General features: G+C 44.8%; 1 protein-coding gene across 2 annotated transcripts; it reads left to right on the top strand.

Moving 5' to 3' along the window:
• The first annotated feature begins 22,243 nt into the window (after positions 1-22,243).
• Positions 22,244-25,173, top strand: LOC123064923 (uncharacterized). Of its 2 annotated transcripts, XM_044488314.1 has the most exons (7): positions 22,244-22,655; positions 22,878-23,207; positions 23,805-23,985; positions 24,087-24,307; positions 24,640-24,797; positions 24,871-24,909; positions 25,011-25,173. In XM_044488314.1, the coding sequence occupies exons 1-4, from the start codon at positions 22,267-22,269 to the stop codon at positions 24,180-24,182; spliced, it is 996 nt and encodes a 331-aa protein (XP_044344249.1). In that variant the 5' UTR covers positions 22,244-22,266; the 3' UTR covers positions 24,183-24,307; positions 24,640-24,797; positions 24,871-24,909; positions 25,011-25,173. The 2 variants fall into 2 exon arrangements, with proteins under 2 accessions (XP_044344249.1, XP_044344250.1); XM_044488315.1 differs by lacking the exon at positions 22,244-22,655 and having other exon boundaries at positions 23,058-23,207.
• The last annotated feature ends 46,916 nt before the right edge of the window (positions 25,174-72,089 follow it).

Below are 72,089 nucleotides of genomic sequence, written 5' to 3'. Positions count from 1 at the left end.
CGAACGACTCCTCCTACGAGGTGCCCACAAGGCAAGGGGCACACCCTATTGCCTTGTAGAGCCCTCGGGCACCATTTTGTGTTGATTCTTTTTCTTAAAAATTACATATATTCTAAAAAATCCTCATATATTACTATAGTGTTTAGACTTTGTTTGATATGGTTTTTCTGCGAAACAAAAAATATGCAAAAACCAGAATTAGCACTAGGCACTAAATTAATATGTTAGTCCATAAAATAATATAAAGTGCACCAAAACCATATAAAATTATTGTAAACATGGCATGAATACTTCATAAATTATAGATACATTGCAGATGTATCACCAGTGCTTCTCCGTCCGGAGAATCTACGATCTTGTGTTTTACGAACAAAAATCTCATCCAAAATTGTCTGATTGTTTCTTTTGGTTTTTGCACGACGACAACTAAGTCCCAGATGTCGGTTGGTCCTGAATTGTCAGGACACTACGTGGCATGGGCAGTGGATGGGGGACAAAATTTGATTCTGAACCGATCTAACTTCAGCCTCCCCGGGGAATTTTCTCGAAGCTAGTACTCAGCCTTCAAGATCGCATGTATGGCCTGGAGAGCATGGCCGTTGAGGTAGGTGCTCGGGTCCAAACTCAAGGTTCGGTCCCGTGGAGCATCGGTTCCACCCTATGGCTGGCGTAAAGCCAATGTCTAGGTGGTAATTACTAACGGGTCCTCGGTCCAATCTAAATTCATGGTCGAGGGATTGTTCGTGCATTGTGATTTATCGAGATTGATGTCTCGACAGGGTTTTGGAGCTTCAAGGTTCTCTAGTGTTTTTGTTGAACCGAGATCCAAGCACTCTAACGTAGCTTCACAATCGATGCGGTTTCGATCATCGAGCGATGACACTATCAAGCTACCCTAACCACATAACGGGACCTATATGGCCCATCATATCAGGAATAATAATCCAGCAGATCTCAGGTAGGGGGTCCCGAGCTGGTGATCTTAGATAGCTGGTAACGGGAAGAACAAGACAATGTTTGCCTAGGTTTGGGCCCTCCAAAGAGGTAAAACCCTTCGTCCTGCTTTTGCTGCATTGATTGTGTTAGAGTACAAGGTACCGGATGGTCTACCTTGAGATAACATGTGAATACCTAAAAACTCTACACTATGCTCTAATCCCCTCGACTTATATATGGATTCTTGGTACTAAGGTTTATATGAGGTCGATTACATCTAGGGATAAAAATGTCGAAGATTCAAACAAGTCTTGAAGTATGTGCCAAGTCTTTGAAGGATTTCATCTTAAGTATGCTTTGGGGCATGGCAGCCTTGGCCCATTTGTTGATGACCCAGGGTCCCTTGGCCCGACCCATTGTCATGAAACCGATTTGGTTAGCACCCCCTAGTTTAGGACATCGTCACCGTCCATTCGAGCAGCCGCCTCAATTGTCATGTCGCCTTCATCAATTTTCTCTCCATTACCCTGCTTTCTTCTCTTCACAATTGATGTCTTTTCGGGCGTATCCGTCGCAAAAATTCTTTCACCCACACTTCCACCTCCCATAGACTCCAGTAGCTGAACAGTGGATTGTAACTTTCGTGATAGATTTGGCACCGTTTGGCCATTCACATTTACTGGTCCATCTTCACTGCACTTTTTAGAGCGTTTTTTTTTACTTGGTTTATAGTTTATTAACACTGCGCCCATGAGTATAATCCATATCCTCAGGCAAGTTTTTTGTTTCGGCACCAGGACAACCTCCTCCTCCCATTCCATATATTTCTACTTCTCCCCCTTTCACCCCCTTTCCTCCTTTATCTCTACTGGCCGGCAGAGCGAGTGAACAGAGCGACAAAGCTAGCGAGCGAGTGTATTGTGCCGCAACCCAAACATCATTTATAGCGGTCAATTAAACGCACCGAGGACTACAAAATGGGAGGGCGTGGCTAGCGGGTTCCTATACGCCACATAGGGCACCCCCGAGCGACCAAACGCGCACCTCCCTAGCGCGCTGAGCGCTCATATGGGCCAACCCATATAGGGGATTCCTCCCCACCGTTTTTGGGAAGGTTCTAGAAACTTCCCAAAACCAGTTTTTTCTTGTTTATTTTTACCGGTTTTTTTCTTTTTACCTTTTCTGATTAATTTTCTTCTTTTTCCCTTTTTTTTAATGTTCTGTCTCTCTTTTTCTGAAATTGTGAACATTTTTTTTGAAATCGTGAACATTATTTTCTCTCTTCTTTAATATTCTGTTTCTCTTTTTTTGAAATGCTGATCATTTTTTTGAAATCGTGAACATTTTTTTGAAACCGTGAACATTTTTCCTTTTCTCTTTTCTTTAATGTTGAGTTTCTCTTTTTTTTGAAATCGTGAACATTTTCTAAAATCATGAACATTTTTTTAGAGAATTTGTGAACATTCTCTTAAGTCATGAACATGTTTTTAAATCATGAACATTTGTTTTGAAATAATGAAATTTTTTTTCAAATTCGTGAACATTTTTTTGAATCGTGGACATTTTTTCAAAATCATGAACATTGTTTTCAAATTTGTGAACATAATTGGAATCAGCGAACATTTTTTTGAACCATGAACATTTTTTTCCAAATTTGTGAACATTTTTTTAATCGTGAACATTTTTTCCAAATTCGTGAATATTTTTCAAATTAGCGAATATTTGTTTGATATTTTTTTAAATTATGAGCAATTTTGAAGTTTGTGAACATTTTTTTACAAGTTTGTGAACAGTTTTTGAATTCCAGAGCATTTTTCTGTAATCATGATTTATTTATTTTGAAATCATGATGGGTTTTATTAAAATTAGCAACTTTTTTGATATCCCGAATTATTGAAAAAAAGGAAAAACAAAAGCAGAAGAAGAAAGGAAAGAGGCAGCGTCCCGGCCCGCACATGGGCCAGGTGCGCGCTTGCTGCTTTCCCGGCGCCTTATGCGCCCAATAGGAGCTCCCGGGTGGCTATACCTCGCTTGTAGCGAGAGCGACTGCTCCCTCGCCTTAGGGAGAGCGCGAATCGGTCCGGTCCAGTAGTAGTAGTTCGTGACCTTGTGTTCTTTCGTTCAGTTTTTACCTTTTTTATTTTAAAATATTCTAAATACATATATTTCAAAAATTAATTTAGTTAAATTACAAAAAACATCATGCAATTAAAAGAAATGTTCGTGCAGTATATACAAATATGTTCGCACAATCTTCAAAAATGTTGGTAGCATTCAGAAAAATGTTCTTGTGTTTCGAAAATATACCTTCATGATATTTTTAACAAATGTTCATATATTGTAAAAAATGTTCACTTAATTTTAGAAAATGTGTGTGATATTTGAAATTGTTCATGTGCTTTGAAAAAATGTTCTTGACATTTATAAAAGTGTTTACTCAATGTAAAACATATCCATGTAATTATTTAAGTAATATTTTGTACAATGAAAATGTCCAATCTGTATTTGAAAAATGTTTAACATGTTGTTTTTCAAAACATGTATTTATAAAATTCATCATTTATTTAAATATATATTTAAAATGTATAAAAAAATCTGGAAAAATGTATAACATGTATCTATAATCTATAATACTTAAATAGTCCATCCCCACTAGCCTATTTCTCTTGACATGCAGCATATCCACATCATCATCCCATTACCACCAATTATCTTGACATGTAGGCGTCCACGTCACTACACCATGTGATTATTTTTTCTATTTTTTTTCTTTTATACATATAATCATCCTTTTTCTCCCGGCCGCACCGCTTCAGGTGTCGTTTTCGTTCCTGCAAATTCTGAACGCGCTGCTCCCCCAATCCTTCCTTCTTCAACTGCAGCCAGGCCCACCCCGCCGCACTGCTCCCTTTCTTCCCCATCGCGGCTCCTCCCCTGCTCCCTATCACAGTCTCTCCCTTTCCTCCCCATCGCGGCGACTCCTCTGCTCCCCACCACAGCCACCTGTGTTATCCACGACCCTCCTCTCCCTCTACACCTTCTCCACTGAATCAATTGATGCCACTATAATCTTTGTGCAGTAGAAACGGATGGATTCATGTCAAGAACAGAAACGTCTGGCTTTACTACTACCTTCTCATTTGCGGGTAATTGACGCAGTTGATCTCCGCTTAAAGCAGTGGACCGACTCTGTTCCTGTCATCTCCTGCCCACGTCTCTGCTCCGAAGTTCGTCAGGTTACGCCCTCCGACAATCATCGCCATTTATGCGACGAATTTGAGTTCTCGGAATGTCATCGCTGCATCCCTAGCCATCGTCTCCCTTCTCCCTACAGGTTCAGTTCTTAATCCTGAGAAATAAAATTTTCTGTCTGTACAACGTCGTAAGTTACCTTTGTTTGAAAGTTCATGTTAGTTGATGCAAACCTCACAATATATAATAGTTTATGAGATGTTCAAACTTGATACGAGTACCACACTGTAAATAGTAGTACTCCCCACGCTTCTACTACTGATCCTTCTACCTTCAGATTTTCCATTTTTGCTTAACCAACCAGCTAATTTGGTTTGAGTCATATTCGTGTAGTTCGATTTAATAGTTGTCAAGGTAGTATGATTTGATTTGGTTAGGTTAGCAGGGAGCCATGGCCCATGGGTGGGATTGGTTAGATTTTGCTGATTCACGGTCAACGGAGATCAATTAGTCAGCGATGGATTTGACAGTTGTAGCACCTCCATGGTACCGAGCAACAGCGAGCTCCAGTGCAGATCGATATCTGAATTCCCATCGTAGGCAGCCAGAAGTGCCCATTTTTCCTATGCCGATCTGCCCCCTTTTTCCTATGTCGATCTGCTTCCCTCAGTTATTTGTTACACCCCCTCTGCACCCAATTATCCCTACTACATTGATGTGATTTACTTTCAAATTTTGGTACCTATTATTACGTAAATTTTTGGGAGGAGAGTTGATTTCAGTTTCAGATGTTGCCGAGTACTATTATTGGTAGCTCTATTTTTGTCCTTTAATATTTTTGTTGGAGTATTTTTTGGATCAGGTTCTGGTCATTCATGCCGTTCTGTTGCACTTCAAATGTTTTGTTTGCTATTTTCGAACCAGGCTCTGTTAGTTCATGCTATTTATTTTTATTTTCTTTGCGGGTTCTGATGCCTTTTGGTACTACCTGCTACACAATCCCTCAAACGCTTTTTCATGGAGCAAGTGGGGCAAGAAGCGGAGGAAGGCGAACATTAGTGAGCCACAGTTCTTATTCTCTCCCGCATCTTTTTCTAGGGTCTGTAAGATGGATTGTCACTGTTTTTGCTCCAGCAACGGTTGACATTAATTAGTTGAGAGATTAGAAATGCTAAATTGTTTTATTACCATGTTCATCAAGGCACTTAGATGTATCTTGATTTGGCCTCAAAAGTCATGCCTCTGTGTTGTGTTACTGACCGAGCACGTGTGTCGAGCTTTCCTCTGTTTCAATCTGTTGCCATCAAATTCACAGGCAATTATCAATTGATTGCCCCTACTGTTGTTTGCTAATGTGATCCACAGTGTTGCTATTTTTTCTCAGTACATAATATATATTGGCTCCTTTTCCCTGCCACACTATGTTTGCATGTACAGTTTTGTTACATCTTCCGTTTAGTTTTCATGCTATTACAAGTATATGATATATATTCTTACGTCCTGTGTGCTTCTATGTAGATTCCCTTTTGTTTGGTAGAACCTGAATTCACGATTCTGGTAAGAATTCTACACAAAGGATCAAGAAACATCGATTCGTCATTCCTTTGGTATGTTTGCATTTACTACTGTCAAATGTATTTATGTAGGATCACCAAAGTATTTATCTTTACTACATATTTGTTCTTCCCTTTTGCCTGAAAATGTAGGGGAAAATAGGAATCAAGAATAAAATGTTGTTCTGCTAAGACGATCCTTAGTGGCAGTTTGAGAAAGAGCCACACTTCTTGCTGACGTTTGTTTGCATTTAAGAAAGGTGCTAGATGTGCTTCAGGTTTTAGTGTGTGTGTTTCTATATCTAAGTGATACCAGTGTTTTACTACTAACCATGATTTTAAGGCATATCAATGTGCTTCAGGTTTTCCCCAAACATAAGTTTCCTCAAAAATGTTTTGTTATTCGAACAAATATTTGAAGAAATGTTCAGTTATGCTATTGCTACTTTTATTTTTAGCTCATATTCCCGCAGCAACGCGCGGGGGGTCATCTAGTTTTAGAAAATATACATGTACTGAAAAAGGATAAAAACTCCACAAAGAACAACTTAAACTCACAGGAAAAACGTATAAAAAGTTTTAAAACTGACCATACCAGTCTACAAAACCTTTTCAAAACCAGTTTAATGGGCCAACCTACTAAGGCGAGGCGAGGCTACCTCTCCGCCGCAATAAGCGAGATACAGGCCTGATGAAAAATGTGAGCGAGACAACGGTGGAGGGCCGAACAGGCCATAAAACATAGTAGAGTCGAGGGCCTAGAAAGGGGGAACCTTCTCGACATTCCCTTAGAAAAAGCAAGGGTTTTCGTTACCTCCACAGGCGATCTCGGCGCCGGCGGGAGGTTTTGCCATTAAGCTGGTCTCCGACCAAGCTGTTTCCCTAGGGTTTGGAGAGAGAGGTCCGGCTATCCAATACCAGATCCTGATGGCGGCGGACATGGGATCATCGTCGCGATTGGGACTAGGGGAGGAAGCGGAACTTGAGGAGATGCTCAAGAACATGGAACTCCTAGATGAGGAACTTGAAGACGTGGTCATCGGGAAGGATCAAGCAAAGTGATTCAAGGAAGATGCCCAGTGGTTGGCGATCGCAAGGGTCAATACGGACATGTCCTTTAGCTCGTCTTCCCTGTTCGATACTATGAAGTTCGTCTGGGGTCTTGCACAAACGCCGAAGTTTAGAGAGGCAGTATTGAACAGATTTATCTTCCAGATGTTCTGTCTAGGAGATTGGAAGAAAGTAGTCCATGAAGGCCCTAGGCTCTTTCGTAACTATGCAGTGGTGATTGAGGATTACGATGGGAAATCTGATCCCGAAGAATACGCCCTAGATGGTGTGTTCCTATGGGCGCAGATCCACAAAGTTTCGGAACTTTATCGTCATCCAGAGGTGGTGGACGAGTTAGCGCGCAAAATCGGGAAGATTAGGGAGGTTCAGCTTTGGCCTACCCTAGACTATGAAGGGGACTATGTGAGAGCTAGGGTCCGGGTTCTGATGGCAAAACCATTGACAAGATTTACTCCTCTTAATGTTGAGGGAGAGGGGAGGAAGATGCTGGTAGTAAAATATGAGAATGTCCCGTTCTTCTGCAAAATTTGCGGAATCATGGGACATGGCTTTGAGGAATGCGGTAATGGCATATGAAAGGAAAATGACAAGAAGTGGGGCAGTTGGATGCTAGCAAAACGTAGGATAGTATCATACACCCGGCCCGCCGATGGGAAATCCTTTTTTCGGGGAGGTCGGGGCAGAGGAGGGGCAAGAGGTAGAGGCCGTGAGATGAACCATGGCAGGGGAGGAGCAGCTAGCAACAAAGTGAAGGAAATATGCCCCAGGGGCAATAATAAAGTTGTTATTTATATTTCTCATATCATGATAAATGTTTATTATTCGTGCTAGAATTGTATTAACCAGAATCTTAGTACATGTGTGAATACATAGACAAAACATATGGTCCCTAGTGTGCCTCTACTAGAGTAGCTCGTTAATCAAAGATGGTTATGTTTCCTAACCATAAACATGTGTTGTCATTTGATGAACGGGATCACATCATTAGAGAATGATGTGATGGACAAGACCCATCCGTTAGCTTAGCATAATGATCGTTAAGTTTATTGCTATTTCTTTCTTCATGACTTATACATGTTCCTCTGACTATGAGATTATGCAACTCCCGAATACCGGAGGAACACCTTGTGTGCTATCAAACGTCGCAATATAACTGGGTGATTATAAAGATTCTCTATAGGTGTCTCCGAAGGTGTTTGTTGGGTTGGCATAGATCGAGATTATGATTTGTCACTTCGTGTATCAGAGAGGTATCTCTGGGCCCTCTCGGTAATGCTCATCACTATAAGCCTTGCAAGCAATGTGACTAATGAGTTAGTTGTGGGACGAAGCATTATGCAACGAGTAAAGAGACTTATCGGTAACGAGATTGAACTAGGTATGATGATACCTATGATCGAATCTCGGGCAAGTAACATACCGCATACAAAGGGAACAACATATTTTGTTATGCGGTTTGACCAATAAAGATCTTCGTAGAATATGTAGGAGCCAATATGAGCATCCAGGTTCCGCTATTTGTTATTGATCGGACATGTGTCTCGATCATGTCTATATAGTTCTCGAACCCGTAGGGTCTGCACGCTTAAAGTTTGATGACGATTTGTATTAAGAGTTATGTGTTTTGATGATCAAAGTTTGTTCGGGGTCCCGGATGAGATCATGGACGTGACGAGGAGTCTCGAAATGGTCAAGAAATAAAGATTGATATATTGGAAGGCTATATTCGGAAATCAGAATGGTTTCAGGGAAGTTTTGGTATTTTCCAGAGTACCGGGAGGTTACCGGAACCCCCCGGGGAGTTGATGGGCCTTAGTAGTCCTTAGTGGGGAAGAGGAGGCAGCGGCCAGGAGGTGGCGCGCGCCCCCCAAGCCCAGTCCGAATTGGACAAGGGGTTGGGGGCGCGGCCCCTCTCCCTTCCTTCCCCCTTCTCCTTTTCCTTGTTCATGATAATCGTTTATTATCCATGCTATAATTGTATTGATAGGAAACTCAGATACATGTGTGGGTACATAGACAACACCATGTCCCTAGTAAGCCTCTAATTGACTAGCTCATTGATCAATAGATGGTTACAGTTTCCTGACCATGGAATTGGATGTCATTGATAACGGGATCACATCATTAGCAGAATGATGTGATGGACAAGACCCAATCCTAAGCCTAGCACAAAGATTGTAGTTCGTATGCTAAAGCTTTTCTAATGTCAAGTATCATTTCCTTAGACCATGAGATTGTGCAACTCTCGGATAGCGTAGGAATGCTTTGGGTGTACCAAACATCACAACGTAACTGGGTGGCTATAAAGGTGCACTACAGGTATCTCCGAAAGTGTCTGTTGGGTTGGCACGAATCGAGACTGGGATTTGTCACTCCGGTTAACGGAGAGGTATCTCTGGGCCCACTCGGTAGGACATCATCATAATGTGCACAATGTGATCAAGGGGTTGATCACGGGATGATGTGTTACGGAACGAGTAAAGAGACTTGCCGGTAACGAGATTGAACAAGGTATTGGTATACCGACGATCGAATCTTGGGCAAGTACAATACCGCTAGACAAAGGGAATTGTATACGGGATCGATTGAGTCCTTGACATCGTGGTTCATCCGATGAGATCATCGTGGAACATGTGGGAGCCGACATGGGTATCCAGATCCCGTTGTTGGTTATTGACCGGAGAACGTCTCGGTCATGTCTGCATGGTTCCCGAACCCGTAGGGTCTACACACTTAAGGTTCGATGACGCTAGGGTTATAAAGGAAGTTTGTATGTGGTTACCGAATGTTGTTCGGAGTCCCGGATGAGATCCCGGATGTCACGAGGAGTTCCGGAATGGTCCGGAGGTAAAGATTTATGTATGGGAAGTCCTGTTTTGGTCACCGGAAAAGTTTTGGGTTTTATCGGTAACGTATCGGGACCACCGGGAGGGTCCCGGGGGTCCACCAAGTGGGGCCACCGGCCCCGGAGGGCTGCATGGGCCAAGTGTGGGAGGGGACCAGCCCCAGGTGGGCTGGTGCGCCCCCCACAAGGGCCCAAGGCGCCTAGGGTTGGGGGAGGGGGCGCACCCACCTAACTTGGGGGGCAAGTTTCCCCTCTCCCCCCCTTGGCCGCCCCCTGAGATGGAATCTGGGCTGGCCGCCGCCCCTAGGGTGGAACCCTAGGTGGAGGCGCAGCCCCCCCCTCTCCCCCTATATATACTTGAGGGGTTTGGGGGCTGCTAATACACGAGTTTCACCTCTCCCAGGCGCAGCCCTACCTCTCTTACTCCTCTCCCGTGGTGCTTGGCGAAGCCCTGTTGGATTGCCACGCTCCTCCACCACCACCACGCCGTTGTGCTGCTGCTGGACAGAGTCTTCCTCAACCTATCCCTCTCTCCTTGCTGGATCAAGGCGTGGGAGACGTCACCGAGCTGTACGTGTGTTGAACGCGGAGGTGCCGTCCGTTCGGCACTAGGATCTCCGGTGATTTGGATCACGACGAGTACGACTCCTTCAACCCCGTTCTCTTGAACGCTTCCGCTTAGCGATCTACAAGGGTATGTAGATGCACTCTCCTTCCCCTCGTTGCTGGTTTCTCCATAGATAGATCTTGGTGACACGTAGGAAAATTTTGAATTTCTGCTACGTTCCCCAACAGTGGCATCATGAGCTAGGTCTATGCGTAGTTTCTATGCACGAGTAGAACGCAAGTTGTTGTGGGCGTTGATTTTGTTCAATATGCTTGCCGTTACTAGTCCAATCTTGTTTCGATGGTATTGTGGGATGAAGCGGCCCGGACCGACCTTACACGTACACTTACGTGAGACAGGTTCCACCGACTGACATGCACTTGGTGCATAAGGTGGCTAGCGGGTGCCAGTCTCTCCCACTTTAGTCGGAACGGATTCGATGAAAAGGGTCCTTATGAAGGGTAAATAGCAATTGGCATATCACGTTGTGGTTTTGCGTAGGTAAGAAACGTTCTTGCTAGAAACCCATAGCAGCCACGTAAAACATGCAAACAACAATTAGAGGACGTCTAACTTGTTTTTGCAGGGTATGCTATGTGATGTGATATGGCCATGAAGAATGTGATGAATGATATGTGATGTATGAGATTGATCATGTTCTTGTAATAGGAATCACGACTTGCATGTCGATGAGTATGACAACCGGCAGGAGCCATAGGAGTTGTCTTTATTTATTGTATGACCTGCGTGTCATTGAACAACGCCATGTAATTACTTTACTTTATTGCTAACCGGTAGCCATAGTAGTAGAAGTAATAAGTTGGCAAGACAACTTCATGGAGACACGATGATGGAGATCATGATGATGGAGATCATGGTGTCATGCCGGTGACGACGATGATCATGGAGCCCCGAAGATGGAGATCAAAAGGAGCAAAATGATATTGGCCATATCATGTCACTATTTGATTGCATGTGATGTTTATCATGTTTATGCATCTTATTTGCTTAGGACGACGGTAGTAAATAAGATGATCCCTCATTAAAATTGCAAGAAAGTGTTCCCCCTAACTGTGCACCATTGCGAAAGTTCGTCGTTTCGAAGCACCACGTGATGATTGGGTGTGATAGATTCTTACGTTCACATACAACGGGTGTAAGCCAGATTTACACACGCGAAACACTTAGGTTAACTTGACGAGCCTAGCATGTACATGCATGGCCTCGGAACACAAGAGACCGAAAGGTCGAGCATGGGTCGTATAGTAGATACGATCAACATGAAGATGTTCACCGATGATGGCTAGTCCGTCTCACGTGATGATCGGACCGGCCTAGTTGACTCGGATCATGTAATCACTTAGATGACTAGAGGGATGTCTATCTGAGTGGGAGTTCATAAGATGAACTTAATTATCCTGAACATAGTCAAAAGATCTTTGCAAATTATATCGTAAGCTCGCGCTTTACTTCCACTGTTTAGATATGTTCCTAGAGAAAATATAGTTGAAAGTTGATAGTAGCGATTATGCGATCAGTAGAAAGCTTATGTCCTTAATGCACCGCTCAGTGTGCAGAACCCCAAACATCGTCTGTGGATGTTGCGAACATCGGACATACACGTTTTGATAACTACATGATAGTTCAGTTAAATGGTTTAGAGTAGAGGCACCAAAGACGTTTTCGAAACGTCGCGGAACATATGAGATGTTTCGAGGGATGAAATTGGGATTTCAGGCTCGTGCCCATGTCAAGAGGTATGAGACCTCCGACGATTTTCTTAGCCTGCAAACTAAGGGAGAAAGCTCAATCGATGAGCTTGTGCTCAGATTGTCTGAGTGCAACAATCACTTGAATCGAGTGGGAGTTGATCTTCCAGATGAGATAGTGATGTTTCTCCAAAGTCATTGCCACCAAGCTGCTAGAGCTTCGTGATGAACTATAACATATCAGGGATACAATGATGATCCTTGAGGTATTCACGATGTTTGACACCGCGAAAGTAGAAATCAAGAAGGAGCATCAATTGTTGATGGTTGGTGAAACCACTAGTTTCAAGAAGGGAAGGGCAAGAAGGGATACTTCATGAAACGGCAAATCAGCTGCTTCTCTAGTGAAGAAACCCAAGGTTGAACCCAAACCCGAGACTAAGTGCTTCTGTAATAAGGGGAACAACCACTGGAGCAGCATTACCCTAGATACTTGGTAGATGAGAAGGCTGGCAAGGTCGATAGAAGTATATTGGATATACATTATGTTAAGGTGTACTTTATTAGTACTCCTAGTAGCACCAGGGTATTAAGATAGCGGTTCGGTTGCTAAGTATTAGTAACTCGAAATAAAAGAGCTACGGAATAAACGGAGACTAGCTAAAGGAGAGCTGACGATATGTGTTGGAAGTGTTTCCAATTTTGATGTGATTAAACATCGCACGCTCCCTCTACCATCAAGATTAGTATTAAACCTGAATAATTGTCATTTAGTGTTTGCGTTGAGCATATACATGATTGGATTATGTCTATCGTAATACGGTTATTCATTTAAGGAGAATAATGGTTACTCTGTTTATTTGAATAATACCTTCAATGGTATTGCACCTAATAGGAATGGTTTATTGAATCTCGACCGTAGTGATACACATTTTTATGCCAAAAAGGATATAAGATAGTAATGATAGTACCACTTACTTGTGGCACTGCCATGTAAGTCATATTGGTATAAAACACATGATGAAGCTCCATGTTAATGGATCTTTGGACTCACTCGTTTTTGAAAAGTTTGAGACATGCAAACCATGTCTATTGGTGTATACGCATGAAGAAACTCCATGCAGATGGATCATTTGGACTCACTTGATTTTGAATCACTTGAGATATGCAAATCATACCACATAGGCAAGATGACTGAAAAGCCTCGTTTTCAGTAAGATGGAACAAGATAGCAACTTGTTGGAAGTAACACACTTTGATGTGTGCAGTCCAATGAGTGCTGAGGCATGCAGTGAATATCGTTATGTTTTACTTCACAGATGATTTAAGTAGATACTGTATATTTACTTGATGAAACACAAGTCTGAATTATTGAATGGTTCAAGTAATTTCAGAGTGAAGTTGAAGGTCATTGTGACAAGAGGATAAAATGTCTATGATATGATCATAGAGATGAGTATCTGAGTTACGAGCTTTGGCACATAATTAAGACATTGTGGAAATTGTTTCACAATTAATACCGCCTGGAACACCATAGTGTGATGGTGTGTCCGAACATCATAGTTGCACCCTATTGGATATGGTGCGTACCATGATGTCTCTTATCGAATTACCACTATCGTTCATGGGTTAGGCATTAGAGACAACCACACTCACTTTAAAAGGGCACCACGTGATTCCGTTGAGACGACGCCGTTTGAACTGTGGTTTGGAGAAACCTAAGTTGTCGTTTCTTAAAAGTTTGGGGCTGCGACGCTTATGTGAAAACTTTCATCATGATAAGCTCAAACTCAAAATGGATAAATACATCTTCATAGGATACCCAAAATGGTTGGGTATACCTCCTATCTCAGATCCAGAAGCAAAAGTAATTGTTTCTAGAAACAGGTCCTTTCTCGAGGAAAAGTTTCTCTCGAAAGAATTGAGTGGGAGGATGGTGGAGACTTGATGAGGTTATTGAACCGTCACTTCAACTAGTGTGAAGCAGGGCATAGGAAGTTGTTCCCATGGCGCCTACACCAATTGAAGTAGAAGCTTATGATAGTGATCATGAAGTTTCGGATCAAGTCACTACCGTACCTCGTAGGGTGACAAGGATGCGTACTACTTCAGAGTGGTACGCAATCCTGTCTTAGAGGTCATGTTGCTAGACAACAATGAACCTACGAGCTATGGAGAAGCGATGATGGGCCTAGATTCCGACGAATGGCTTGAGGCCATAAAATCCGAGAAAGGATCCATGACTTTGGAAGAACTACTTGATGGTCGTAAGGCTATTGGGTACAGATGGATTTTAGAAGAAGATAGACAATGATGGTAAGTATCACCATTAAGAAAGCTCGACTTGTCGTTAAGATGTTTTCCAACAAGTTCAAGGAGTTGACTACGATGAGACTTTCTCACTCGTAGCGATGCTAAGAATCTGTTGGGATTATATTAGCAATTACTGCATGATTTATGAAATCTTGCAGATAGGGTGTCAAAACATTGTTTCCTCGATGTTATACTTGAGGAAAGGTTGTATGTGATACAACCAGAAGGTTTTGTCAATCCTGAAAGACGCTAATAAGTATGCAAAGCTCCAGCAATCCTTCTTAGGACTGGAGTAAGCATCTCGGAGTTGGAATGTACGCTTTGATGAGATGATCAAAGATTTTGGGTTTATACAAAGTTTGTGAGAAACTTGTATTTCCAAAGAAGTGAGTGGGAGCACTATAGAATTTCTGATGAGTATATGTTGTTGACATATTGTTGATCAGAAATGATGTAGAATTTCTAGAAAGCATATAGGGTTATTTGAAAGGTGTTTTTCAATGGAAAACCTGGATTAGGCTACTTGAACAATAAGCATCAAGATCTATAGGATAGAAATGCTTAATAATACTTTCAAATGAGCACATACCTTGACATGATCTTGAAGGTGTTCAAGATGGATCAGTCAAAGAAGGAGTTCTTGCCTGAGATGTAAGGTACGAAGTTAAGACTTAAAGCTCGACCACGGCAGAATAGAGAGAAAGGACGAAGGTCGTCCCCTATGCTTCAGACGTAGGCTCTATAGTATGCCATGTTGTGTACCACACCGGAAGTGTGCCTTGCCATGAGTCAGTCAAGGGGTACAAGAATGATCCAGGAATGGATCATTGGACAGCGGTCAAAATTGTCCTTGGAGTAAATAAGGACATGTTTCTCGATTATGGAGGTGACAAAGAGTTCGGCGTAAAGGGTTACGTCGATGCAAGCTTTAACACCTATCCGAGTGACTCTGAGTAGCAAACCGGATACGTATAGTGGAGCAACCATTTGTAATAGCTTCAAGTGGAGCGTGGAAGCATCATTTGCAATATGACATAGAGAATTGCAAAGTACATACAGATCTGAATACTGCAGACCCGTCGACTAAAACTTCTCTCACAAGGAAAACATGATCAAACCCTAGAACTCATTGAGTCTTAATCACATGGTGATGTGAACTAGTTTAGTGACACTAGTAAACTCTTTGGATGTTGGTCACATGGCGATGTGACCTATCAGTGTTAATCACATAGCGATGTGAACTAGATTATTGACTCTAGTGCAAGTGGGAGACTGTTGGAAATATGCCTTAGAGGCAATAATAAATTAGTTATTATTATATTTCCTTGTTCATGATAATCGTTTATTATCCATGCTATAATTGTATTGATAGGAAACTCAGATACATGTGTGGGTACATAGACAACACCATGTCCCTAGTAAGCCTTTAATTGACTAGCTCGTTGATCAATAGATGGTTACGGTTTCCTGACCATGGACATTGGATGTCATTGATAACGGGATCACATCATTAGCAGAATGATGTGATGGACAAGACCCCATCCTAAGCCTAGCACAAAGATCGTAGTTCGTATGCTAAAGCTTTTCTAATGTCAAGTATCATTTCCTTAGACCATGAGATTGTGCAACTCCCGGATACCGTAGGAATGCTTTGGGTGTACCAAACGTCACAACGTAACTGGGTGGCTATAAAGGTGCACTACAGGTATCTCCGAAAGTGTCTGTTGGGTTGGCACGAATCGAGACTGGGATTTGTCACTCCGGTTAACAAAGAGGTATCTCTGGGCCCACTCGGTAGGACATCATCATAATGTGCACAATGTGATCAAGGGGTTGATCACGGGATGATGTGTTATGGAACGAGTAAAGAGACTTGCCGGTAACGAGATTGAACAAGGTATCGGTATACCGACGATCGAATCTTGGGCAAGTACAATACCGCTAGACAAAGGGAATTGTATACGGGATCGATTGAGTCCTTGACATCGTGGTTCATCTGATGAGATCATCGTGGAACATGTGGGAGCCGACATGGGTATCCAGATCCCGCTGTTGGTTATTGACCGGAGAACGTCTCGGTCATGTCTGCATGGTTCCCGAACCCGTAGGGTCTACACACTTAAGGTTCGATGACGCTAGGGTTATAAAGGAAGTTTGTATGTGGTTACCGAATGTTGTTCGGAGTTCCGGAATGGTCCGGAGGTAAAGATTTATATATGGGAAGTCCTGTTTTGGTCACCGGAAAAATTTCGGGTTTTATCGTTAACATACCGGGACCACCGGGAGGGTCCCGGGGGTCCACCAAGTGGGGCCACCGGCCCCGGAGGGCTGCATGGGCCAAGTGTGGGAGGGGACCAGCCCCTGGTGGGCTGGTGCGCCCCCCCACAAGGGCCCAAGGCGCCTAGGGTTGGGGGAGGGGGCGCACCCACCTAACTTGGGGGGCAAGTTTCCCCTCTCCCCCCCTTGGCCGCCCCCTCAGATGGGATCTGGGCTGGCCGCCGCTCCTAGGGTGGAACCCTAGGTGGAGGCGCAGCCCCCCCTCTCCCCCTATATATACTTGAGGGGTTTTGGGGCTGCCAATACATGAGTTTTACCTCTCCCAGGCGCAGCCCTACCTCTCTTACTCCTCCTCTCCCGCGGTGCTTGGCGAAGCCCTGCTGGATTGCCATGCTCCTCCACCACCACGCCGTTGTGCTGCTGCTGGACGGAGTCTTCCTCAACCTCTCCCTCTCTCCTTGCTGGATCAAGGCGTGGGAGACGTCACCGGGCTGTACGTGTGTTGAACGCGGAGGTGCCGTCCGTTCGGCACTAGGATCTCCGGTGATTTGGATCACAACGAGTACGACTCCTTCAACCCCGTTCTCTTGAATGCTTCCGCTTAGCGATCTACAAGGGTATGTAGATGCACTCTCCTTCCCCTCGTTGCTGGTTTTTCCATAGATAGATCTTGGTGACACGTAGGAAATTTTTGAATTTCTGCTACGTTCCCCAACATTCCCCTCTCCCCGCGCGCCTAGCATAGGCCAGCTGGCCTCCCCCTCCCTCCTTTATATACGGGGGCAAGGGGCACCCTAGAACACACCAAGATTTCTCTTAGCCGTGTGCGGTGCCCCCCTCCACAATAGCACACCTCGATCATATCGCCGTAGTGCTTAGGGGAAGCCCTGCGCCGGTAACTTCATCATCACCGTCGCCACACCGTCGTGCTGACGGAACTCACCCTCGATCTCAACTAGATCAAGAGCATGAGGGACGTCATCGAGCTGAACGTGTGCTGAACGCGGAGGTGCCGTACGTTCGGTACTTGGATCGGTTGGATCGCGAAGACATTCGACTACATCAACCGCATTACTAGACGCTTCCGCTTTCGCTCTATGAGGGTACGCGGACACACTCTCCCATCTCATTGCTATGCATCTCCTAGATAGATCTTGCGTGATCATAGTTTTTTTTTTGAAAAACTATGTTCCCCAACACAAAGGCCTTGTTCATGGAAGAGAGCAAACTGAGGAGGATGATCTTGGAGATGACGCAGATGGACTCAAAGATGGGATGGCCTTTGTGGAAAACAGGGCTAACAACAAGAGGAATTCAACGGATAATACTCAGGGGGAAGTGGAAAATGCTCTGGATCCTTCTGCAAAGGGAGCGGAGACATGCGTTATGATCCCCTTTCAGCAATCACCGTAGGTATACCCCACTGCATCCGGTGTATGTGTCTCCTCGAAAGATAAACAAGAGGACAAAGAAGGGGGCAGAACATGAAGAAGCTGAAGAAGAGGATGAAAGGAACAAGACAGTAAACAAGATATCGGCGGGCTCCTCCAAGGAGTACTACCGGATGCAATGAGTATCATCAGTTGGAACTGTCGGGGCGCGGGCAAAGCCTCGACAATTCGCGAGCTTTGCGAAATCGCGAAGAAATTTGTCCCTACCTTGCTTTGTATAGTTGAAACTCAAGTTGACATAGTAAAGGTAGAAAGTTTAGCTAGTTCTATTGGATTTGATAATTGTTATGCTATTAGCAGTGCTGGAAGGAGTGGAGGTATTGGTTTATTTGGAACAACGAAATAGATGTTGAAATTTTGGGCTACTCTAATTATCATTTGGATTGTGGGGTGTGGGAGGCAGGTATTGATCCTTGGAGATTGACAGTTGTTTATGGGGAAGCTCAAACTCACCTCATACATAGGACATGGGAAACAATGAAAAATATAGCATCTTTGAGCCCTCTCCCACGGCTTTGTATTGGAGATTTTAATGACGTTTTTCATCCAGAAGAGCATGAGGGGATTGGTCAATGCGGAAATATAAGGTTTCAGGGATACAATTGATACTTGCATGTTGATGGATATTGGGTTCAAGTGGCGCTTTTGGACTTTTGAGAAGAGAGTCTCAGGGGGCACATTTACACGTGTTAGACTTGATTGAGCTCTAGGGTCTACTAATTGGTGTTCACCGTTTCCTTATGCAAGTCTTACTCATATCACGTCAGCCACATCTAACCATGGCCCTGTACATCTTGAACTGAATAGGGATGACGAGATGAGGCAAGGGAAGAGCAGAATATTTCAGTATGAAGTAGCTTGGGAGACTCATGAGGGTTTGAAGGATGAAATTATGTCTTCATGGAGTGTATCCGAGGCGGGAGAGAGAATAGCAGATTTAAAAGAGAAACTACATAACCTATCTAAGAGCCTTGGGGGCTGGGATAGGAGGACCTTTGGATCGGTGAGTAGGGAGATGAAAATCTTAAAACAAGAGCTGGAAAATCTTCATAATGATCCTGGTCGCACGGGTCCTAGCCAGGCCGAGAGGAAGATGAATGAAAGATTGGTTGAACTCTATCACAGGGAGGTGCTGTTATGGCGATAGAGGTCAAGAATAGAGTGGCTAACTTCGGGAGACAGAAGCACTTAGTTTTTTCATATGAGGGCTAGTATGAGGCGCAAGAAGAATATGATAAAAGCTTTGATGAATTCTGTGGGAGTTCAGGTGGATGATCCGAATGAACTTAAAGATATGGTAACAGAGTTTTATAAGAATTTGTATACATCTAAGGGGATATCTGATATGCATTTGGTTCTGGATCATGTACCCCGAAAGGTCACCCCGGAGATGAACGAGATGCTAGTTGCTGACTATACCAAGGATGAGGTAAAAACAGAGTTATTTTAGATGTTTCCCACTAAGTCACCAGGGCCTGACGGTTTTCCGGCGCATTTTTATCGGAGACATTGGGATATCTGTGGTGAGGAGGTGACGAAGGTAGTGCTCCATATAGTTAGAGGAGAAGAGAGCCCGAATTGCATCAATGATACTTTTTTGGTTTTAATTCCAAAGGTAATGAGTCCTTCCTTGTTATCTCAGTTCAGACCGATAAGCTTGTGCAATGTTTTGTACAAAATTGCGTCGAAGGTGATTGCAAATAGGTTGAAGCAAATTCTGCCAGAGATTATATCAGAAGAACAATCTGCCTTCGTCCCAGGCAGACTTATAACAGATAATATCATCACGGCTTATGAGTGTTTGCACTTTATGAAAAGGAGTAAGGCGAAAGGAAATAGTAGTTGTGCTTTGAAACTTGATATGATGAAGGCTTATGACATGCTTGAATGGGACTATCTCAAAGCAATGATGGTAAAGCTGGGATTTGATCAACAGTGGGTACTTATAGTGATGAAGATGATCACCTCAGTGTCTTTTTCAGTCCTTTTTAATTGAGAACAATTGCAGCAATTCCGGCCTACGAGAGGTATTCGACAGAGAGATCCTATTTCCCCTTATCTTTTCTTAATAGTAGCGGAGGGCCTTTCGTGCGTATTAAAATCCGTTCCTCAGTCGTTAGTGTTTGTGGGAGTTCAGGTGGCACCGACAGCCCCAGTTGTCAACCATCTGCTCTTTTCTGATGATAGCCTGCTACTTTTCAAGGCTAGTACCGAGGGGGCAAGTGTGGTGTCAAACCTGTTAAATACATATTGTAATGCTTCGGGACAAAGAGTGAACAATGATAAATTTTCCATCTTTTTTAGTAAAGGCTGCCCCCAAGTGGTCCGAGATAGCATCAAAAACTCTCTCAATGTTCATGATGAGCAATTAACTGATAGATACCTATGCATGCCTACAGACGTGGGTCACTCGAAGAATGGTACATTCAAATTTTTAAGGACAGAGTTTGGGAAAAGATCAAGGGATGGATGGAGAAGCTACTATCGTATGCAGGAAAGGAGGTACTAATCAAGGCAATTGCCCAAGACATTCTGGTTTATTCCATGTCCCGTTTTAGATTGCCTAGAGACATTTGTGAGAGTATTGCATCTATGATAAGGCAGTTTTGGTGGGGCAGTAAGAGGGGTAAGAGAAAGCCCTGTTGGATTTCTTGGGATGTTTGCACAAGGCCGAATTATTTGGGAGGGCTTGGTTTCCGAGATATAGAAATTTTCAACTTATCACTTTTGGCAAGACAAGCATGGATGATTATCCAGGAGCCAATGACTTTAAGTGCAAGAGTATTGAAGGCAAAATACTTCCCGACAGGGTCTTTCTTGGAGGCCGAGACAGGTAACAATCCTTCACAGATTTGGAGGGCCATCATTGATGGAAGATGAGCTCTTTCTCAAGGTTTGATTAGAAGAATTGGGACGGGAGAATCAACAAGAGTTTGGGAAGATAATTGGCTACCATGGCCTGGTTTGATGAAGCCGATGGTATCTTTAATAGTTTAGAAACTGACGTGGGTTTCAGAGTTGATTGATAGCTCTTCTGCTTCGTGGAAACAAGATATGGTGCGTTTGGTGTTCCTCCTAGTAGATGCGGAAATCATCCTGGGGATTCCAATCTGTACAAGGAGAGTGGATGGTTTTTGGGCATGGGGAGAAGATAAAAGAGGCATTTTCTCGGTTAGATCGGTATACAAACTCCTGACTGGTTTGAAGAGGAGCAATGATGAGCTGTTACAATCTGCAGGTGGCCATTCAAACCACACAGAGGATGAAAGGGCATGGACCTCGTTGTGGAATATGAAGATCCCATAAAAAATAAAGGTGTTTGTGTGGAGACTGTGCCATGAGACGATACCTACAACAGATCTATTACACCATCAGAATATGTCTACCACAAAAATTTGTGCTTTCTGTGCAGCCGAGGGTAGTTGGAAGCATGCACTGATAAACTGCGTAATGGCAAGAAGCATATGGTCTCTATGTTCAGAAGAAGCAGTGCAAGTAATGGTTGATAATTTGTCTAAGAATGCAAAGAACTGGATGTTCACGATCCATGAAGCGTTATCGCATGAGGATTTCACCCGGGTGGTGGTAACTTTGTGGGCGATATGGCGAGCCCGGAGAAGAGCAGTACATGAAGACATATTTGAGAGCCCATTCACGACGTATTCATTTATCAATGTTTTTCTTAGAGATACTCAGGTACTGGAAAGGGACATGTCAAAGCAGACAAGGAATACAGAGACACGACCGGCGGTGTGGCTGAGACCACCAGAGGGCTTTGTGAAAATTAATGCGGATGCAGCTGTAGCGACAGGGGGACCCTTTGGTGCGGCGCCGGCTCTGTGCCATGACCAGGAAGGCAAGTTCCTGGGAGCTTCAGTTATCATAATAAAGGGTATTACAGCAGCAACCACCCTAGAGGCCCTGGCTATTAGAGAAGGTCAAGCTTTGACCGAGGATTTATATGCCCACAGAATTCACATTGCATCTGATTGTAGGAAAGTTGTTAATAATATTGGGAAGAACTCGATATCGGAGTATGGAGCTATTGTACATGAAATTGTAGGTCGTTCTTGCCTTTTCAATTCTTGTAACGTAGTTCATGAGTTTAGGAGCTCAAATTTCGAGGCTGACAATCTTGCTAAGCATGCTTTAAATCTCGGGTTTGGACGTCATGTTTAGTTGGGCCAGCCCGGAGAGTTGCACTTTTTATCTGTAAATATTCTTGGTTCTGAATAAAGCTTGGCGAGATTGTCTAAAAAAAAACTGCCTCTCCTTCCAATCCCCTCCCCCGAAGGACTGAAACCCTAACCCCATGCCAATCCCGCCCCCCTTCGGTCTCCTCGAGCCTCTGAAGCTCGTCAACGATGACAGTCGGCTGGGCCGCTCCCCTTCGATACCGGAGAACACGCCAGTGCACATCATGGTTCCCGTCGATGCCCGGATGGCGGTCCTTGTGTCCATCGACGGGAGCGGGAACGTCACGATGAGCGCTCCGTCCAGGCGCATACCTATAATCAGGGTCGGGAAGTTCGAGGCCACTACCTCCTTCGGCGCGGGGCCACTGTCATTCGTTGACCTACATACTGATGGGCACTACTCCGGCATAGATTTCCCCGTTTCTGCTGGGGCGTACAGAAGCATCGGGGAAATCATCAAGGCAACCTGCTCCTGCTTAAGCCGCCGCTGCCCCTCTCACTATCAGTATGTTTGGATTTGATCCTTGCGGGTTCCTTGTGTGTTTTGGTCGGATTTCTGGCTTCCATCGACGTTTAATTTATATAGGAAGCAAAAATAAAAATAAACTCATTTTTTAACTATCAATTGGCAGTAGCAGCAATTATAGCAAGGATTGTTTATTCATCTCGTTGGATCAGACAAATTGTTTCTTATACTTAACGAGTCCATCTGCTCGTTTCACTTCAGGCATGAGGATGGTCCCTCTGCGCTGCAACAGCCGAGTGACTCGTCCCCCACTACAACGTCTGAGGACTTGGAGGAGGCCATGTTTGAGGCAGCTCCAACATTTGAGGCCACTTCCTCTACCTGTCTGTGGGCACAGGCAGTAACTCCCGGGTCACCCATGTCACCCATTTTGAGCCATATAAGACATGATTGGGGTCTGGAATATTACATCAGGGTTGATCACAAAGGATCATTCCACACATATCCTGACATTGGTGGCCCGTTTCAGACCTTGCAACAAGCTAAAAATGCCATTGATCAACATCTTCATGGCCGTCGTCACACCTCAATGTAAAGTTTCTTGACTTTGCTCTAGATTTTCATCTCTTCGTATCTTCCTTCTTTGTTTATTCAAACAATGTGACATAGCAAGGTGCTTCTCTGATGTAGGCCAACAAAAGATAGCCACAAATTTTACAGCACGAATCAAGAAAAGCAATGCCACTAAGTTGGATTATAGAGAAGTAAACAATTTGATAAAGAAAATACTGGCCTACATTAAAATTTTATATTCCTGTTCAGAGGCCACTTATTGTTGGTGAAACATTTTTTTTGTCAGTATCTGTGAGTGTTATTGAAATGGCAAGTACAGTTAGGTGCTATGCTACCACCTTTTATGTTGCCATATTGGTTAGCTTTCTTACCAGGCATACCATCACAGCTCTGTTTCCCCATGTACAGTGCTGATAGCCAGAACAATTTGATGCATTAACTGTTCTAAATAGTGCAATAAGAGAACACTTAACCCCTGATCTGGAAATTAAACAATGGCTGCATTCTTCTGTTACATTGTGCGCTTGTTGAGTTAACAAAGCACATAGTACACTTTCTGTTCTCTGCTTTTGACGAAGTACAATCTGTTAAATCTTATGGAAATGCTCTTATTAGGTGCATGAAGCAAGCTGGTGTTTCTCAAAAGGAGATGGGTATACGGCAGTGTCTTTTTTGGCCCGATGGCACAAGGAAGAAGCGCACAAAATCATATATATTTAAGAAGGGCCATGAACATATATCCAGATTGGTGTGTGCTATAGTGGACCAGTATAATGAGGATCACAATCTTTTGGGGGTTTGCTCTCTGTCTTTCACCTGTCTTTATGCTGCTTCTAGGATAGCACTTCATCGTGTTCATATAACACTTGCTTATCTGACCTGTGCTTCTTATTTTAGGATCTTGCATACAAACTCAAAGACATGGTGAGACACAAATCATTTCGTGAGAAGGATGAATGGTACCGCCATCTGAATTTCACCGCAAAGATTTAAAGGAGCTGATGGCTTGGACTGGTTTGAAAAACTGTTCTTTGTTGAACTAAGAAATACAAAACAGGAAGGGAGCTATGGAGAGTGGGTAGTCAGCTGTTTTTGCATGGTTGATCCTACTGATAATGGTATTCTATATACTCTTGCCTTGAATTAAATAATTTTGAAATACAGTCTGTGGGTTGCATTAACTTGAGCATGCCTGTTAGATATAATTTTAGTTGTGTTTCTGACTGTTTGTTTGATCTTTGTGTTGCATTTCCTTTGATCTTCATGCACCATCTTTTGAGCTTTATATTTACAATATGTCAAGCTGGGTATGCACATCCATAGTGGTAATGGCTGCATGCGCGCATGTTCTCTCTACCTTTAGTCATATAGCTTTGCGATATGTGTGTCTGGTTGTCTATTTGACTATTTGACAGTTTAGCTAACCGTCTTTTCCCTCTTGTTATTGAAGGTCATTGTGGTGGTTGTATAAGTGGTGTGAGGCGCCCCAACAAAGCTGATGCATACACTGGTGGTCATGTGGGTGCAGATGAGCTATACACTAGTGGTCATGTGGGTGCAGATGAGCTATGTGGATGCCCGGCAGAGTGGAGCGACTCCGATGAAGATGTATGTTTGATTTATTTCCTGTAGTGTACGATTAACATGCTTGTGGATTTAATCACGTCTCCCTCTTTTACAGGATAGGAGCAAGGAGCGTAGGATAAGACGTATGTACAAGGTAATGATATATCTTGTGTGATATGGTACCATTTGTAGTAACATGGTGATGTTTGCTTCTTGACTGATTGTAATCCATTGCTTGTGTACTATTATTTTTAGGGCCGGAAACCTTTTGTCCTCCCCGCGTCGGCTGTACCCAAGGAGACAGCATAAGGTGATGGACTGGGGACACTGGAGATGAGGGCGCTAAAGCGGAACGGCTCTGTTCCTTGCAATGGACTGTCTATGGACTGAATGAATATTTTGTCAGCACCAACCCAACTTGCCCAAGTTTTAGAACTAAATAGCTTTCCTAGTAGTTTCTTAGATGGACCTAAGCTGCACTGCAATAAGCACTTAATTTCTGGGATCCACAGTGGATGTGTTTATAAGTTATCTTTTGTGGCTTCTGCTGGTTCTTTTTGCAAATCCTATTAGTGAAAGTTTTGAATGAACCGGAGAATACCAGATTGGTCGCTGTCTCCCTCCCCTTCTAAGTATCTTCTCCAAGTTTATGCCCGGCTTAAATCGAGAGCGCTGAGGCCATACGCGGATCGGCAGTGGCTGGCATTTGGGCCAAGCACACCTCAGAGCATCTCCAGCCGTTGCCCCCTCCCCCAGGGGGCTCAAAATTTTGCCGCCTGGGGGCGACCCGGCGAAAAAATCGGCCTGAGCCCGATCGGGTTCCCAGCCACCGGCCCCAGGGTCGACCCAGAAGGTTTTTTTTAATCTTTTTTAAACATACATTCGGCTAAAAATTGGCAAATGGGCATAAACTTTGGCAAAATATAGCAAACTTGAAATAAACTTCGGCGCAACAGTTTCTTACATACGCAACAGTTTCTTACATACGAAACTTCAAAAAAAAAGTCTAGCCTAAAGGAAGAACGCGCTGAGCGCGGAGAAGTCCTCGTTGCCGTCGCTGTTGTCGTCGCCGCCATCGCCGTCGTCCTTCTCCTCCTTGACGCGGCCGCTGCCGCCCCTGCTGGACCCCTGCTCGCCATCGCCCTGGTGGACCGGTGGCGGAGCGTCGTTGTCGAGGACGATGACTCCTCCCTCGTCGCGGCCCCGGCGCCGAGCGGAGAACTGCTCTAGGGCACAGACTCGGCGCTCTAGCTCCGTCTGCGCCCAGTCCTCGCGCGCCCACTTCAACGCTGCCTCCTCGGAGAGGCCCGGCTCCGTCTTGACCGCGGCGAGCCCAGGCTCCGTCTTCGGCTTGACGAAGCGGGGAGGGGCCGAGGAGGAGACGCGCCCGCCATCGCTGATGACGATGCCGGCGCTGCATGTTCGTCTGCCGAGCGGCGTCTCGCCAGGCTCGGCCTTGACGCTGTGCAGCGTCGACGACCCCGACGAGGAGGAACGGGAGGAGGAGGAAGACGAGGACGCCGCCCTACTCGGCATCCACTAGCCGCCGATCCGGGCCGGGGTGGGAGGGTAGGTCAGGGGCGGGTTGTTGCCGCCCTCGAGGTGCCCGAGGACGGCGTCAAGCGAGCGGCCGGGGGCGCCCCACCACAGGCGGCGCCCCTCGCTGTTCAGTCTGGCCCTGACCACCGGCGCCCCGTTGGTGGAGGCGATCCATTGCACCTGCCGGTGTTGGAAGTATGCCGCCCGCACCTTGTGGTTGCCGGCGGCATACTGCGAGAGGACCCGCTGCTCGTCTATCAGCGACGCCCGAACGCGATCGACCTCGGCGGCAAAGATGTTGGGGTGTGCGTCAATGTCGGGCACCGGGGGGATGGGGACGCCGCCGGCGCTAAGCCTCCAACCCGATGGCCTGGCGCGCATGTCGGGAGGCGCCGTGATATTGGCCTCGAAGAGTAGCCAGGCCTCCCAGCCGTGGAGGGAGCAACGGCCGAAGCCGTTCGCCGTCGCCCCATCGCCGGGGAACCACTCGGCCATCGTCTCGGGGAGGAGGGCTCGGGGGAGAGAGGGGGAAGAGAGGCGGAGCTCGGCAGCGGTGCGCGGGGAGAGAGGCCGAGAGCTCGGCGGCGGGGCTGTGGGCGAGTGTCAACCTTTTGCCTGACCTCGGCTCTGACGCGTTCCTCCTAGCCTAGATTTTCACTACATTCTTTGGGATCAATGCCTACTTCTTGAACTTGAAATACCTGTATCCCTTCTTCGATAAGTGGAATGTTTCGCTTGAGCGTCTACTTTGGCGAAACCCTTGTTATCTATGCTATGTATTTGTGGCCTAGCCCTCCATAAGGCGAGGAGGGAGAGGCCTGGCTTTTATAGCCGGGCGCCGTGTGTACGCGTGGCGGAAGGGAAGACGTCGCCGCGCCGCCCGTGAGCGCTGCCCGTGAGGAATCAATGGCAAGGCTGACCGGCGGCAGCCTTACCATTGATTCCCGGTGGGAAACCGAGGCGTCGTGAGGACGACGAGGCGACTGTCGCTGACTCAGCGGGCTCGCAGCGCATTCGCGTCAAAAACCGCTCGCCACGGCGCCCCCGAGCCCCCCCCCAGCGCGCCGGGTTCGGCCTGGGTATGCCGGCACCAATTTTGACTCAAGCCGGCGAAAAACAGGCTCTTGGGGGCGCCACTGGGTCGATTTTTGGGCGCCGGCGCGGACAAATCGCCTGCAAAAGGCCCGTTGGAGCATCTAGCTGTCCTTTTACTGTTAAATAGCTCAAATACAGTCGCTGGTTGTGGCCCTGTGGATTCCTGCAGCTGTTGGGTGTCAGGGATTTGGGCGAGCTCCAGGTGCGTAGCTACGTACAGCTACCCGATGTCACTGGCATCGGGTCCAATCTACACTTGCTTAAGATAATCCATTGATTTAGTGTGTAGGTCATTGATTTTTTATGTGTTCTTCTATATGGACACCGGGTAATCTTCAGTCTGGGTCCGCCCCTGGTGAGCTCCATGTATCTATATCTATACTACTATATATATATATATATATATATATATATATATATATATATATATATATAGTATACAAGTAACTCAAAATATGGACCGTTGGATATTTTCAATCGAATGGCTCACGTTTGTTTGCTCAGATTCTGATGCAATATATACCGTTGGATAAGAAAATCCAACGGCTGTTATTCCAGGGATTCACCATGGTGCAGTTGGCTCCTGCATGCGCACATGGTAGCCTCCAGTCTGGGACTGAGCATGTAACATATGGGGCCTATTCTGCATCGTTCCAGTAAGCTTCAGAGGATTCTTTTTATTAAAAACAATTGACAGCTACTCTGCCTGATTCTCTGCCCAACCTGCAAAGCGAAGGAAAGGCCAACTCGGTAGAAACCTCCAGGCAAAAAAAGTCTAACTTCAGAATGCTTCAAATCTCTACGATTTGGCTGGATAATAAAAAATGAACACCTACCTGTGTTGATTTGTGCGCTGCAAAAAAAGAAAAGAAAAACGTCATGCTGGTCTCCCTGCCAATATACTTTTCCGTTCTTATTTTCAGGTAATGCTTCTCTAAGGTAAATATAATTTTACATTGCTTCTATTATTACATTGCTTATCGAACTATATTTAAATAATGTGTGCACAAAATTAAATATGTATTATCCCCACCAAATAATTTTACGTTTCATACCTTCCAAACTACGTTCATCATATGGGCCTGACATAAGGATCATGGACATAATATTAATAGACGATTTTCTGTATATAAAAATCAATATCTGAACAAGTATATGATGATGATACAATTATTTCATAAAGCACATAAGTGTCTTAGATAAAAAAAAGCGAACAGCATATTTTAGAACTTCCCAAAATAATTTATTATCATTTTCGTGTTTAGATTTAAGATGAGTGAGTTGTGATTATTTTAATATTTTTTAAAAAAATCTATAAATATTGTTAATATTTAGTAATGTTGCACCTGTGTACCATTCACATCGTCCGCTATATGGGCCTGACATAAGGATCAAATTTACATGTTGGAAACTATCTGAAAGGAAAATAAAAGAATGTAACACAAGTATATACACTACTAGGGAAAACCTTATACACAGAACTTTAGCAGTAGCGTGGGTCAAAAAAGCACGCTGATGCTAAGTAGCAGTAGCGCGCCTGAGGAAACCGCGCTGCAGATAAAGATCTAGCAGTAGTGCGTCTGGCTGTAAACACGTTACTACTAAAATTCTCACGGCTTAGCCGATAGGCTACACATAGTAGTAGCGACCTATGACGAACTGTGCTACCGTTACTTTATTTGTAGCAGCACGTTTTTATATAAACTCGCTACTGCTAAAGGTTATAAAATTAAATGGAAAGAAAATAGAAAGGTAATTGAAAATGAAAGAAATAGAATAAGGTGAAAGGAAAAAAATAAAATGTGAAGAAAACTAAATGAAAAAGGGGGAAAAAAAGAAAGGAGTAGCAGTAGCGTGTATCACAGAACGCGCTGTAGCTAAGATAGCAGGAGCGCTTTTTCTGGAACGCGCTACTGCTACTTCTGACTTAACCACGGGGTTCGTCCTTCCCCACGCGGTCACTTCCCCCAAATCCAACTCTCTCCACTCTCGCCGCCGGCGTCGCCCATCGGCCGCCGCGCGCTCTCTGCACCCTCTACGCCGCCCGACCCCAGACTCAACGCCGCCCCCGCCCCCGACCTCGACGCCGGCTGCCATCCGCCGCACGCCCGAGCCCCGACCCTGACCTCGACGTCGCCCTGCCCCTCCCTTGTCGCAGGCACCCGAGGTGAGCACGCCCGCTCCTCCCTTTCCCCTACCTCTGCCTAGGGTTTCTTTATATTTTAGTTGCATCAAATTAGTTAGGGTTCATGTAAGAGTGGAAACAAATCAGATGCGGATGCGGCTCAAATGAGTTAGGGTTCATGTAAGGGTGAAAACGAATCAAATTGCTAAGATGAATCATAAAACGAGTAAAATTTGACCACTTATTTCACTTTATAGTTGGATAATTGAAATATCCGCTACCACTTTCCACCCCTATAGGTTCATCAAATTAGATGGTAATTAGAGCAGCAGTTCCTAGGTACTAATTAGTTAGTAAGAACTAGGTACTAATTAGGTACTAGAATACTTTTATTTATAGTAAGTTTATTTTTAGTAAGAACTAGTTGAATTAATAGAACTAGTTAGTAAGAACTTGTTGCTATTTTCTAGTTAAAGCAATTTTTCCCGCCTCGACGTGGACGATGCCTATCCCGCATCCTCGTCGTCGAGTCGGCGGAGGACGACACCTGCTTGACCAGATCGGCCATGTCCGGGACTGGGCTCCGCCGGGGTGGTACTGGGAGGCGCTACCTACCGGGGGGTGCAGGTTGGTGAGGAGCCAGCCTGTCATTGACCCGAACCTTCTTTGGTGGTGGTCGCGTGGGCCAGTGACGATCCAGAGGCTCGAGGACTCCGCGGAGGTGGTGCATCACCGTGTCAGTGAGGAGGACGCGCACGTCCGTCGCTACTTGTTTGCGTTGGAGCATAGGTCGTTCTCCAATACCTGATAGGTTCTTCGGGAATCTCACTGGAGCTATGATCCCGTGATGGTTCCTTCTCTGTGGGTGTCCACCGCCCGCGCCGATACCCTTCGTGTGCTAGGGTTTTAGTTGTATTAGTGATGTTATATGTATGACACTATTCGTGATGTATTAGTGATAATATTCGATAATGTACGGACACATGAAATGATTTACTTTTGCTTATTGAATGCATGCTAATTTGAGTCCTATAAGATATTTTGAAATGTATATCTTGTGTTGCTCAATATCCAAGTGGCCGGTCATGTTTGCAGTTTACACCTCCGAGTGGCCTATGTTTTGCCGGAGTGTTGATTCATTTCCGTTCCGGCAAATTTCAGGCGCTCGATATTTCCTATTTTAGAAAAGGTCATGCCGGATTTTTCCGTGAAATTTGGCATGACTTGTGCCAGAATATGTAGGAAATATCGAGTGCCCCAGATTTGTGTGTTGAGTATCCTGGTAGTTGTCTTCGATCGATTTTCAATTAATGTTTTAACTATGAACATAGGAAGTGTCGGACGATGAAAAGGATTTCGGTATTTGCAAATACTGCGAAGACGAGCGCGGCCTGTGCGACGGAATCTTCCTAGATGATGATAGGCGCTTCAGCATCAAGCTGGACGAGAACTTCGAAGTGGATACAGTAAGTCACAACGACAAGTCTTTTTTCGTAATTAAGCATGACATCTGCTTCATTTGCTTCAACTTATATTTTTTTACTATTCTACTAGCGTATCCCCTGCCATGCAAGAGTTTTTGTATTGGATAAGATAGGTTTCAGTCATAGTACGGAGGAAAAGAAAGTTTACTTGAAGACCGAGCATGGTTATATTTTCCATGCAAAATTATACAATTTAGACGACTACACCTATTTTGGATGCAAAACATGGCGAGTACTATGCAAGACTTATACATTTGAGCCTGATATGGTTATCACCTTTGATATTCGTCCGGAAGATGATATTGAAGGTAATACCGACATCTGGGTCGATGTGCAGACGCCTCCAGTTATACCATTATGTAAGTTTCTCAACCATATTTATGTCTTTGATATTGTTTATTCAAAAATAGTTGACAACTAATTTGTATTATCAGCTTATTTTGGTGCAAGCAAACATGTCCAACGCTTGGTAGACAGGACCGTATACTGTCCTAGGGCTGAACTCAACTGCGAGGAGTCAGTCATTATGTTTCATGGCTTGAGGATCTTGATACTGTCAAGACAAATTTTCTTCCTGCATTTAGAAATGTTAGTACTGAAAATGTGCGACCAATAGTGTTCGTAATGAACTACGGTCACATCTATTTAGGAAGGATGGTAAGATTTTTACTATTTGTCCTTAGTGTATCTTTTCCATACATTATTTTTGAAGCTAAACTTCATTGCTAAGTATATTACCATACGATGTTCTTCAACACGGACTGCTGATGAATGTTGTGCCTTATGGGATCGAGACTAAAGGTACCATGAGTATTATCAGCTTACGGCCAAAATATCCTACAGATTACTTTAGTGCATTCAAGATTAGCGACGGATGCTTAATAGTGCAAGACTGGACCAAATATGTGATGGGGAGCGCAGAGAAGTACTAGGGGACAGCAAACAGATGCGCTACCCACGATTAGGAGACATGTTCATCTGCATGCTCCAGCTTGATCAAGGAGGAGAGCTATACATGTTTTATGTTATTTTTACCTAAGAGAGAGCAGGAGTGATTAGCTAGCTAGAAATGAGTTTGAGGATGATGATGTGCTACACTATTACTATGATGATAAAATAGCTAGTGTTGGTGGTAATGACTATGATGATTATTATTAGCTAGTGTTAGTGGTGATTAAATAAATACTGTTGGTGGTAATGACTATGATGATGATTAAATAGCTTGTGCTGGCGGATTAGATTCAAGTGGAGGCAACATGTGGTGCACATCGAAAGTACTACTAGTCCAAACTAGATCAAGTTTGGATTAGTAGTATACTTTTGACATGCACCACATATTGCCTCCACTTGAACCTAATCCATCTTCATTTGACACACTGTTATGGACATAATGATGTAAACCTCATAACTGGTACTGTACCAATATTTGTACGATGGCGCATAAATACACTAAAAATAAAAAAATAAAAAAAGAATACTAGTAGCGATGGACAGAAAACACGCTGCAAGTAGTTACCTTAGCAGTAGCGTGGTACTGAACAAACGCTGCAGCTATTTGTCCTAGCAGTAGCGCATGCGGGCACGCGTTACTGCTAAGCAATAGCTGTAGCGCCTTATTAGTAGCGCGTCTACCCGCGCTACTAGTAAGCACAAAACCAGCGCTACTGCTAGGGTTTTCCCTAGTAGTGATAGGATAAAGAGATAAATGGTTTATTTCGGGGTTTTATTAACACTGTGCACTGACTGGGGTAAAGGGCATGTGAAAAATATCTCTAGATAAAATGACAAGCAAAAAGAAATTTAAGAACCCCCTCAAATGTTGCATTTAGGGGCCACCTACATGTCACGTGCCTAAAAACATTAATTTTAGTAAGTTTTGTCCCCAGTCCGATTCAGGTCCATCGGCTAGAACTTCATATTCCCCCTCATTTTCGTGTTCTTTCTCTTCTTTCTGTAACCATCGCTGACGCCGATCCAACAAAGCACTGCCTTGCCCTCTAGACTCCACCTCCTCTGCCCTATTGGACTCCCTCTAAAACTCACCAATTCCATCGCCGGCGAGCTCCCGCCACCCCCGTTGCACTCGAACCCATCAACCTATAACCCCCCTCCACCGACGGTAATGTTTTTTTTGTGTCGTCCACAAATCCGACACACCTGGCTCGTCCTAGCAAGCGCACCTATCTCGGGCATCAAAGGTTATGTGAAATCGACTGGTGTCATTTGCAATTTCACACAACTAATAAATACCAAAGTCATTGAATTAATTATATATCAGTTTTACCTGAATAAATAGTGACTAATTTGTCTATGGTATCATCACTCCAATGTTATGCTTTATTTATAACATTCATGGATCTTTTTTGCAATACTCATTGGAAAATGGAAAATGTTGTGTGAGGCATGCCCTGCTGAGTTATTTATTATTATTGTGCATGATTAAGTATTGACGTGCAAAGCACGTGCAACTAACTAGTATTTTGGTCGTTGGACATGCAGAGCAAAGTGTTGGAGTCTTTGTGGTGCGTCCACGTCATGCTTTTGATCTTCCGGATAATTCCACGCATTATCTCGAGAGTAAAAATGAGACCAACCCAAGAGTTAACCCTCGTTGACATATTTTTATAGAAAAAACTCCACGAGCACCGCGCGTTCGAGCCAGGGCTCAAACTCGGATAGGTTGTTAGCTATCCAGCCGCCCAACCAACGGGTCGACGCCCCGTCCTGCACGCATTATCTCAAACTCCAACAGGCACGCAGAGTTGTGCCGCTGCCCCTGTCGCCTCTTTTTTTTCTCAATCTCAAACAGTCACTTCCTTCATGCACTCCCAAGCTCCTCTCACACAGCCTCCTAAACTTGTTTCATCGACCCAATGCAGCAGTGCCGGTGGTTCCAACATTCCCAGGCCAGGGTGGGTCCCACCTTGTTGGAAGAGCCAAGAACAAAATTAACAAATCTGACCCTCACGAAGCTCAATAAGTTACAGAGAGAAAAGAAGCCCCTAAAAGAAGGTAAATACATGGACAATCATAAAACTTGCACGCGACAGTCAGTTTGATGCATAAACTTGTAAAATACATGTTTCTAGTCAAACTTGTTTGGGCATGCAAATACGGTGCTTTCTACCATAGCTGGGTGTATTACATGCATGCGCGGCATGCCAACATTACATGGGCCCGCTATCAGTGGCAGAGGAGGTGGGTAATCCGCATGCGTTTTTTTAGAAAGTACCCTTGCATTTCATTTATTTACACAGAAAATTCTGAAATGAAACGGAAAAAAGGATGGAACACAAACTTGTGTGGGCATGCAAATACGGTGCTTTCTACCGTAGTTGGGTGTATTACATGCATGCGCGACGTGCCAACATTACATGGGCCCGCTATCAGTGGCAGAGGAGGTGGGTAATCCGCATGCATTTTTTTAGAAAGCACCCTTGCATTTCATTTATTTACACAGAAAATTCTGAAATGAAACGGAAAAAAGGATGGAACACTATGGATGGGATTCGACCATACCTGCAATTCGCCACGTGAATGACAACCTACCACTTCAGCAAACCAGCAGTGTCGTCTCTCCACGTCAACCTGAGCTTTTGAATGAAACTCCGTCAGCGAATCTCTTCTAATCAACTTGATCTTTTTGCTAAGCTAGTATCATATCTGATGCCCCCAAGGGGCTCCAGTGAGCTAGTTGATGCGTTCAATTTAACACTTCCGACTCAAAACATAATTCAGCCAAGGCTCCCAAAATAGCGAAACCAGAGGAGCTATAACTAAAACCGTGCACCTTTCTCATTATAAATACCTCAAGTATTACAACTGTGAGCAGAAACAATGGTAGCAAAATCTTACAAGCCTATGCTATTCATTATTTCACCGTTATTGTGTTACAATGAACTGTGCTACTTAGCCGTTGCACGACAATATCTTATAAGTGATCGATTCTCTACTGTCATCCTATCTTTTGCAATGACCTGAAGAATCCTAGTTACAAGTTACAACAACCGAGGAACTTGCAAGAATCAAATCGTTCACCGCTATACATGTGGACATGGCCTGGCAAGTAAACCTTTCATTTCAAGGCCCTTGCCAACAATCAAGCCAATGTTTCTCCGACAAAATGCAACAACGTTATTCCCTTTGTCATCAGTATGTTATTTGCCCGAGATTCGATCGTCGGTATCTTCATACCTAGTTCAATCTCATTACCATCAAGTCTCTTTACTCGTTCCGTAATGCATCATCCCGCAACTAACTCATTAGTCATATTGCTTGAAAGGCTTCATATGCTGTGCATTACCGAGAGGCCCCAGAGATACCTCTCCGATACTCGGAGTGACAAATCCTAATCTCGATCTATGCCCACTCAACAAACACCTTCGGAGATACCTGTAGAGCATCTTCATAATCGCCCATTTACACTGTGACGTTTGATAGCACATAAGGCATTCCTCCGGTGTGTGTGTGTGTGTGTATATATATATATATATATATATATATATATATATGACATGAAGAAAGCAGTAGCAATAAAACTGAACGACCATTATGCTAAGCTAACAGATGGGTCTTGTCCATCACATCATTCCACTAATGATGCAATCCCGTTCATCAAATGACAACTCATGTCCATGGCTAGGAAACTTAACCATCTTTGATCAACGAGCTAGTCAAGTAGAGGCATACTAGGGACACGGATTTTGTCTATGTATTCACACATGTATCAAGTTTCCGGTTAATACAATTCTAGCATGAATAATAAACATTTATCATGAATAAGGAAATATAAAATAACAACTTTATTATTACCTCTAGGGCATATTTCCTTCATGACTCAACTTCACACCTTGTAACACAGGCAAGAACCCTTTCTTTGGCAGATCCATTTTGAACTTCTTCGAAACTTTGTCTAGGTATGTGCTTTGTGAAAGTCCTATTAAGTGTCTTGATCTATCTCTATAGATCTTGATGACCAATATATAAGCAGGTTCACCGAGGTCTTTCATTGAAAAACTCTTATTCAAGTATCTTTTTATGCTATTCAGAAATTCTATATCATTTCCAATCAATAATAGGCCATCTACATATAATATCAGAAATGCTACAGAGCTCCCATTCACTTTCTTATAAATACAAGCTTCACCGAAAGTCTGTATAAAACTGATCACCTCATCAAAGCGTATTTTCCAACTCCGAGATGATTGCACCAGTCCATAGATGGATCGTTGGAGCTTGCATACTTAGTTAGCACCTTTAGGATCGACAAAACCTCCTGGTTGCATCATATACAACTCTTTTTTAAGAAATCCATTGAGGAATGTAGTTTTGACGTCCATTTGCTAGATTTCATAATCATAAAATGTGCCAATTGCTAACATGATTCGGACAGACTTAAGCATCGCTGCGGTGAGAAGGTCTCATTGTAGTCAACCCCTTGGACTTGTCGAAAACCTTTTGCGACGAGTCGAGATTTGTAGACAGTAACATTACCATCATCGTCAGTCTTCTTCTTGAAGATCCATTTATTCTCTATGGTTTGCCGATCATCGGGAAAGTCCACTAAAGTCCATACTTTATTCTCATACATGGATCCTATCTCAGAATTCATGGCCTCAAGATTTGTCAGAATCTGGGCTCATCATAGCTTCTTCATAATTTGTAGGTTCGCCATTGTCTAGTAACATGACTTCCAGGACAGGATTACCGTACCACTCTGGTGTGGAACGTGCTCTGTTCGACCTATGAGGTCCAGTAGTAACTTGATCTGAAATTTCATGATCATTATCATTAACTTCCTCTCCAGTTGGTGTAGGCATCACAGGAATGGATTTCTCTGATGCGCTACTTTCTAAATTGAGAGAAGGTAGAATTACCTCAGCAAGTTCTAGTTTCTCCCACTCACTTCTTTTGAGAGAAACTCCTTCTCTAGAAAGGTTCCAATCTTGGCAACAAAGATCTTGCCTTCAGATCTGTGGTAGAAGGTGTACCCAATTGTTTCCTTTGGGTATCCTATAAAGACGCACTTCTCCGATTTGGGTTCGAGCTTATCAGGCTGCTGAAGCCTTTTCACATAAGTCTCACAACTGCAAACTTTAAGAAATGACAGCTTAGGTTTCTTGCCAAACCATAGTTCATATGGTGTCGTCTCAACGGATTTAGATGGTGCCCTATTTAACACGAATGCAGCTGTCTCTAATGCATAACCCCAAAGCGACAGTGGTAAATTGATAAGAGACATCATAGATCGCACCATATCTAATAAAGTACAGTTATGACGTTCGGACACACAATTACGCTGTGGTGTTCCAGGTGGCGTGAGTTGTGAAACTATTCCACATTGTTTTAAATGAAGGCCAAACTCGTAACTCAAATATTCGCCTCTGCAGTCAGATCATAGAAATTTTATTTTCTTGTTACGATGATTCTCCACTTCACTCTGAAATTCTTTGAACTTTTCAAATGTTTCAGACTTGTGTTTCATTAAGTAGATATACCCATATCTGCACAAATCATCTGTGAAGGTCAGAAAATAATGATACCCACCGCGTGCCTCAACACTCATCGAACCGCATACATCGGTATGTATTATTTGCAATAAGTCATTGGCTCGCTCCATTGTTCCGGAGAATGGAGGTTTACTCATCTTGCCCATGAGGCATGGTTTGCAAGTATCAAATGATTCATAATCAAGTGATTCCAAAAGTCCATCTGCATGGAGTTTCTTCATGCGCTTTGCACCAATATGACCTAAATGGCAGTGCCACAAATATGTTGCACTATCATTATCAACTCTGCATCTTTTGGCATCAATATTATGAATATGTGTATCACCATGATCAAGACTCGACAAATAGACCACTCTTCAAGGGTGCATGACCATAAAAGGTATTACTCATATAAATAGAACAACCATTATTCTCTGATTTAAATGAATAACCGTCTCACACTAAACAAGATCCAGATGTAATGTTGATGCTCAACGCTGGCACCAAATAACAATTGTTTAGGTCTAAAACTAATCTCGAAGGTAGATGTAGAGGTAGCGTGCTGACGGCGATCACATCGACCTTGGAACCATTCCCAACGCACATCATCACCTCGTCCTTAGCCGATCTTCGTTTAATCCATAGCTCATGTTTTGGGTTACAAATATGAGCAACCGAACCAGTATCAAATACACAAGCGCTACTACGTGCATTAGTAAGGTACACATCAATAACGTGTACTCCCTCCATTCTATAGTGCACCTGCGCTTCCCGAGGTCCAACTTTGACCATAAATTTAACCAAAGAGACCGATTGCGGTGGGAGAAAAAAATATATAATTCAAAACTTCTTTTGAATACGAATTCACTTGTATAACTTTTGCCCTGCCGTACTCGGTCTCGTTGGTTAAATTTATGGTCAAAGTTGAAGCACGGGAATAGAGGAGGCACTATATTTCGGAACGGAGGGAGTATATCAAATATACCTTTGTTCACTTTGACATCCTTCTTATCTGCCAAATACTTGGGGCAGTTCCGCTTCCAGTGACCAGTCCCTTTGAAGTATAAGCACTCAGTTTCAGGCTTGGGTCCAGCTTTGGGCTTCTTCCCGGGAGTGGCAATTTGCTTGTCATTCTTCTTGAAATTCCCTTTCTTTCACTTGCCCTTTTTCTTGAAACTAGTGGTCTTGTTAACCATCAACACTTGATGCTCCTTTTTTATTTCCACCTTTGCGGCCTTAAGCATTGCGATGAGCTCAGGAATTCTCTTGTTCATCCCTTGCATATTATAGTTCATCACAAAGCCTTTGTAGCTTGGTGGCAGTGATTGAAGAACTCTGTCAATGACACAATCAACTGGAAGATCAACTCCCAGCTGAGTCAAGTGATTATAATACCCAGACATTTTGAGTATGTGTTCACTGACAGAACTGTTCTCCTCCATCTTGCGGCTATATATAGAACTTGTTGGAGACTTCATATCTCTCAACTCGGGAATTTTCTTGAAATATTTACTTCAACTCTTGGAACATCTCATATACTCCATGACGTTCAAAAAGTCTTTGAAGTCCCGGTTCTAAGTCGTAAAGCATGGCACACTGAACTATCGAGTAGTCATCAGATCGATCTTTCCACACGTTCAACAAAAAGCATCTGCTCATGCAGCAGACCTTTCACCTAGCAGTGCATCAAGGACATAATTCTTCTGTGCAACAATGACGATAATCCTCAAGTTACAAACCTAGTCCATGTAGTTGATACCATCATCTTTCAACTTAGCTTTCTCTAGGAACGCATTGAAATTCAGGGGAATGGTAGCACAGGCCATTGATCTACAACATAGATATGCAAATACTATCAGGACTAAGTTCATGATAAATTAAGTTCAATTAATAAAATTACTTAAGAACTCCCACTTAAATAGACATCCTTGACGTAATCTAAGTGATACATAATCCAAATCAACTAACCCATGCCCGATCATCACGTGAGATGGGGTAGTCATCAATAGTGAACATCGCTATGTTGATCATATCCACTATATGATTCACGTTCGACCTTCAGTCTCCAATGTTCCGAGGCCATGTCTGTACATGATAGGCTCGTCAAGTTTAACCCAAGTATTCCACATGTGCAAAATTGTCTTGCACCCGTTGTATGTGAATGTAGAGTCTATAACACCCTATCATCATGTGGTGTCTCAGCATGACGAACTATAGCAACGGTGCATACTCAGGGAGAACACTTTTACCATGAAATTTAGTGAAGGGATCATCTTATAATGCTACCACCATACTAAGCAAAATAAGATGCATAAAAGATAAACATCACATGCAATCAAATTATTTGACATGATATGTCCATCATCATCTCGTGCTTTTGATCTCCATCTCCAAAGCTTCGTCATGATCTCCATTGTCACCGGCTCGACAGCTTGATCTCCATCGTCGTGTCGTGGTCGTCTCGCCAACTATTGCTTCTACAACTATCGCTAACGCATAGTGATAAAGTAAAGCAATTATATGGCATTTGCATTTAATACAATAAAGAGACAACCATAAGGCTCCTGCCGGTTGCCAGATATCTTTACAAAACATGATCATCTCATACAATAATGTATATCTAAAAGTGCAACTATCCCTGGGTGGTTTTGGTAATTCCTAACAACATATAGCTCATTGAGCTAATGCCATTTCAAGATAAATATTTCAGGAAAGCTCAATGATTGGCATGGCATGGATGAGAAAAGTGGATGCCTCAAAATGCTAAGGACAAAAGGATTGGCTCAAGCTCAAAGCACAAGACTCTACATTTTCTATTTTAGTGATCCAAGATCACATTGAGTCTATAGGAAAAGCCAATACTATCAAGAGGGGATGAGGTGTTGCTTAATGGCTTTCTTGCTCAAAATGCTTAGTGATATGCTCCAAAGCCCTCAACTACTTTCTCACATCCACATATGACCCAAACCAAAAGTCCAACTCAGCCCCACCGATTCTTTCTATCTGGCGCCACCGAGTTCAGATGTCATAGCCACTGCCACAAACCCTAGTCAAATCGGTCTCACCGATAGGGATCTCGGTCTCACCGAGATGGGATTGCAATCTCTCTGTTTCCCTTTGTTATGTTTTGGTCCAACCGAGATGAGCGATCGTTCCCACCAAGATTTCAATGCAAACTCTCTATTTCCCTTTCGTAACGTTTCGGTCCAACCGAGATGAGCGAATCGCTCCCACCGAGTTTGCCTGACCAACTCTCTGGTTAGCTTATTACCAAATCGGTCCCACCGAGTTTGTGTAATCGGTCTCACCGATATTATGTTATGCCCTAACCCTAACCATATTGGTCCTACCGAGTTGCATGTCGGTCCCACCGAAAATCCTAACGGTCACATTATTTGCTAAATCGGTCCGACCGAGTTTCACGATTCGGTCCCACCGAGTTTGGTAAGCTGTGTGTAACGGTTAGATTTTGTGTGGAGGCTATATATACCACTCCACCCACTATTCCTTCATGGAGAGAGCCATCAGAACATGCCTACACTTCCAACATACATTTTCTGAGAGAGAACTACCTACACTTGTGTTGAGGTCAAGATATTCCATTCCTACCATATGAATCTTGATCTCTAGCCTTCCCCAAGTTGCTTTCCACTCAAATCTTCTTTCCATCAAATCCAAATCCTGTAAGAGAGAGTTGAGTGTTGGGGAGACTATCATTTGAAGCACAAGAGCAAGGAGTTCATCATCAACACACCATTTGTTACTTCTTGGAGAGTGGTGTCTCCTAGATTGGCTAGATGTCACTTGGGAGCCTCCGACAAGATTGTGGAGTTGAACCAAGGAGTTTGTAAGGGCAAGGAGATCGCCTACTTCATGAAGATCTACTCTAGTGAGGCAAGTCCTTCATGGGCGACGACCATGGTGGGATAGACCAGGTTCCTTCTTCGTGGACCCTTCGTGGGTGGAGCCCTCCGTGGACTCGCGCAGCCGTTACCCTTCGTGGGTTGAAGTCTCCATGAACGTGGATGTACGATAGCACCACCTATCGGAACCACGACAAAAACATATGTGTCTCCAATTGTGTTTGCCTTCTCAAACTCCTCCCCTTTACCTTCATATGCAATTGTTTTACATTCCGCTGCTATACTCTTAGAATTGCATGTGTAGGTTAATTGCTTGAATTGTGCTAAGTTGCTAAAATCTGCCAAGAACTAAAATTGGGAAAAGGCTAGATTTTTATTTGGTCAAGTAGTCTAATCACCCCCCTCTAGACATACTTTCGATCCTACAAGTGGTATCAGAGCTTTGGTCTCCATTTGCTTTGATTTCCATAGCTTTTGGTAGTCATGGCCTTGGTTTCACAACCTAGGATAGTATGGCGTCTAGCGAGGGAAATTACCACTGTAGAGGTCCTTACTTTGATGGTACTAATTTTGCTAGTTGGAAGCATAAGATGAAAATGCATATTCTTGGACATAACCCTGCTGTTTGGGCTATTGTGTGTATTGGCTTGCAAGGTGAATTCTTTGATGGGAGAGAACCGAACCGTGAAGCTACCGCGGAAGAGTTAAAGATGCTGCAATACAATGCTCAAGCTTGTGATATCCTCTTCAATGGTTTGTGCCCCGAAGAGTTCTACAAAATCAGCCGCCTTGAGAATGCAAAGGAAATTTGGGATACTTTGATTGATATGCACGAAGGTACCGACTTCGTCAAGGAATCCAAATTGGATGTGCTTCAAAGTCAACTTGACAAGTTCAAAATGAAGGATGGTGAAGGTGTTGCTGAAATATACTCTAGGCTTGCTCTTATCACAAATGAGATTGCCGGCTTAGGAAGTAAGAAGATGACCGATAAATTCATCATCAAGAAGATCCTAAGAGCCTTGGACGGAAAATATGATACCGTGTGCACATTGATCCAAATGATGCCCAATTAAAATGATCTCAAGCCAATGGAAGTCATTGGAAGAATTTTTGCTCATGAGATGTCACTCAAGGATAAGGAGGAGCTCCACAACAAGTCAAGTGGTGCTTACAAAGCCTCATGTGAAGCTCCCACATCATCAAGTGAGAAACAAACCTTCAATGAAGAATTGAGCCTAATGGTGCAGAACTTTAACAAGTTCTACAAGAGTAGAAGCAAGGAAAGAAGTTCCAAGTCAAGGTCCTACAATGACAAAAGATCTCTAGTCGTGAGCGTAATTGCTACAATTGTGGAAGACCCGGACACTATTCCAATGAGTGTACGACACCCTACAAAAGAAGAGAAGATTCTCCAAAAAGAAGAAGTAGAAGATAAGAATCACCATCAAGAGAAAGAAGGAGTAGAGATGATCGTTATAAATGAAGAAGTTCCCGGAGAAGCAAGGATTCAGAAAGGAAGGACAAGTCATCAAGGAGCTACACAAAACGAAGACATCAAGCTCATGTTGGTGAATGGGTATACGACTCCGACTCCGACAATCACTCCGAGAGAAGCTATCACTCCGACTCCGAATATACTCAAGATGAAGGTGTTGCCGGTCTAGCACTTGTGTCAACCAACTCCTACGACATATTTGATTCACCAAATGAAGGACTTGGAAGATGCTTCATGGCTAAAGGCCCAAAGGTATCACACCCCGAGTATGTTGATTTCAATAGTGATGAAGATGACTTGTTAGGTGATGATGATTTACTTGTTGACAACTAAGGGAGTCCTGGACTAGGGGGTGTCCGGACAGCCGGACTATCATCGTCCGCCGGACTCCAAGACTACGAAGATACAAGATTGAAGACTCCGTCCCGTGTCCGGATGGGACTTTCCTTGGTGTGGAAGGCAAGCTTGGCGATACGGATATGTAGATCTCCTACCATTGTAACCGACTCTGTGTAACCCTAGCCTTCTCCGGCGTCTATATAAACCGGAGGGCTTTAGTCCGTAGGACACAACATACATTACAACAATCATACCATAGGCTAGCTTTAGGGTTTAGCCTCCTTGATCTCGTGGTAGATCCACTCTTGTACTACCCATATCATCAATATTAATCAAGCAGGACGTAGGGTTTTACCTCCATCAAGAGGGCCCGAACCTGGGTAAAACATCGTGTCCCTTGTCTCCTGTTACCATCCGCCTAGACACACAGTTCGGGACCCCCTACCCGAGATCCGCCGGTTTTGACACCGACATTGGTGCTTTCATTGAGAGTTCCTCTATGTCGTCACCGATAGGCTCGATGGCTTCTTCAATCAACAACGCTGTCCAGGGTGAGACTTTTCTCCCCGGACAGATCTTCGTATTCGGTGGCTTCGCACTGCGGGCTAATTCACTTGGCCATCTGGAGCAGATCGAAAGCTACGCCCCTGGCCGTCAGGTCAGATTCGGAAGCCTGAACTTCACGGCCGACATCCGCGGGGACTTGATCTTCGACGGGCTCGAGCCACAGCCAAGCGTGCCGCACTGTTACGATGGGCATGATCTAGCTCTGCCGCCGAACAGTGCCTTGGTGGCCGCACAAGAATCTGCTCCGGCCCTTAGACCGGAGCCGATCGCCCAGATCGAGGACTGGTGGTTGGACACCGCCTCAGGGGCTCCAACTTCCACGGTGATGGAGCCGAACACTAACCTTGTCCCTCGCGAAGCTCGTGACTCCGAGGCGCCGGACTCCTTGCCGGACTCCGGACCTCCCACGCCCCTGCCAATCAAATCTGATTGGGCGCCGGTTATGGAATTCACCGCCGCGGACATCTTCCAACACTCGCCCTTTGGCGACATCCTAAATTCGCTAAAGCATCTCTCGCTATCCGGAGAGTCCTGGCCGGATTATGGCCAGGATGGTTGGGATACGGACGACGAAGAAATTCAGAGCCCACCCACCACCCACTTTGTAGCCACTGTCGACGATCTAACCGACATGCTAGACTACGACTCCGAAGACATCGACGCTGTGGACGACGATGCCGGAGACGAACAGGAACCAGCGCCTACAGGGCACTGGAAGACCACCTCGTCATACGACATATACATGGTGGACAACCCAAAAGATGGGGACGACGAAGAAGCAACGGAGGCAGATTCCTTAAAGAAACAGCCCAAGCGCCGGCGTCAGCGGCGCCGCTTTAAATCCCGCCACAGCAAGAATGGAGATTCTGGCACAGGAGATAATAATACCCCAGAGAGTGCCGAAGATAATCCCCTCCAGCAAGACTCAGCGCAAGAGGATGCAGAAGAAAGCCCTCACGAGAGGGCGGCAGACGAAGAGGTCGAGGAATATAACTATATACCTCCCTCTGAAGACGAGGCAAGCCTCAACGACGACGAATTCGTCGTGCCCGAGGATCCCGTCGAACAAGAGCGTTTCAAACGCAGGCTTATTGCCACGGAAAATAGCCTAAAGAAAAAGCAACAGCAGCTTCAAGCTGATCAGGACCTGCTGGCCGATCGATGGACCGAGGTCCTCGCGGCCGAAGAGTATAAACTCGAACGCCCCTCCAAAAGCTACCCAAGACGCAAGTTGCTCCCCCAATTAGAGGAGGAAGCATACATACCTTCATCACCAGCGTACGATACGGCAGACCGACCACCCCGTGGTTGCGACAGAGAGGCATCCAGGCCCTCCACCAAGACCGTACCCCGGCATCGCTCCAAAAGTGCGAAGCCAAGAGGGAACACGCCGGACTTGCGAGATATATTGGAGGACAAAGCAAGGCAATCCAGATCCATCTACGGATCACGGGGGCGCCCCACGACCCACGACGAATACCGTCGCGCCAGATACAATAACTCCGGCCGGGCCGAACATAGCAGACAACGCTCTCTCGAGCTACGTCGTGATATTGCCAAATATAGAGGCGCCGCACACCCGCTATGCTTCACTGACGAAGTAATGGATCATCAAATCCCTGAATGGTTTAAACCCGTAAACATCGAATCCTACGATGGCACAACAGACCCCGCGGTTTGGATCGAAGATTATCTCCTTCACATCCATATGGCCCGCGGCGACGACCTCCCACTAGTAGAAAACGGAGCTTTAGCCCGAGCACGCTTAACTTTCGGGTTCTATTCTCCTTCGTTTCCGAGTCTGCACTTGTTGTTTTCCTGACAATTGTAAGATGTTATTCCTATTAACCCTCAGGAGTTTAGCTTGAGCATGAAGTCACACATTTCACCGTTTGAGTTTGAAACTATTATTCTGAAAAACAGTAATTATTTAGTAACGCTAATATTTCTTGAATAAGTTTGACCATAGCTTGACCACAGTTTGACCATAGTTTGACCAGATTTGACCAAAATTCAAAAAATTGAAATAATTATTTAGTAACACTAATATTCTTGAATAATTATGTAGTAACATTAATACTTCTTGAATAAGTAGTTTGACCAGATTTAACCAAATTTTTTAAAAAAAACTGAAATTATTTGATCATATCTTTTTTTCCTTTTGTAATTTGAGGATTCTAAATAATTCCAAATAGGCCGTAGGCTGTCTCCATCGGATGCGGATTTTCGTGCTGAATTTTTTGATATATTATACGTTTTTTTCGACATCGTATGCAAAAGTTATAGCTGTTTTACATTGTTCCCATCGGATGCGAAAATTGCCCTATAGTGCTGATTTGTGGCACGAACCGGCACTATAGATCAGACCCCTTTAGTACCGGTTCGTGCCACGAACCGGTACTAAAGGCGATCGTGGGGCCCCGGCCTGACGCCAGCCTGCCACCACCCCTTTAGTACCGGTTCGTGCCACGAACCGGTACTAAAGGTTCAACACGAACCGGCATTAATGCAAATCCGTTCGAACCGGCACTAATGTATACATTAGTGCCGGCTCTAATACAAACCGGCACTAATGTGCTGCACGTTTGACCCTTTTTCTACTAGTGTCCATGCCATCAAGTATCTCCCACTCAAGCTTAAAGGACCAGCTCGGCATTGGCTTAACAGCTTGCCCGCAGAGTCAATTGGGTGTTGGGAAGACCTGGAAGCTGCATTCCTCGACAACTTCCAGGGCACGTATGTGTGGCCACCAGACGCCGATGACCTAAGCCACATAATTCAGTAGCCAGACGAATCGGCCAGACAATTCTGGACACGGTTCTTGACAAAGAAAAACCAAATCGTCGACTGTCCGGATGCAGAGGCCCTCGCAGCCTTCAAACATAACATCTGCGACGAGTGGCTAGCCCGGCACCTGGGACAGGAAAAGCCGAAATCCATGGCAGCCCTCACATCATTAATGACCCGCTTCTGCGCGGGAGAGGATAGCTGGCTAGCTCGCAGCAACAACCTCAGTAAAAATTCTGGCAGTCCGGATACTAAGGACCACAATGGCAGGTCACGTCGAAGCAAAAATAAACGCCGCATTAATGGCGACGATAAGGAGGATACGGCAGTCAACTCCGGATTCCGAGGCTCTAAACCCGGTCAGCGGAAGAAGCCATTCAAAAGAACCACTCCGGGTCCGTCCAATTTGTATCGAATACTCGACCGCTTATGCCAGATACACGGCACCCCTGAAAAGCCAGCTAATCACACCAACAGAGATTGCTGGGTGTTCAAGCAAGCAGGCAAGTTAATTGCCGAAAACAATGACAAGGGGCTAAACAGCGACGACGAGGAAGAGACCCGACCGCCGAACAATAGAGGACAGAAGGGTTTCCCCCCACAAGTCCGGACGGTGAACATGATTTACGCAACCCATATACCTAAAAGGGAGCGGAAGCGTGCACTAAGGGACGTATACGCGATGGAGCCAGTCGCCCCGAAGTTCAATCCATGGTCCTCTTGTCCGATCACTTTCGATCGAAGAGACCATCCGACCAGCATCCGCCATGGCGGATTCGCCGCATTGGTTTTAGACCCAATCGTCGATGGATTTCACCTCACGAGAGTCCTAATGGATGGCGGTAGTAGCCTGAACCTGCTTTATCAGGATACAGTGCGCAAGATGGGCATAGACCCCTCAAGGATTAAACCTACAAAGACAACCTTTAAAGGCGTCATACCAGGTGTGGAGGCCAATTGCAGAGGCTCAGTCACACTAGAAGTGGTCTTCAGATCCCCGGATAATTTCCGGAGCGAGGAGTTAATCTTCGACATAGTCCCATTTTGCAGCGGCTATCACGCTCTGCTCGGACGAACCGTGTTTGCAAAGTTCAACGCGGTGCCGCATTACGCATACCTCAAGCTCAAGATGCCAGGCCCTCATGGAGTCATCACGGTCAACGGAAATACGGAACGCTCCCTCCGAACGGAGGAACATACAGCGGCTCTCACGGCAGAAGTACAGAGCAGCCTTTTAAGGCAATTTCCGAGTCCGTCCGTTAAACGGCCGGATACAGCCAAACGCGCCCGAAGCAACACCAACCAAGACCACCTGGCGCGATCCGAGCACGCGTAGCAATGCGGCCCTAACCCCCGCCCTCGCACGATCGCAAGAACAACCCTCCGCGTACATCATTACGCTTTGGAGATACCATGGGCGTAGGGGAAGGGGCATGACCACAATAGACCCAGAGTGCGGCTCGACCACACCAGGGGCTCGCAAGCGTGCGGCTCTTTCTTCTTATTATTTTCCTTCTTTGTATACACAGGACTCCGTTAGCCAGAGGCCCTGTCCGGCGGTGAACCTGACGAACTCATGATGCAACAGCCGGGGAAGAAAGAATGCGGCGACGAACACTCAGGTGGTCTCAATTACGAGCATTAAATTTGATTACATACACCAAGTCCGCAGCCCATCCCTGGAGGGGGACATGTTTAACTAGTCCAAAACCCTTGCTTACCGCATTATTTGTATCAGTCCGCACTCATAGCAGACTTCCTTTAATAAATGACGCAGCACTTTTTTGCCTGTTATTACATATATATGTTCATTACATGACATCTTGCACCCGTATATTTTGGTACGGCCTAGTACACCAGGGGCTTATGTTCCCCACATTATGGTGTGATAACTTCGAACACTTTCACAAGTGCGGCACCCCGAACTTATAGCATTATATGAATCGGCTCCGAATCATGTCTTGGGTCAATAGTTGGGTTTGCCCGGCTCCCACGTTTTGGTGCCTTACGTTCCGTTCCGTCGGCTAAGGTGGCACTGGGATAACCACTGCGATTGCGGCCCGGTTGAGCCGGGCGAGCGCCTCAGTGGAGAAAGCTAAAACTGACCGACATGATAAGGCAAGAGACTGGTCGCTGTTCGAGAGGTCTTTTCAGGTCCTTAAAGACTCACGCCGCTTCGAGCGAAGTTCCGGATAATGTCCGACGAAGGCGTGGATAGCGCCCCGAATTCGGTCTTCTGAATACTAGGGGCTTCGCCGAAATTTAAAATTATAGAATTCTACGGCTAAGTGAGAGTGTTCAAGCATTATAAGTCTGGTTGCCTTGTTCGTTGTGTTGAGCGCCTCCCTAGATGGACCCAAAAATGGGAACAAGAGTGCTCAAGTTATCCCGAACACCCCAGCACTTGCGGCTTGGGGGCCGAAGCCAACGACTTGCCATCTCTCAGATTTCATAAATGGCCGCACAAAAGGTAATATTTTAAATTAAACAAGCGTTGCTTAAAGCGCACATGAACAAAGTTTTCAGTGCACAGGATAATACATAGCGAGTTTACTCAAAAATTACATCTCTAGGGCATTCATCCGCAATATCGCGGGCTCCCTTCAGGACAGTTTTATAATACATTTCGGGCGTACGATACTCCTTGCCCGGTGGCGGCGGGTCAGTAAGAAGCTTCTCCGCATCCAGCCTGCCCCAGTGCACCTTTGTGCGGGCAAGGGCCCGACGAGCACCTTCAATACAGGCGGAGCGCTTGATGACCTCCACCCAGGGGCACGCATCCACCAGCCGCCGCACGAGGCCGAAGTAGCTCCCAGGCATGGCCTGTCCAGGCCACAGCCGGACTATAAGGCCCTTCATGGCCTCCTCAGCTACCTTGTGGAGTTCGACCAGCTGCTTCAGCTGGTCGCTTGGGGGCACCGGATGGCCGGCCTCAGCGTACTGAGACCAGAAGACCTTCTCCGTTGAGCTCCCCTCCTCGCCACGGTAGAATGCGGCGGCATCGGACACACTACGCGGCAGATCTGCAAACGCCCCTGGAGAGCTCCGAATGCGGGTAAGTGTCAGGTAGTTTACATTAACATGCTTGCTTTGCATGAAAAATGCCTTACCCGCCGCTATCTTCTTCACATCTTCAACCTCCTGAAGGGCCTTACGGGCCTCGGCCTTGGCGGACTTGGCACTTTCGAGAGCCGAGGCGAGCTCGGACTCTCGAGTCTTGGAGTCGCGCTCCAAGCTCTCATGCTTCTCCATGAGAGCCTGGAGCTCTTGCCGCACTGCCGCCACCTGTGCCTCCTGCTTTTCTCGCTCTGCCCGTTCCGCGGCCGCACTGCGTTCGGCCGCGGACACAGCCTCCTTCAGGGCTGCCACCTCGTTTGTGGCCCCTGCAATACCCATATTATCCTTGTTAATTTTATTGCGACCAAAATCCTTTTCTGTAAGGTAAAAATTCAAAGTGGTGCTACTCACCTTCTTTGTCCTCGAGCTGCCTCTTGGCATGGCCGAGCTCTCGCTCGGACCGCTCGAGATCTTGCTTTAATGTACCAACCTCCGCAGTCAATGCGGCAGAGGTCAGCAGCACAGCCTGCAAACCCATATTGACATAATTTATTAGCAACCTGCGAATATCTTTTTAGATCCTCAGTCCGGCTTTTCTTTCCGAACACCAAACCGAGCATCAGGGGCTACTGTCTATGCGGTATTACATTACATAATTTTAACTTCTTACCTCAAAGCCTGTTAGAAGGCTACTGCAGGCTTCGGTCAGCCCGCTCTTGGCGAGCTGAACCTTCTGAATCACCGCACTCATAACAGTGCGGTGTTCTTCCTCGATGGAAGCGCCTTTGAGCGCCTCCAGCAAGTTGTCCGGCGCCTCCGGTTGGACGGAGGCCGCCGGTGTCACGGTCTTGCCCTTCTTTCGAAGGGGCCGCCTGCCGGACTCTGGAACCACTGCAGGTTCCGACGTAGAGTCCGGCGCAAAGTCCGGGAGGCTGCCTTGCGGCGCCTCCGGAGCCTCCTCCTGATGGGTCCCTTTCTGGGATCCCACCTCGGCGTCCTCATCGGCGCGGGGGGTAGAGGCAGTCGGAAGTGAATCCACATCCGACGGGGCCAACGACCCGCTCGATGAAGCGGGGAAATCATCATCGGCCGGACTGCGGGCAGTATGCGGCATTAGTAGGACACTATGTGACACGAAAGAAATTGCATATCAGGGATCCGGATACTTACGATCTCGCCGGAGGCCTGGCCCTTGAAGGCCACTCCTCGTCGCCAACGTCGGTGTTGGCGGAGCTGTCCGGGGGAATGGTTCTCCCCCTCTTGGACCCTTCGGCCTCCCCTGTTGGGGAAGCCTTCCTCTTCCTCTCTCCCCCTCCGGGAGAGAGTCTTCTTCCTCCTCCTCGTCTTCGGGGGAGGAGTCCGCCTCGTCGTCGGACGCTGATTACGGGAACTCTTTCGAGTGCCCGTGGCCACCTTCTTGGCCTTCTTCTCCGGCACCACGTGCGGTGCCGGAACCAGCAGCCCCGCTAGACGGGCATCCACTGGGTCTTCTGGCATGGGAGCCGGGCAGATGAGCTGCTCGGCCTTCTTCATCCATTCCTGTCAAAGGAAAAGGGAGATTGAAACCCTCTTAGAATCAATCTATTTACCACAAGTGTCCCGTAAAGGGGTAGAATCACTTACCTCGTCAGCCGGATGCTGCGAGTGAAATCCGCGATCTTCTGTCGCGGATGCGGGGGCTTCGGCGCCCTTAAACAGCACCCTCCAGGCGCCTTCGTACGTCGTGTCGAAGAGCCCGCTCAGCGCCTGGTGCTGTTCCGGATCGAACTCCCACAGATTGAATGCCCGTTCTTGGCATGGGAGGATCCGGCGGACGAGCATGACTTGGACCACGTCGACGAGCCTGAGCTTCTTGTTCACCAGCTTCTGGATACAGGCTCGGAGTCCCATCAACTCCTTCGGATTACCGCACAACAAGCCCTTCTCTTTCCAGGAGGTGAGCTGCGTAGGGATACCAGATCTAAACTCGAGGGCCCCGCCCACGTAGGGTCGCGCGGCTCGGTGATATAGAACCACCCCGATTGCCACCCCTTGACGGAGTCCACGAAGGCCCCTTCGAACCAGAGGACGTTGGGCATCTTGCCCAACATGGCGCCTCCGCATTCCGCCTGCGTGCCCTTCACTACCTTCGGCTTGACGTTGAAGGTCTTGAGCCACAAGCCGAAGTGGGGCCGGATGCAGAGGAGGGCCTCGCACACGACGATAAACGCCGAGATGTTGAGGATGAAGTTCGGCACCAGATCGTGGAAATCCAGGCCGTAGTAGAACATGAGCCCCCGGACAAAGGGGTGAAGTGGAAAGCCCAGTCCGCGGAGGAAGTGGGGAAGGAAAACGACCCTCTCATGGGGCCCGGGGGTAGGGATGAGCTGCCCCTCGTCGGGCAGCCGGTGCGCGATATCGCCGAAAAGGTATCCGGCGCTGAGCAGCTTGGTGATGTGCTCCTCCTTAACGGTGGAAGCCAACCATTTGCCTCCCCCTCCGGACATGGTCGGGGAAGGTTTAGATGAGATGCGCGAGCTTGGGCGTTGGAGCTTGAGTGCGCGGAGGTGGATAAGCAAAGGAGGAAGAAGGCGTGGGTGAAAAGGTGAATCCTTATCCCTTATATATAGGCGGGCGAAGACTATGCGTCCCCCACCAGCCTGGTAAAACTCGCTTATCTCCCAAGCGCCACCATTAATGGCGCGGTTGGGTTACCCACGTCCGTATTGATGAGAATCCCGGAATAAGGGGAACACGATCTCTGCTTCGACAAGACGTGCCAAGGAAACTGCTTCGCTAAACGTGATGAGGTGGTATAATAAAAAACGATTCAAGTAAAGGCTTGGTAGTGGCGTGACGACATGCCGCAAAATACGTCAGCAGATTGGACTTGTGGACATTTTATTCTCTCTACGGTGGAATGTGGAATTTATTTTGCAGAGCCGGACACTATCCTGGTGTTCATGATCTTCTCTGGATTATTCAAAGGAGGAACCCGCCTTGCAATGCCGAACATTATGCGCGCCGGACTTATCGTCATTGAAGCCTAGTTCAGGGGCTACTGAGGGAGTCCTGGACTAGGGGGTGTCCGGACAGCCGGACTATCATCGTCCGCCGGACTCCAAGACTACGAAGATACAAGATTGAAGACTTCCGTCCCGTGTCCGGATGGGACTTTCCTTGGCGTGGAAGGCAAGCTTGGCGATACGGATATGTAGATCTCCTACCATTGTAACCGACTCTGTGTAACCCTAGCCTTCTCCGATGTCTATATAAACCGGAGGGCTTTAGTCCGTAGGACACAACATACATTACAACAATCATACCATAGGCTAGCTTTAGGGTTTAGCCTCCTTGATCTCGTGGTAGATCCACTCTTGTACTACCCATATCATCAATATTAATCAAGCAGGATGTAGGGTTTTACCTCCATCAAGAGGGCCCGAACCTGGGTAAAACATCATGTCCCTTGTCTCCTGTTACCATCCGCCTAGACGCACAGTTCGGGACCCCCTACCCGAGATCCGCCGGTTTTGACACCGACAACAACTCTAGTGATGAATACTATGATGAAACGTCAATTAATCATGCTAATCAAGATAAAACGAATGACAATGATAAGGAGAAGATTGAGCTCCTAACTAAAGAACTAAACACTCTTAAGTTAGCTCATGAAACTATCTTAGGAGATCATCAAGAACTTTTAAGGACTCGTGAGAAGTTACACTTTGAAAAGCTCAACCTTGAGCAAGAACATGAGTTTTGAAAAGCAATCAATGATGATCTTTGCAAGAAAAGTTCTTCTTACATTGCCAAGCGTTTACTCTTATCTACTTACATGCCTCAAGTCAAGTCTAGTAACAAGAACAAGAAAGATTCTTCCTCTAGTAGTAACAATAATCATGCTAAATCCAATGTTGTTGCTTCTAGTAGTTCTATTGATTCCACTAATGATTCTCTTAGCCAAGTTACACTTGAGCAAGAAAATAGCTTATTTAAGGGAATTATAGAGAAAGGTGTTTACAAGATCCTTGCCGGGAGTAAGCAATTCGAGGAAATTGTACGCAAGCAAGGAAGGCATCGGAAGAACCAAGGTGTTGGTTTTGAACGAAAGTTCAATGCCAATGGAGTTGAGTGGGAAGAAGATCAATACCACAAGATGAAGTTTGTTCCTCGACAAGAGAAGTATGATCCTACTTATTTCAAAGGGACACAAGCTCAAGATGATCTTCCACCACAAGACCACAAGCAAAAAGGCAGGATAAGCTTCAAGAGGAGATTGATGCATTTGAAGAAGCTCCTAAGGCCTTGGTCAAGTGGGTTCCCAAGACTACATCAAGTTCTACTTCATCGAGTACAACTACAACTACAAGGATTCCCATCAAGATGATGTGGATCCCGAAGAAGAAGAACCAGCGAGTTCTTGAGGGTGACTCCGCCAACATATTTCACTCTTATCATTTTGGCAAGGACAAGTGCAATCAACTTCCACATCTTGCACTAGTTCAAGGAATCACAAACCCTCTTGTTGGTAAGACAAGGGACAAGGTAACCTAATGCTTTCATAGACATCATCTTGTGTGTGTGCATCACTCTATGTCTATGGATATCCTTGTTTGTTCCTTGTGGGACTAACCCGTGTAGGTATTGAAAGTGCAACTCACTCCAATGGATTGCTCCAAATGATCTACATCAACATTGAGCATCCACATGTTCAACACCTACATGAAGTCATCATCGACAAAACCCAAGGTTAGTTCATCCCTCTTAGGGGGGATCTCACATCTAGGGGGAGCTTTACTCAAAGAATTGAGCCAAGGCAACTCTAATGGTGTGAACACAACAATGCTTTATGTAAAAGTGGTAACCCCACTTGTGCTTAAACGATGAGTATGACCTATGATCAAATGTTCTCATTTGACTCCTAAGTCAATATACTCATATATAGATGACCTAGTCATCGCCAATTGCTTGATAGATGCTAGAAGTGTTTGTGCATGCTTTTTCACATATTTCATTTGCCATTTTATTGTGTGAGCATGTTGGTTGCATGATTTACTCATTCGAGGACATCCACTTGTAGCTTTGATTGTTTGGTTTCTTTTCTTTTGCCAAGTGGATGGACAAGAATGCCTAAGAACCTTCTCTAGCTATGTATGCTTTTCTTGTCTCAAACTCTATTCATGCTATATCACAAAGTTTGATCAAGTCAGATTCGAACCACTCTGTATGAGGAGCACTCGGAGTCCCCGATTCGTCATGGACTTAAACTTCCAAAACCTCTTGGTGTGTTTCGGTCTAACCGATTCAACCTTTTCCGTCATACCGAGATCACTAAGTTAATCTAGGTTTTCAATCTCGGTGCAACCGATTTGAACTTTTCAGTCACACCGAGTTGCAGTAACTTCTTGCAGTAATGCATCTCGGTGCCACCGAGTTGTTCCACTCGGTCACACCGACAGGGTCAGGCTATATATACCCCCGGGCCAAAATTTGGAAATTTTTCCAAAACCCTTCGCCCGCGCACAACCTGCTCTGCCTCTTCGGGTCTCCAGATCATCCTCCTCGTCGCCAGCGACCTCCCGCCGCTGGTCTCCACCGCCGTTAACGGGATTCTGCTCCGCCATTGTCACCGTAGCAAATCCATCGCCACATTAGGGTATGGATTTGAACTTTGTGCTATTCTTAACTCCGATTCCTAGCACATTGCATTGCCATGAATCTTGCCACATTTGAAATCTTCCTATCTAGCGAAACTACTCCGTAGATTAGTCTTGGATTGAAAATTTAGGTTTAGGTTTCCGTCGAATTCATCTCAGACCGACCGAGTTGTAGAAATCGGTCTCACCGATTTGGCTCAGGCCATTGCACATGTGATTCTTGGTCTGACCGAGAATTGCAAATCGGTGTGACCGAGTTCGATTCTTTGTGAAACCCTAGCAGTCTCGGTGCCATCGAACTGTGACTCGGTCTGACCGAGATCACTAGTTTAGGTTCCAAAAGCTGCTTCGGTATCACCGAGTTTACAAATCGGCAGCTCCAAAATGCTTTCTATGGAAAACTAGAACTAAGTTTTTGACTCATTTTTTTTGCAAAAACCTCTGTGCTTTGTGATGCTCATCCACTCTTCCTCATCTACATCTATTAACAGGGTCTGCTGTCAGAGTTTGCATCATGTCAGATCAGAGTGACAGTCAGAACAAGTATGAGGAGCAAGTTCATATGAGTGAGGGCACTAGTCCCTCCAGCAGTTATGATGAGGGTAGCAGGAGCACACCCATCAATTTGCCAAAGGCAGCCACCAGGACCAGGAAGAAGAGAACCTCAGATTCTGAAGATGAGGATTATGTTGCTGTTGAGGATGAGGCCACTTCCAAGAAGAAAGTGCTAAAGAAGGAATATGGCACAGCTGCATCCACAAAGCCATGAGTGCAAAAGAAGGCACCTGCCAGGAGAATTCCCACTTCCAAACCTAGGAAGGTTGCCACTGGTGAAACCATGAAGTTCACCATTGAGTCTGATGATGAAGCTGCTGGGCAAGATAAGAAGAAGAAGAGAGTCAGAACTACTACTGCCAAAGTACTTGGCAAGCCCTCTATGAGGAGGGACTCTGAAGAAGAAGAGGAAGAGGTTGCTGCACCAGCACCTAAAGCTCAGAAGCTGATGGGAGATGTTATAAGATCAGGGGCTGCTCCATCTAAGCACAAAGATGCTCCCAAGGCTGCTGCTCCCAAGCCCAAGTCTGCACCTAAGAGGAACACCAGGAGTATTCCAGCTGAAGAGAAGAATAAGGCAATAGTGCCTGAAGCTGCTGAAGAAGAAGATGAAGATTCACTTGTCTTGAGAAAATTGAAGCCCAACATTCCTGATCATAATGATGCTCATCCAATTGCAGAAGATATGAAGCTCAGGAAGGATGCTGGACTGAGACAGTGGAGACAAACTGATCCCTATGCTGTCAGAAGAAGAACTGCAGTGGACTACAGGTTCCAGACTAAGGAACAACAAGATTTCTATGAGACAGTGTTGCTTGACAAGAAGCCCATAGTATGTGACATGAGATGGGTTGACTGGGATTACATCAAGAAAAATGGAGAGCACTATCCAGGAGTTTATGATAGTTTCAAGTCTTGTGGAGTTGATGACTTTGTTGGCCAGAAGCTCACCAAGTGGAATGATGAGCTCATCATGCAGTTTTACTCCACAGCTCACTTCTACCCAGATGGGAAGATAGTCTGGATGTCTGAGGGTACTAGGTACCAATCAACAGTTGAGGAATGGTGTGAGTTGATAAATGCTCCAAAAGAGAATGAGGATGACTTGGATGTCTATGCCAAGAAGAAGAAAGACCACAACTCTATGGCTCACATGTACAGAGAGATCCCAGATGCTGCACTAGAGACACATAAGTTTGGATCTGTACATTACATGTTGTCAGGATTGCCTACTATCAACTAGATCTTAAGGCACACTTTGCTGCCCAAGTCAGGTGATCACAAGATGATCAGAGGCCATGCAATCAACTTGATGCATATACTTGATGTGCCTCAGAAATTCAAAGTCATGAGCCTGATTGTGGAAACAATCAAAAGGACTTCTGCTGATCAGAAGAGGAGTTGTGGGTATGCCCCACACATTCAGGAGCTCATAAACTCCAAGATGGGCACTGGCACATATCTTTTGGACAAGGAGCACCTGGCCATCTACCCTGATTTAGGACAACACCATTGTGATGGGTGAAAATGAACCATCATCAGTGCAAGCACAGGAGAAGAAAGAGAAAGCAAGGACTAAGAAAGCTGCAAAGATGTCAACTGCTGAAGAGGCATCTCAGATTTTCCTGAAGAGCAAGCAAGATCAGCTTGGCTACTTGATTGCCTCCACCTTGAGGACTGAGAAGGGCTTGGCCACCCTGACTCAAAACCAGGAGAGCTTGGAGAGAATCATAGAGCAGAAGTTTTATGCTCTTGATGTCAAAGTTACTGAGATCCAAACTGTAGTTGAGCAACTTCAGGAGGATGTGGAGGAGAAGAAGGGCAAGTCAACTACTATTGCTTTTGCTAGAGTGCCCAGAGGACAGAGATCTGCTGCGGTGCCTGTTCCAGACACCATAGCTACATCATCTGCATCAGCTACAGCTTCAGTGCCTCCAGCTCCAGCACCCACTCCACCAGCTCCAGCTACATCAATAGAAGCTTTCATCCTTGGAGCCATCTCTACACCATCACATGAAGACCAAGCCTGAGAGTCGTTTAGCACTATGCATTTTTTATGAACTTTTTGGTAACTTGTTGCCAAAGGGGGAGAAAAATGTATAGATCATAGCTTCGAGGGAGAGTGTTGCTTTTGATCTCTCTTGTCTCTTTGGTGGTTGAACTTTGTTATTTGTTTGCTTGATACATTATGCCTTTTGTGAGATTCTTGGATGATCATGTGTTTGATCATATGCTATGCCACATTAATGCTTGTTGGATGATATTATCTATTATATCCTCATATGATCATTCACTTTGCTTGGTGATGAGTGCATGTGTTTAATTATTATCATTTTGAGCGCTCCACCAAGATGTATGTGACATGGAAGAGTAACCCATGATCCTAACTCATTGTGCATTTGCATTCCAAAGCAAATTCTAAATAATGGACAAATTTAGGGGGAGCTCTTGCTTTTCACATACTTCCCAAAGCGACAATGTTTCTCAATCTTATCATCATTTGTTGAAGCTTTGATCTATATGTTGTCATCAATTACCAAAAAGGGGGAGATTGAAAGTGCAACTATCCCTGGGTGGTTTTGGTAATTCCTAACAACATATAGCTCATTGAGCTAATGCCATTTCAGGATAAATATTTCAGGAAAGTTCAATGATTGGCATGGCATGGATGAGAAAAGTGGATCCCTCAAAATGCTAAGGACAAAAGGATTGACTCAAGCTCAAAGCACAAGACTCTACATTTTCTATCTTAGTAATCCAAGATCACATTGAGTCTATAGGAAAAGCCAATACTATCAAGAGGGGATGAGGTGTTGCTTAATGGCTTTCTTGCTCAAAATGCTTAGTGATATGCTCCAAAGCCCTCAACTACTTTCTCACGTCCACATATGACCCAAACCAAAAGTCCAACTCGGCCCCACCAATTCTTTCTATCCGGCGCCACCGAGTTCAGATGTCATAGCCACTGCCACAAACCCTAGTCAAATCGGTCTCACCGATAGGGATCTCGGTCTCACTGAGATGGGATTGCAATCTCTCTGTTTCCCTTTGTAACGTTTTGGTCCAACCGAGATGAGCGATCGGTCCCACCGAGATTGCAATGCAAACTCTCTGTTTCCCTTTCGTAACGTTTCGGTCCAACCGAGATGAGCGAATCGGTCCCACCGAGTTTGCCTGACCAACTCTCTGGTTAGCTTATTACCAAAATTGGTCCCACCGAGTTTGTGTAATCGGTCTCACCGAGATTATGTTATGCCCTAACCCTAACCATATCGGTCCTACCGAGTTGCATGTCGGTCCCATCAAAAATCCTAACGGTCACATTATTTGCTAAATCGGTTCGACCGAGTTTCACGATTCGGTCCCACCGAGTTTGGTAAGTTGTGTGTAACGATTAGATTTTGTGTGGAGGCTATATATACCCCTCCACCCACTCTTCCTTCATGGAGAGAGCCATTAGAACATACTTACACTTCCAACATACATTTTCTGAGAGTGAACTACCTACACTTGTGTTGAGGTCAAGATATTCCATTCCTACCATATGAATCTTGATCTCTAGCCTTCCCCAAGTTGCTTTCCACTCAAATCTTCTTTCCACCAAATCCAAATCCTGTGAGAGAGAGTTGAGTGTTTGGGAGACTATCATTTGAAGCACAAGAGCAAGGAGTTCATCATCAACACACCATTTGTTACTTCTTGGAGAGCGGTGTCTCCTAGATTGGCTAGGTGTCACTTGGGAGCCTCTGACAAGATTGTGGAGTTGAACCAAGGGTTTGTAAGGGCAAGGAGATCGCCTACTTCGTGAAGATCTACCCTAGTGAGGCCAGTCCTTCATGGGCGACGGGCATGGTGGGATAGACAAGGTTGCTTCTTCGTGGACCCTTCGTGGGTGGAGCCCTCCGTGGACTCGCGCAGCCGTTACCCTTTGTGGGTTGAAGTCTCCATCAATGTGCATGTACGATAGCACCACTTATCGGAACCACGACAAAAACATCCGTGTCTCCAATTGCGTTTGCCTTCTCAAACTCCTCCCCTTTACCTTCATATGCAATTGTTTTACATTCCACTGCTATACTCTTAGAATTGCATGTGTAGGTTAATTGCTTGACTTGTGCTAAGTTGCTAAAATCTGCCAAGAACTAAAATTGGGAAAAGGCTAGATTTTTATTTGGTCAAGTAGTCTAATCACCCCCCTCTAGACATACTTTCGATCCTACAATATCTCATCATGTCTTGACCATATCATATCACGACATACCCTGCAAAAACAAGTTAGACGTCCTCTACTTTGTTGTTGCAAGTTTTACGTGGCTTCTACGGGTTTCTATCAAGAACTGTTCTTACCTACGGCAAAAACCGCAATGGTGTTTCGTCAAGTTTGCTGTTTTAACCTTATTCAAGAACCGGCCGCAGTCAAATTCGATTCAACTAAAGTAGGAGAAACAGACATCCGCCAGCTACCTTTATGCAAAACTAGTTGCATGTCTGTCGGTGGAACCGGTCTCATGTGCTGGACATGTAAGGTTTGTTCGGGCCGCTTCATCCCACAATACCTCCGAATCAAAATAATACATTGGTGGTAAGCGGTATGACTATCACCACCCACAACTCTTTGTGTTCTATCCATGCATATCATCTACGCATAGACCTGGCTCATGATGCCACTGTTGGGAATCGTTGCATGGAAAACAAAAAATTTATGCACACATGCAATGATCTATCCATGGAGATGCATAGCAACGAGGGGAAGAGTGTGTCTACATACCCTCGTAACCATAAGCGGAAGCGTTTCACAACGCGGTTAATGTAGTCGAACTTCTTCGCGCTTCAACCAATCAAATATCGAACGCACGACACCTCCGTGTTCTGCACACGTTCAGCTCAATGGTGTCCCTCGCCTTCTTAATCCAGCAAGACGTCAAGGTAATAGATGAGTTCCATCAGCACGACGGCGTGGTGACGGTGATGGTGAAGTGATCTTCGCAGGGCTTTGCCTAAGTACTTTGAAAATATGACCGGGGGTGTAAACGGTTGAGGGGGGCGCCGCACACGGCTAAGCAATTGTTTGGGGTGTGCTAGGGCGCCCCCACATATATATAGGTGGGAGGGAGAGGGATGCCTCTACATGCTCTGCCGCCGCCGTCGCGTCCCTGACCTTCTTCATGATGAGCCCATTCTGCCTGTCAGCGGTGACCGCCACCCGGCGATCAACGTCAGCCTTCCACTCGGCGTTCAACATACCGGGGGGCTTTGCCATCGACTTCCTCTTCTTTGGCTGGACGGTGCCATCGTTGGCTAGGCGAGGGGACACATATTTCTTTGGCATCATGGTGGGCAGATCTAGGGCAGAATGGAGGAGAGCAGCAGGGGAGAAGGGGGGAGCAATGCGGAAATGGACGGAAAGGGGGAGGAGAATGGCGGGTCGGTCGGCGCCACAGTTTAGCAACACCGACGCTGACATGGACGAGATCATCACGAGCGGCTTGGTCGCCGCCGCTTCGTGCCCCGGGTTCCGAGCGCAAGATGAGACGATGGAAACCACCGTCGACATGGACGACGAGCTTGACGACGCCGAGGAGGAGGTGGAGGAGGAAGAACAGACGGAGGCGGAGGCAGAGCCGGCGATGAAAGGGAGAAAGAAGAAGCGGGCAACCAACGCCAGGCCGGGCGAGCCTCGCGTCAAGTGGACATCCATGGAATACGATTGCCTCGCCGAAGCATGGAAGACCGTAAGCATTGACCCGAACACTGGCTCGAATCAGAACATCGACACGTAGAGAAGGATCAAGACGGTGTTCGACAAGCGCAAGTTGGTCGACCCCGACTTCGCCACCATCCACATGGATCGCGGAGAGAAGGCCATGGCAAACCATTGGGCGACCATCCAGAAGGCCTGCAACAAGTGGCATGGGATCCTTGAGGAGGTCGCGGCCCGCCTAGAAAGCGGTGCCAACGTCGAGGATCGGGTATGGCCAGTCGCCGGCTCATTTCTTTTGCCGTGTTCTTCGCCGACACTTGTTCTTTGGCTTGGCCAGGACAACAACGACCAAGAGTTCAAGTTCCTTCATGTGTTATCCATGATCGAGTTGTGCGAGAAGTGGAGGGAGTGCCGGCTCGCTCTCGCCAAGGCCAAGGAGACCTATAAGCCGGATGTGTCTGCCCTGGTGGCGGCAGAAGGGCGTCCTTGATACATCTCCAACGTATCTATAATGTTTTATTGTTCCATGCTATTATATTACCCCTTTTGGATGTTTATGGGCTTTATTTTACACATTTATATCATTTTTGGGACTAACCTACTAACCGGAGGCCCAGCCCGTATTGCTGTTTTTTTGCCTATTTCAGTATTTCGAAGAAAAGGAATATCAAACGGAGTCCAAACGGAACGAAACCTTCGGGAGCGTGATTTTTGGAACGAACGTGATCCAGAGGACTTGGAGTGCAAGTCAAAAAGTAGCCGAGGCGGCCACGAGACAGGAGGGCGCGCCCACCCCCTCTAGGCGTGCCCCCTATCTTGTGGGCCCCTCGGGCGGCCACCGACGTACTTCTTCCTCCTATATAAGCCTACGTACCCCCGAAAACATCCAGGGAGCCAACAAAACACAATTTCCACCACTGTAACCTTCTGTATCCGTGAGATCCCATCTTGGAGCCTTCGCCGGCGCTCCGCTAGAGGGGGAATCGACCATGGAGGGCTTCTACATCAACACCATAGCCCCTCCGATGAGTTGTGAGTAGTTTACCACAGACCTTCGGGTCCATAGTTATTAGCTAGATGGCTTCTTCTCTCTTTTTGGATCTCAATACAATGTTCTCCCCCTCTCTTGTGGAGATCTATTCGATGTAAACTCCTTTTGCGGTGTGTTTGTCGAGATCCGATGAATTGTGCGTTTATGATCAAGTTTATCTATGAGAAATATTTGAATCTCGTCTGAATTCTTTTATGTATGATTGAGTTATCTTTGCAAGTCTCTTCGAATTATCAGTTTGGTTTGGCCTACTAGATTGATCTTTCTTGCATGGGAGAAGTGCTTAGCTTTGGGTTCAATCTTGCGGTGTCCTTACCCAGTGACAGAAAGGGTTGCAAGGCACGTATTGTATTGTTGCCATCGAGGATAAAAAGATGGGGTTTATATCATATTGCATGAGTTTATCCCTCTACATCATGTCATCTTGCTTTATGCGTTACTCTGTTCTTTATGAACTTAATACTCTAGATGCAGGCAGAAGTCGGTCGATGTGTGGAGTAATAGTAGTAGATGCAGGCAGGAGTTGGTCTACTTGTTGCGGACGTGATGCCTATATACATGATCATGCCTAGATAATCTCATAATTATTTGCTTTTCTATCAATTGCTCGACAGTAATTTGTTCACCCACCATAATACTTATGCTATCTTGAGAGAAGCCACTAGTGAAACCTATGGCCCCGGGTCTATCTTTTGTCATATAAGATTTCAATCTACTTTTATTTGCATCTTTACTTTTTGAATCTATATTATAAAATACCAAAAATATATTTATCTTATCATACTATCTCTATCAGATCTCACTTTCGCAAGTGGCCGTGAAGGGATTGACAACCCCTTTATTGCATTGGTTGCGAGTTCTTTGTTTGTTTGTGTAGGTGCGTGGGACTTTTGAGGAGCCTCCTACTGGATTGATACCTTGGTTCTCAAAAACTGAGGGAAATACTTACGCTACTATTGCTGCATCACCCTTTCCTCTTCAAGGAAAACCAACGCAAGCTCAAGACGTAGCAAGAAGGATTTCTGGCGCCGTTGCCGGGGAGGTCTTCGCTCAAGTCAAGACATACCAAGTACCCATCACAAACCCATCTCCCTCGCATTTACATTATTTGCCATTTGCCTCTCGTTTTCCTCTCCCCCACTTCACCCTTGCCGTTTTATTTGCCCTCTCTTTCCCAATCTCCTCCTCTCTTTTTCGCTTGCCTTTTTTGTTTGCTAGTGTGTTGGATTACTTGTTGCCATGGCGCAAGATAATACCAAATTGTGTGATTTCTCCAATACCAATAATAATGATTTCCTTAGTACTCCGATTGCTCCTCTTAATGATGTTGAGTCTTGTGAAATCAATACTGCTTTGCTGAATCTTGTTATGAAAGATCAATTCGCCGGCCTTCCTAGTCAAGATGCCGCTACTCATCTAAACAACTTTGTTGATTTGTGTGATATGCAGAAGAACAAAGATACGGATAATGATATTGTTAAATTGAAGTTATTTCTGTTTTCACTTAGAGATCGTGCTAAAGTTTGGTTTTCGTCTTTGCCTAAAAATAGTATTGATTCTTGGAACAAGTGCAAAGATGCTTTTATCTCTAAGTATTTTCCTCCCGCTAAGATTATCACTCTTAGGAACGATATTATGAATTTTAAACAACTTGATCATGAGCATGTTGCCCAATCTTGGGAAAGAATGAAATTGATGATTCGCAATTGCCCTACTCATGGTTTGAATTTATGGATGATCATACAAAAATTTTATGCCGGTTTGAACTTTGCTTCTAGAAATCTTTTAGATTCGGCCGCGGGAGGCACGTTTATGGAAATCACGTTAGGAGATGCTACAAAACTTCTTGATAATATTATGGCTAATTATTCTCAATGGCACACCGAAAGATCTTCTAGTAAAAAAGTGCATGCTATAGAAGAAATCAATGTTTTGAGTGGAAAGATGGATGAACTTATGAAATTGTTTGCTACTAAAATACTCCTCTTGATCCCAATGATATGCCTTTGTCTACTTTGATTGAGAATAATAATGAATCTATGGATGTGAATTTTGTTGGTAGGAATAGTTTTGGAAACAATGCTTATAGAGGAAACTTTAATGCTAGACCGTTCCCTAGTAATTCCTCTAATAATTATGGAAATTCCTACAATAATTCTTATGGCAATTTTAATAAGATGCCCTCTGATTTTGAGAATAGTGTGAAAGAATTTATGATTTCTCAAAAGAATTTTAATGCCTTGCTTGAAGAAAAATTGCTCAAAGTTGATGATTTGGCTAGGAACATTGATGGACTTTCGCTTGATGTTGATTCTCTTAAACTTAGATCTTCTTCTCCTAAGCATGATATCAATGAGTCTCTCAAAGCAATGAGAATTTCCATTGACGAGTGCAAGGAAAGAATCGCTAGATTGCGTGCTATGAAAGATTGCTTTGTAAAGGCGTGTTCTTCTAGTTTCAATGAAAATAATGATGAAGATCTTAAAGTTATTGATGCGTCTCCTATTAGATCTTTGTTTTGCAATATGAATCTTGATAATTATGGGACTGAGATGAGTCAACTTTAGTTAGAAGGCGTCCCAAGAATTCGGAGTTTTTAGATCTTGATGCTAAATTTGGTAAAAGTGGGATTGGAGAGGTCATGACTTTAAATAGCATTGAACCCACTATCTCGGATTTCAAGGAATTTGATTATGATAATTGTTCTTTAGAAGGTTGTATTTCCTTGTTGCAATCCGTTGTTAATTCTCCTCATGCTTATAGTCAAAATAAAGCTTTTACCAAACATATCGTTGATGCTTTGATGCAATCTTATGATGAAAAACTTAATTTAGAAGTTTCTATACCTAGAAAACTTAATGATGAGTGGGAACCTACTATAAAGATTAGAATTAAAGATCATGAGTGTTTTGCTTTGTGTGATTTGGGTGCTAGTGTTTCCACGATTCCGAAAACTTTATGTGATATTCTAGGTTTCCATGATCTTGATGATTGCTCTTTAAATTTGCACCTTGCGGATTCCACCATTAAAAAGCCAATGGGAAGGATCAATGATGTTCTCATTGTTGCAAATAGAAATTTGGTGCCCGTAGATTTTATCGTTCTTGATATAGATTGCAATCTTTCTTGCCCTATTATTCTTGGTAGACCTTTCCTTAGAACGATTGGTGCGATTATTGATATGAAGGAAGGGAATATTAGATTCCAATTTCCATTAAAGAAAGGCATGGAGCACTTTCCAAGAAATAAAGTCAAATTACCTTATGAATCTATCATGCGAGCTACTTATGAATTTAGTGCCAAAGATGACACTACTTAGATCTATCTTCGCTTTTATGCCTAGCTAGGGGCGTTAAACGATAGCGCTAGTTGGGAGGCAACCCAATTTTCTTTGTGTTTTTTGTTTTTGTTCCTGTTTAGTAATAAATTTTGCATCTACATTCTGTTTAGATGTGTATTTATCTTTTAATTAGTGTTTGTGCCAAGTAGAACCTATACGATGACCTATGATGAGAGTTGATTTGATTCTGCTGAAAAACAGGAACTTTGCACGCACGAAATTAGTTTTGTTAAATCACAGAAACGTGCTTTTGTGTTGATTCTTTTTGCTGCTGATAAATAGACAAATTTTCCAGGACTTCCTATTTTGGTAAGATTTTTAGAGTTCCAGAAGTTTGCTTTAGTTACAGATTGCTATAGACTGTTCTGTTTTTGACAGATTCTGTTTTTCGTGTGTTGTTTGCTTATTTTATTTTTTGTGGGAAGTGTTGTTTGCTTATTTTGATGCATCTATGGCTAGTAAAATAGTTTATAAACCATAGAGAAGTTTGAATATAGTAGGTTTAACACCAAAATAAATAAAGAATGAGTTCATTACAGTACCTTATGTGGTGGTTTTGTTTTCTTTCATTAACAGAGCTTATAAGATTTCCTGTTGAGTTTTGTGTTGTGAAGTTTTCAAGTTTTGGGTAAAGCTTTTATGGACTATGGAATAAGGAGTGGCAAGAGCCTAAGCTTGGGGATGCCCATGGAACCCCAAGATATTCAAGAATATCCGAAAGCCTAAGCTTGGGGATGCCCCGAAAGGCATCCCCTCTTTCGTCTTCGTTCATTGGTAACTTTACTTGGAGCTATATTTTTATTCGTCACATGATATGTGTTTTGCTTGGAGCGTCATGTATGATATTAGTCTTTGCTTTTTAGTTTACCACAATCATCCTTTCTGTACACACCTTTTGGGAGAAGCCCACTTGATTAGAATTTGCTAGAATACTCTATGTGCTTCACTTATATCTTTTGAGCTTGATAGTTTTTGCTCTAGTGCTTCACTTATATCTTTTAGAGCACGGCGGTGGATTAATTTTGAAGAAATTGCTAGTCTCTCATGCTTCACTTATATTATTTTGAGAGTCTTTTAGAACAACATGGTATTTGCTTTGGTACAAAATTGGTCCTAGAATGAGCATCCAAGTTGGGTATAATAAAAACTATCATAGGAAGTGAATTGGATGCTATGATCAATTTGTTGCTTGATAATTGTTTTTATATATAAAGGTAGAAATGTTAGGGTCATGCTAGTGGGTAATTATGAAATTGAGAAATACTTTTGTTGAAGTTGGCAAGTCCCTTATCATGCACGTATGGTAAAAGTTGTGTGACAAATTTGTTGCATGAGGTGCTCTTTTGATTGTCTTCCTTATGAGTGGCAGTCAGGGACGAGCGCTACCAATCTATCCCTCTAGGGGCATGCGTAGTAGTACTTTGCTTCGAGGGCTAAGTAGACTTTTGCAATAAGTATATGAGTTTTTTATGACTAATGTGAGTCCATGGATATACACACATTCATCCTTCCACTTTGCTAGCCTCTATTATACCGCACAACTTTCACCGGTATCATGAACCATTATTTACCTTCCTCAAAACAGCCACCATACCTACCTATTATGGCATTTCCATAGCCATTCCGAGATATATTGCTATGCAACTTTCCACCGTTCCGTTTATTATGACACGTTCCATCATTGTCATATTGCTCTTTGCATGATCATGTAGTTGACATCGTATTTGTGGCAAGGCCACCTTCATAATTTTCATACATGTCGCTCTTGATTCATTGCATATCCCGATACACCGCCGGAGGCATTCATATAGAGTCATATCTTGTTCTAGCTTTGAGTTGTAAATCAATAAAAGTGTGATGATCTTCATTATTAGAGCATTGTCTCAGTGAGGAAAGGATGATGAAGACTATGATTCCCCCACAAGTCGGGATGAGACTTCGGACTTTACAAAAAGAAAAAAAGAAAAAAAGAAGAAGAGAAAGGCCAAAAAAAGGCCAAAGAAAAAAAAGGAAAAAAAGAAAAAAAGAAGAAAAAGGAAAAAAAGAAAAAAAATAAAATGAGAGAAAAAGAGAGAAGGGACAATGCTACTATCTCTTTTTCCACACTTGTGCTTCAAAGTAGCACCATGATCTTCATGATAGAGAGTCTCCTATGTTGTCACTTTCATATACTAAGTGGGAATTTTTCATTATAGAACTTGGCTTGTATATTCCAATGATGGGCTTCCTCAAAATGGCCTAGGTATTCGTGAGCAAGCGAGTTGGATGCACACCCACTTAGTTTCTTTTGTTGAGCTTTCATATATTTATAGCTCTAGTGCATCCGTTGCATGGCAATCCCTACTCACTCACATTGATATCTATTGATGGGCATCTCCATAGCCCGTTGATACGCCTAGTTGATGCGAGACTATCTTCTCCCTCTTTTTGTCCTCACAACCACCACCTTATACCACCTTAGTAATATGTCCATGGCTTACGCTCATGTATTGCGTAAGAGTTGAAAAAAAGCCGAAGCGCGTTAAAAAGTACGAAACAATTGCTCGGCTCGTCATCGGGGTTGTGCATGATGGGAGTATTTTGTGTAATGAAAATGAAGCATGGCCTAACTATATGATTTTGTAGGGATAAGCTTTCTTTGGCTATGCTATTTTGATAGGACATGATTATTTGTTAGTATGCTTTGAAGCATTATTATTTTTATGTTTTATAAGCTTTTATCTTGAATCATTTGGATCAGAACATTCATGCCACAATAAAGAAAATTACATTCAGAATTATGCTGGGTAGCATCCCACATCAAAAATTCTGTTTTTTATCATTTATCTACTCGAGGACGAGCAGGAATTAAGCTTGGGGATGCTTGATACGTCTCCAACGTATCTATAATTTTTTATTGTTCCATGCTATTATATTACCCCTTTTGGATGTATATGGGCTTTATTTTGCACATTTATATCATTTTTGGGACTAACCTACTAACCGGAGGCCCAACCCGTATTGCTGTTTTTTGCCTATTTCAGTATTTCGAAGAAAAGGAATATCAAACGGAGTCCAAACGGAATGAAACCTTCGGGAGCGTGATTTTTGGAACGAACGTGATCCAGAGGACTTGGAGTGCAAGTCAAGAAGCAGCTGAGGCGGCCACAAGACAGGAGGGCGCGTCCACCCCCTCTAGGCGCGCCCCCTATCTTGTGGGCCCCTCGGGCGGCCACCGACGTACTTCTTCCTCCTATATAAGCCTACGTACCCCGAAAACATCCAGGGAGCCAACGAAACACAATTTCCACCACTATCACCTTCTGTATCCGCGAGATCCCATCTTGGAGCCTTCGCCGACGCTCCGCCGGGGGGGAATCGACCAAGAAGGGCTTCTACATCAACACCATAGCCCCTCCGATGAGTTGTGAGTAGTTTACCATAGACCTTCGGGTCCATAGTTATTAGCTAGATGGCTTATTCTCTCTTTTTGGATCTCAATACAGTGTTCTCCCCCTCTCTTGTTGAGATCTATTCGATGTAAACTCTTTTTGCGGTGTGTTTGTCGAGATCCGATGAATTGTGGGTTTATGATCAAGTTTATCTATGAGAAATATTTGAATCTCCTCTGAATTCTTTTATGTATGATTGAGTTATCTTTGCAAGTCTCTTCAAATTATCAGTTTGGTTTGGCCTACTAGATTGATGTTTTTTTCAATGGGAAAAGTGCTTAGCTTTGGGTTCACTCTTGCGGTGTCCTTACCCAGTGACTGAAAGGGTTGCAAGGCACGTATTGTATTGTTGCCATCAAGGATAAAAAGATGGGGTTTATATCATATTGCATGAATTTATCCCTCTACATCATGTCATCTTGCTTAATGCGTTACTCTGTTCTTTATGAATTTAATACTCTAGATGCAGGCAGGAGTGAGTCGATGTGTGGAGTAATAGTAGTAGATGCAGGCAGGAGTCGGTCGACTTGTTGCGGACGTGATGCCTATATACATGATCATGCCTAGATAATCTCATAATTATTCGATTTTCTATCAATTGCTCGACAGTAATTTGTTCACCCACCATAATACTTATGCCATCTTGAGAGAAGCCACTAGTGAAACCTATGGCCCCCGGGTCTATGTTTTATCATATAAGCTTTCAATCTACTTTTATTTGCATCTTTACTTTTTGCATCTATATTATAAAATACCAAAAATATATTTATCTTATCATACTATCTCTATCAGATCTCACTTTCGCAAGTGGCCGTGAAGGGATTGACAACCCCTTTATTGTGTTGGTTGCGAGTTCTTGGTTTGTTTCTGTAGGTGCGTGGGACTTTTGAGGAGCCTCCTACTGGATTGATACCTTGGTTCTCGAAAACTGAGGGAAATACTTACGCTACTATTGCTGCATCACCCTTTCCTCTTCAAGGAAAACCAACGCAAGCTCAAGACATAGCAGTCCTCATGGCAACAAAAGAGACAAGGCGGCAAGGGACGCAATGTTGGGGAACGTAGTAATTTCAAAAAAATTCCTACGCACACACAAGATCATGGTGATGCATAGCAACGAGAGGGGGAGTGTATCTTCATACCCTTGAAGATCGCTAAGCGGAAGCGTTTATCAACGCGGTTGATGTAGTCGTACGTCTTCACGATCCGACCGATCCAAGTACCAAACGCACGGCACCTCCGAGTTCTGCACACGTTCAGCTCGATGACATCCTCGCCTTCTCGATCCAGCAAGACGGGCGAAGTAGTAGATGAGTTCCAGCAGCACGACGGCGTGGTGACGGTGTTGGTGAAGAACAATCTCTGCAGGGCTTTGCCTAAGCGCTACGGAAACTATGACGGAGGATAAACTAGAGGGGACGGGGTTGCCGGCACACGGCTTGCTGTTTCTTGATGTGTCTTTGGTGCTATCCCTGCCCCTCTATTTATATGTTGAGCCTTGGGGTCGAAACTTGGAGTAAAAGCCTCCACAAAGTCGATTTCACCCGAAAGGCAAGAGTCCTTCTCAGACTCCAGGGCCAGACGCCAGGGTTCCCGGCGTCTGGACCCAGACGCCAGGGACCCTGGCGTCTGGCCCCTGGACTCCGCAAAACTTCCTTTTGCGCTTTCCAAAAACCTTGTGGGCTTTCCCCTTTGGCCCAAATAATGTGTTCTCGTACCCAAACATTTCGGGGAACATCCGGAACCCCTTCCGGTGAATTCTGGAACCCTTCCGGAGATCAAACACAATTATCCCATATATCAAACTTTATCTCTGGACCATTTCGGAGTTCCTCGTCATGTCCAAGATCTCATCCGGGACTCCGAACAACATTCGGTTACCAACATACATAACTCATATAATACTATATCGTCAACAAAACGTTAAGCATGCGGACCCTACGGGTTCGAGAACTATGTAGACATGACCGAGACACGTTTCCGGTCAATAACCAATAGCAGGACCTGGATGCCCATATTGGCTCCCACATATTCTACGAAGATCTTTATCGGTCAAACTGCATAACAACATATGTTGTTCCCTTTGTCATCGGTATGTTACTTGCCCAAGATTCGATTGTCGGTATCTCAATACCTAGTTCAATCTCGTTACCGGCAAGTCTCTTTACTCGTTACGTAATGCATCATTCCGTAACTAAGTCATTAGCTACATTGCTTGTAAGGCTTATAGTGATGTGCATTACCGAGAGGGCCCAGAGATACCTCTCCGACAATCGGAGTGACAAAACCTAATCTCGAAATACGCCAACTCAACATGTACCTTTGGAGACACCTGTAGAGCTCCTTTATAATCACCCAGTTACGTTGTGACGTTTGGTAGCACACAAAGTGTTCCTCCGGTAAACGGAGTTGCATAATCTCATAGTTGTAGGAACATGTATAAGTCATGAAGAAAGCAATAGCAACATACTAAACGATCAAGTGCTAAGCTAACGGAATGGGTCATGTCAATCACATCATTCTTCTAATGATGTGATCCCGTTAATAAAATGACAACTCATGTCTATGGTTAGGAAACATAACCATCTTTGATTAATGAGCTAGTCAAGTAGATGCATACTAGTGACATTAAGTTTGTCTATGTATTCACACATGTATCATGTTTCCAGTTAATACAATTCTAGCATGAATAATAGACATTTATCATGATATAAGGAAATAAATAATAACTTTATTATTGCCTCTAGGGCATATTTCCTTCAGTCTCCCACTTGC

This window comes from Triticum aestivum, chromosome 3B (genome assembly GCF_018294505.1).
Source record: "Triticum aestivum cultivar Chinese Spring chromosome 3B, IWGSC CS RefSeq v2.1, whole genome shotgun sequence".
Classification (NCBI taxonomy): domain Eukaryota; kingdom Viridiplantae; phylum Streptophyta; class Magnoliopsida; order Poales; family Poaceae; genus Triticum; species Triticum aestivum.
Note: the sequence above shows the minus strand (reverse complement) of the source record. Positions and strands in the feature narration are given on the sequence as shown.

What these genes read in the sequence shown, in the direction of transcription:
- LOC123064923 (XM_044488314.1), top strand. Translation starts at nt 22,267, where the DNA reads ATGCCAATCCCGCCCCCCTTCGGTCTCCTCGAGCCTCTGAAGCTCGTC. An exon ending in GGCCGTCGTCACACCTCAAT is followed by an intron (nt 23,208 to 23,804) that starts GTAAAGTTTCTT and finishes TGCTCTTATTAG; the next exon opens with GTGCATGAAGCAAGCTGGTG. An exon ending in AGGATCACAATCTTTTGGGG is followed by an intron (nt 23,986 to 24,086) that starts GTTTGCTCTCTG and finishes TTCTTATTTTAG; the next exon opens with GATCTTGCATACAAACTCAA.